The following is a 72089-nucleotide window of genomic DNA, read 5'->3' as shown; positions in this document are numbered from 1 at the left end:
ATGACGAGGAGTCTCGAAATGGTCGAGACATAAAGATTGATATATTGGAAGCCTATGTTTGGACATCGGAATGGTTCCGGGTGAAATCGGCATTTTACCGGAGTACCAGGAGGTTACCGGAACCCCCCGGGGGGTTAATGGGCCTTAGTGGGCCAAGAGGAAGAAGAGGGAAGGAGCCAGGAGGGGGCCACGCGCCCCTCCCCCTCCTAGTCCGAATAGGACAAGAGAAGGGGGGCGGCGCCCCCCCCTTTCCTTCCCCTCTTCCTCCTCTTTCCCCCTTTCTCCTACTCCTACTTGGAAAGAGGGAGTCCTACTCCCGGTGGGAGTAGGACTCCCCCCCTTGGTGCGCCCTCTAGGCCGGCCGCCTCCTCCCCCCTGGCTCCTTTATATACGAAGGCGGGGGGCACCCCAAAGACACACAAGTTGACCTACGGATCGTTCCTTAGCCGTGTGCGGTGCCCCCCCTCCACCATATTTCACCTCGGTCATATCGTCGCGAAGCTTAGGCGAAGACCTTCGCCGGTAGAGCATCAACATCGTCACCACGCCATCGTGCTGACAGAACTCATCTCCGGAGCTCGGCTAGATTGGAGGCCGGATATCGTCATCGAGCTGAACGTTTGCTGAACTCGGAGGCCCCGTACGTTCGGTGCTTGGATCGGTCGGATCGTGAAGACGTACGACTACATCAACAGCGTTGTGATAACGCTTCCGCTTACGGTCTACGAGGGTACGTGGACGAACACTCTCCCCTCTCGTTGCTATGCCATCACCATGATCTTGCGTGTGCGTAGGAAATTTTTTGAAATTACTACGTTCCCCAACAGTGGCATCCGAGCCTAGGTTTTATGCGTTGATGTTATATACACGAGTAGAACACAAGTGAGTTGTGGGCGATACAAGTCATACTGCTTACCAGCATGTCATACTTTGGTTCGGCGGTATTGTGAGATGAAGCGGCCCGGACCGACATTACGCGTACGCTTACGCGAGACTGGTTTCACCGTTACGAGCACTCGTGCTTAAAGGTGGCTGGCGGGTGTCTGTCTCTCTCACTTTAGCTGAATCGAGTGTGACTACGCCCGGTCCTTGCGAAGGTTAAAACAGCACCAACTTGACGAACTATCGTTGTGGTTTTGATGCGTAGGTAAGAACGGTTCTTGCTAAGCCCGTAGCAGCCACGTAAAATTTGCAACAACAAAGTAGAGGACGTCTAACTTGTTTTTGCAGGGCATGTTGTGATGTGATATGGTCAAGACGTGATGCTATATTTTATTGTATGAGATGATCATGTTTTGTAACCGAAGTTATCGGCAACTGGCAGGAGCCATATGGTTGTCGCTTTATTGTATGAAATGCAAACGCCCTGTAATTGCTTTACTTTATCACTAAGCGGTAGCGATAGTCGTAGAAGCAATAGATGGCGTAACAACAACGATGCTACGATGGAGATCAAGGTGTCGCGCCGGTGACGATGGTGATCACGACGGTGCTTCGGAGATGGAGATCACAAGCACAAGATGATGATGGCCATATCATATCACTTATATTGATTGCATGTGATGTTTATCCTTTATGCATCTTATCTTGCTTTGATTGACGGTAGCATTTTAAGATGATCTCTCACTAAAATTATCAAGAAGTGTTCTCCCTGAGTATGCACCGTTGCCAAAGTTCGTCGTGCCCAGACACCACGTGATGATCGGGTGTGATAAGCTCTACGTCCATCTACAACGGGTGCAAGTTAGTTTTGCACACGCGGAATACTCAGGTTAAACTTGACGAGCCTAGCATATGCAGATATGGCCTCGGAACACGGACACCGAAAGGTCGAGCGTGAATCATATAGTAGATATGATCAACATAATGATGTTCACCATTGAAAACTACTCCATCTCACGTGATGATCGGTTATGGTTTAGTTGATTTGGATCATGTGATCACTTAGATGACTAGAGAGATGTCTGTCTAAGTGGGAGTTCTTAAGTAATATGATTAATTGAACTTAAATTTATCATGAACTTAGTACCTGATAGTATCTTGCTTGTCTATGTTTGTTTGTAGATAGATGGCTCGTGCTGTTGTTCCGTTGAATTTTAATGCGTTCCTTGAGAAAGCAAAGTTGAAAGATGATGGTAGCAATTACACGGACTGGGTCCGTAACCTGAGGATTATCCTCATTGCTGCACAGAAAAGTTAGGTCCTGGAAGCACCGCTGGGTGCCAGGCCTGCTGCTGATGCAACTGACGACGTTAAGAATGTCTGGCAGAGCAAAGCTGATGACTACTCTATAGTTTAGTGTGCCATGCTTTACGGCTTAGAACCGGGTCTTCAACGACGTTTTGAACGTCATGGAGCATATGAGATGTTCCAGGATTTGAAGTTAATATTTCAAGCAAATGCCCGTATTGAGAGATATGAAGTCTCCAATAAGTTCTACAGCTGCAAGATGGAGGAGAATAGTTCTGTCAGTGAACACATACTCAGAATGTCTGGGTATAATAATCACTTGATTCAACTGGGAGTTAATCTTCATGATGATAGTGTCATTGACAGAATTCTCCAATCACTGCCACCAAGCTACAAGAGCTTTGTGATGAACTATAATATGCAAGGGATGAACAAGACTATTCCCGAGCTCTTCGCAATGCTAAAAGCTGCGGAGGTAGAAATCAAGAAGGAGCATCAAGTGTTGATGGTCAACAAGACCACTAGTTTCAAGAAAAAGGGCAAAGGGAAGAAGAAGGGGAACTTCAAAAAGAACGGCAAGCAAGTTGCTGCTCAAGAGAAGAAACCCAAGTCTGGACCTAAGCCTCAAACTGAGTGCTTCTACTGCAAGCAGACTGGTCACTGGAAGCGGAATTGGCCCAAGTATTTGGCGGATAAGAAGGATGGCAAAGTGAACAAAGGTATATGTGATATACATGTTATTGATGTGTACCTAACTAGAGCTCGTAGTAGCACCTGGGTATTTGATACTGGTTCTGTTGCTAATATTTGCAACTCGAAACAAGGACTACGGAATAAGCGAGCACTGGCCAAGGACGAGGTGACGATGGGCGTGGGAAACGGTTCCAAAGTCGATGTGATCGCAGTCGGCACGCTACCTCTACATCTACCTTCGGGATTAGTTTTAGACCTGAATAATTGTTATTTGGTGCCAGCGTTGAGCATGAACATTATATCTGGATCTTGTTTGATGTGAGACGGTTATTCATTTAAATCAGAGAATAATGGTTGTTCTATTTATATGAGTAATATCTTTTATGGTCATGCACCCTTGAAGAGTGGTCTATTTTTATTGAATCTCGATAGAAGTGATACACATATTCATAAAGTTGAAGCCAAAAGATGCAGAGTTGATAATGATAGTGCAACATATTTGTGGCACTGCCGTTTAGGTCATATCGGTGTAAAGAGCATGAAGAAACTCCATACTGATGGACTTCTGGAATCACTTGATTATGAATCACTTGGTACTTGCGAACCGTGCCTCATGGGCAAGATGACCAAAACACCGTTCTCCGGTACTATGGAGAGAGCAACAGATTTGTTGGAAATCATACATACAGATGTATGTGGTCCAATGAATGTTGAGGCTCGTGGCGGATATCGTTATTTTCTCACCTTCACAGATGATTTGAGCAGATATGGGTATATCTACTTAATGAAACACAAGTCTGAAACATTTGAAAAGTTCAAAGACTTTCAGAGTGAAGTAGAAAATCATCGTAACAAGAAAATAAAGTTTCTATGATCTGATCGTGGAGGAGAATATTTGAGTTACGAGTTTGGTTTACATTTGAAGCAATGCGGAATAGTTTCGCAACTCACGCCACCCGGAACACCACAACGAAATGGTGTGTCCGAACGTCGTAATCGTACTTTACTTGATATGGTGCGATCTATGATGTCTCTTACTGATTTACCGCTATCGTTTAGGGGTTATGCTTTAGAGACGGCCGCATTCACGTTAAATAGGGCACCATCAAAATCCGTTGAGACGATGCCTTGTGAACTGTGGTTTGGCAAGAAACCAAAGTTGTCGTTTCTTAAAGTTTGGGGCTGCGATGCGTATGTGAAGAAACTTCAACCAGATAAGCTCGAACCCAAATCGGAGAAATGTGTCTTCATAGGATACCCAAAAGAGACTGTTGGGTACACCTTCTATCACAGATCCGAAGGCAAGACATTCGTTGCTAAGAATGGATCCTTTCTAGAGAAGGGGTTTCTCTCGAAAGAAGTGAGTGGGAGGAAAGTAGAACTTGATGAGATAACTGTATCTACTCCCTTATTGGAAAGTAGTTCATCATGAGAACCGGTTCCTGTGACAACTACACCAATTAGTGAGGAAGCTAATGATATTGATCATGAATCTTCAGATCATGTTTCTACTGAACCTCGTAGGTCTACCAGAGTAAGATCCGCACCAGAGTGGTACGGTAATCCTATTCTGGAAGTCATGTTACTTGACCATGATGAACCTACGAACTATGAGGAAGCGATGATGAGCCCAGATTCCGCAAAATGGCTAGAGGCCATGAAATCTGAGATGGGATCCATGTATGAAAACAAAGTATGGACTTTGGTTGACTTGCCCAATGATCGGCAAGCCATTGAGAATAAATGGATCTTTAAGAAGAAGACCGACGCAGACGGTAATGTTACTGTTTACAAAGCTCGACTTGTTGCGAAAGGTTTTCGACAAGTTCAAGGAGTTGACTACGATGAGACTTTCTCACCCGTAGCGATGCTTAAGTCTGTCCGAATCATGTTAGCTATTGCTGCATTTCAGGATTATGAAATTTGGCAAATGGATGTCAAAACTGCATTCTTGAATGGATTTCTAGAAGAAGAGTTGTATATGATGCAGCTAGAAGGTTTTGTTAATCCAAAAGGTGCTAACAAAGTGAGCAAGCTCCAGCGATCCATTTATGGACTGGTGCAAGCATCTCGGAGTTGGAATAAACACTTTGATAGTGTGATCAAAGCATATGGTTTTATACAGACTTTTGGAGAAGCCTGTATTCACAAGAAAGTGAGTGGGAGCTCTGTAGCATTTCTAATTTTATATGTAATTGGAAATGATATAGAATTTCTGGATAGCATAAAGGGATACTTGAATAAAAGTTTTTCAATGAAAGACCTCGGTGAAGCTGCTTACATATTAGGCATCAAGATCTATAGAGATAGATCAAGACACTTAATAGGACTTTCACAAAGCACATACCTTGACAAAATTTTGAAAAAGTTCAAAATGGATCAGGCAAAGAAAGGATTCTTGCCTGTGCTACAAGGTGTGAAGTTGAGTCAAACTCAATGCCCGACCACAGCAGAAGATAGAGAGAAAATGAAAAATGTTCCCTATGCTTCAGCCATAGGCTCTATCATGTATGCAATGCTGTGTACCAGACCTGACGTATGCTTAGCAATAAGCTTGGCACGAAGGTACCAAAGTAATCCAGGAGTGGATCACTGGACAGCGGTCAAGAACATCCTGAAATACCTGAAAAGGACTAAGGATATGTTTCTCGTATATGGAGGTGACAAAGAGCTAGTCGTAAATGGTTACGTCGATGCAAGCTTTGACACTGATCCGGACGATTCTAAATCGCAAACCGGATACGTGTTTTTATTAAACGGTGGAGCTGTAAGTTGGTGCAGTTCTAAACAAAGCATCGTGGAGGGATCTACATGTGAAGCAGAATACATAGCTGCTTCCGAAGCAGCGAATGAAGGAGTCTGGATGAAGGAGTTCATTTCCGATCTAGGTGTCATACCTAGTGCATCGGGACCAATGAAAATCTTCTGTGACAATACTGGTGCAATTGCCTTGGCAAAGGAATCCAGATTTCACAAGAAGATCAAGCACATCAAGAGACGCTTCAATTCCATTCGGGACCAAGTCCAAGTGGGAGACATAGAGATTTGCAAGATACACACGGATCTGAATGTTGCAGACCCGTTGACTAAGCCTCTCTCACGAGCAAAACATGATCAGCACCAAGACTCCATGGGTGTTAGAATCATTACTATGTAATCTAGATTATTGACTCTAGTGCAAGTGGGAGACTGAAGGAAATATGCCCTAGAGGCAATATTAAAGTTATTATTTATTTCCTCATATCATGATAAATGTTTATTATTCATGCTAGAATTGTATTAACCGGAAACATGATACATGTGTGAATACATAGACAAACATATAAGTCACTAGTATGCCTCTACTTGACTAGCTCATTAATCAAAGATGGTTATGTTTCCTAACCATAGACATGTGTTGTCATTTGATTAGTGAGATCACATCATTAGGAAGAATGATGTGATTGACATGACCCATTCCGTTAGCCTAGCACTTGATCGTTTAGTATACTGCTATTGCTTTCTTCATGACTTATACAAAGTTCCTACAACTATGAGATTGTGCAACTCCCGTTTACCGGAAGAACACTTTGTGTGCTACCAAACGTCACAACGTAACTGGGTGATTATAAAGGTGCTCTACAGGTGTTTCCGAAGGTACATGTTGAGTTGGCATAATTCGAGATTAGGTTTTGTCACTCCGATTGTCGGAGAGGTATCTCTGGGCCCTCTCGGTAATACTCATCACCTAAGCCTTGCAAGCATTGTAACTAATGAGTTAGTTATGAGATGATGTATTACAGAACGAGTAAAGAGACTTACCGGTAACGAGATTGGACTAGGTATTGGATACCGATGATCAAATCTCGGGCAAGTAACATACCGATGACAAAGGGAACAACGTATGTTGTTATGCGGTTTGACCGATAAAGATCTTCGTAGAATATGTAGGAACCAATATGGGATCCAGGTCCGCACGCTTAACGTTACGATGACAGTTTTATTATGAGTTTATAAGCTTTGATGTACCGAAGTTTGTTCGGAGTCCCGGATGTGATCACGGACATGACGAGGAGTCTCGAAATGGTCGAGACATAAAGATTGATATATTGGAAGCCTATGTTTGGACATCGGAATGGTTCCGGGTGAAATCGGCATTTTACCGGAGTACCGGGAGGTTACCGGACCCCCCCCGGGGGGTTAATGGGCCTTAGTGGGCCAAGAGGAAGAAGAGGGAAGGAGCCAGGAGGGGGCCGCGCGCCCCTCCCCCTCCTAGTCCGAATAGGACAAGGGAAGGGGGGCGGCGCCCCCCCTTTCCTTCCCCTCTTCCTCCTCTTTCCCCCTTTCTCCTACTCCTACTTGGAAAGAGGGAGTCCTACTTCCGGTGGGAGTAGGACTCCCCCCCTTGGCGCGCCCTCTAGGCCGGCCGCCTCCTCCCCCCTGGCTCCTTTATATACGGGGGCGGGGGGCATCCCAAAGACACACAAGTTGATCTACGGATCGTTCCTTAGCCGTGTGCGGTGCCCCCCTCCACCATATTCCACCTTGGTCATATCGTCGTGAAGCTTAGGCGAAGCCCTGCGCTGGTAGAGCATCAACATCGTCACCACGCCATCGTGCTGACGGAACTCATCTCCGGAGCTCGGCTGGATCGGAGGCCGTAGATGATCATCGAGCTGAACGTGTGCTGAACTCGGAGGCCCCGTACGTTCGGTGCTTGGATCGGTTGGATCGTGTAGACGTACGACTACATCAACCGCGTTGTGATAACGCTTCCGCTTACGGTCTACGAGGGTACGTGGACGAACACTCTCCCCTCTCGTTGCTATGCCATCACCATGATCTTGCGTGTGCGTAGGAAATTTTTTGAAATTACTACGTTCCCCAACACCCGGGGGGGTTAATGAGCCTTCATGGGCCATGAGGGAGAAGAGGAGGGCCGGCCAGGGCAGGCCGTGCGCCCCCTCCCCCCTAGTCCAAATAGGACAAGGAAGGGGTGGCGGCGCCCCCTTTCCTCTTTCCCCTCGACCCTTTCCTTCTCCAACAAGGCAAGAGGAGGGAGTCCTACTCCCGGTGGGAGTAGCACTCCTCCTGGCGCACCCCTAGGGGGCCGGCCGCACCTCCCCCTCCCTCCTTTATATACGAGGGCAGGGGGACACCCCATGACACACAAGTTGATCATCGTGATCGTTCCTTAGCCGTGTGCGGTGCCCCCCTCCACGATATTCCACCTCGGTTATATCGTTGTGGTGCTTAGGCGAAGCCCTGCGTCGGTAGAACATAATCATCGTCACCATGCCGTCGTGCTGACGGAACTCATCCCCGACACCCTGCTGGATCGGAGTCCGGGGATCGTCATCGAGCTGAACGTGTGCTGAACTCAGAGGTGCCGTACGTTTGGTGCTTGGATCGGTCGGATCGTCAAGACGTACAACTACATCAACCGCGTTGTCATAACGCTTCTGCTTACGGTCTACGAGGGTACGTGGACAACACTCTCCCCTCTCGTTGCTATGCATCACCATGATCTTGCGTGTGCGTAGGAATTTTTTTGAAATTACTACGTTCCCCAACAGTGGCATCCGAGCCTGGTTTTATGCGTAGATGTCATATGCACGAGTAGAACACAAGTGAGTTGTGGGCGATACAAGTCATACTGCTTACCAACATGTCATACTTTGGTTCAGCGGTATTGTGAGATGAAGCGGCCCGGACCGACATTACGCGTACGCTTACGCGAGACTGGTTTCACCGTTACGAGCACTCGTGCTTAAAGGTGACTGGCGTGTGTCTGTCTCTATCACTTTAGTTGAACTGAGTGTGGCTACGCCCGGTCCTTGCGAAGGTTAAAACATCACTAACTTGATGAACTATCATTGTGGTTTTGATGCGTAGGTAAGAACGGTTCTTGCTCAGCCCGTAGCAGCCACGTAAAATATGCAACAACAAAGTAGAGGATGTCTATCTTGTTTTTGCAGGGCATGTTGTGATGTGATATAGTCAAGACGTGATTGTATATTTTATTGTATGAGATGATCATGTTTTGTAACCGAAGTTATCGGCAACTGGCAGGAGCCATATGGTTGTCTCTTTATTGTATGAAATGCAAACGCCCTATAATTGCTTTACTTTATCACTAAGCGGTAGTGATAGTCGTAGAAGCAATATGTCATGGAATTAACACGTCAGATGTCCTCATGAAAGGACTTAGTCATGGAGCCATCGCAACGGGTTAGCTTGAAGGGGTTAAACCGGACAAGGGACACGAGAGTTTATACTAGTTCGGCCCCTTCGATGAAGGTAAAAGCCTACGTCTAGTTGTGATGGAATTGATTGGATTTCGATGACCAGGGAGCTAATATGCTTACCTGGGTCTCGAGTTGTTGTCTGTTGTTCTTGAACCGCCGCCGGGTCGTCTCTTTATATACACAGGTTGACGCCCGGCCGGTCTACAGAGATCCAAACCGACTCATACAAAGTGTTCGGTTCAGTCTCTCCTTCCCTAACTTACATTACAAGTTACATAGTCATGGCGGTTTACCACTATGGGCCCTAATCCGCCTTTGGGCTTTTATGCCTCTAAGCTCGTTTAATAACTTCACCATCTTCTGGATTCTTCATGGGCTTTGGCATAGTCGAGGGTGAACCGGGCCCTCCTGGCCAGTTTATACTCAGTAGTTATATCCCCAACATTAGGCCCCAGTTTGATTTGAACCTGTTCATGTCAATCTTCAACATCTTCAAAGACATATTGTAAACATCCTCTTGTATCTTCGTAAACCGCCAGATTGCCTTCTCCTGTAAATCTTGTTAAACCGTTGTGACGTCATCTTCGGGATATAGCAACGGTCCATCATGACGTCATCTCTGTATAAAAAGATTTAAAAAGATTCCCTTCACTTAATGGTTATCCCGAAAATTGAGGCAACAGGCGCGCCCACTCTGCCATTTCAGGCTCCTTGATTCTCGCGCCTGCCATTTATTTTCCTCTATAAATAAGGCTCGAGGGCCCTTTTCCCTTTTTCCCCTTCTGTGACTTCTTATTCCTCGCGATGCTCCAGCTCTGAAGCTCCGCCACCGTCCTCGACCTTCGAACGCTGCATCAACAAAGGCCGCTGCATCAACCTGGTTGTACCAGAGACCTTCAGTGTTCCTCCGCTATCCTGCGCGTCCGGTAAGCTTTCTTCTTCATAGCCCTAGATCTGAATTTTAGGGCTCCTGTTTTCACCTGCGTTCATAGGTGTTCATTCCTAGTTCCTTCGTATTCGCTTCTGCCATAGCTTGTTTGATTCAACTGTAGTTTTAATCTCGTGTGGTAATCACTCTGTATCCCGTTTAATACTTAGTAAGCTTTCCTTCTTGTATAGAATCACTTGACAGAATGCATGGACTTCTCTGTTCTGTTTAGCGCCGTTATAAATCACAGAAAAAATTTCTTTTACGGAGGTGCGGTAGATCCAAATAGATTTGATCGTTGTGTGAAACCTGTTTCTGTCAACACTTAGCAGAAATTTTGAATCCTGGCCCTTCTGCTTATGGGCGGTTTAATCTTTGATAGCCAATCCGCCATATATCATTAGCCCTCTCTTAAACCGCCAACTGAACCTTGCATAGTAATTTTCCGGTTTACCACTGAATTGTACACTTTAAACCGTTAAACTGTAAACCGGCATTTATTTTTCCTTTTAGTTCCCCTCTTCCGGGATGAACAAACAATTCTCTGCTTGCAATTGGGTTCCGTCCCGGATCACGGAAACACAAATCAATGGTTATGTCACCACGGGCGCTTTAGCCTCAAAAAGGGTTCTCCATTGGCGAGTTCAGGAATCAGAATGTCCACCTGAACCTCAAGATGGAGAGGTGATTGTATTTATGCAACACTTAGACCGGGGATTCATTCCGCCCGGATCAAAAAACTTCTGAGATGTCCTCGCAAGCTTCCAACTCCATCCGCAAGATATTGGTCCGAACTCTATGTCCAATATATGAAACTTTCAAGTATTCTGCGAAGTCTATCTTCAAGAAGAGCCAACCGTGGAGCTATTCCGGGACTTCTTTCATCTGAACCGCCGTATAGAATTCTCAGGCGGTCCCAACACAGAGCTTGGTGGCGTTTCAATTCACAAAAGGAAAGAATTTGACTTCCCTCATGCAAAACATCATAGCCATCCTAAAGATTGGAATCAGACCTGGTTTTACTGCCGGAACACTGCCCCTGATGGAGAAAACCCTTTGCCAGGTTATCGCCCTCACCGGCTTAGCAATGGCCACCCATTACCTTCACGCTTGACCGCCGCAGAACGGAAAAACTTTGCACCTCAACTCGCCAAGCTCCGGGCTCTGATGGCCAACGGTTTAACTAGCATTGATCTTGTCCGCTGCTGGGTTTCTTGGGGCATTTTGCCTTTAAGCCGCCGCCCCGGATTGATGCATGAATATACTGGCGATGTCAAACACCCTCAACGATATCATGAAATAGTAATGACCGATCTTGAAGTTACTGAATCTGTAAAGAAAATGCTTGATGAACCGATCTCTGCATGCAGTCAAACCGGGTTGCCTCCGTTTTGCGTCTCCAATAAACCGCCAATGGTAAAGTTCATCTGAATACTTTACTAATTTGCCTCTGTATTAACTGTGTACTAACCTTTCCTTGTCTTAATTTCAGGCTAACAGCTCCTTTTGGAAAGGGACTAAACCGGTCCGGGCTCCTCGTGCAAAGACCAAGGCCACCAAGAAAGCTGGCAAGAAGAACACCACCGAGTCTTCTGATCCGCCAGAAGATGAGGAATCAGACGCTGAGGTAGAACTTGACTCACTTGGTTCCTTTTTCGTACATCTTATTGACAATGACTATTCCCAGGATGATGCTGAGGCCAGCCATGCAGAACATGTTGAGGTAATCCTTCTTTTTCCGATTCAAATCTTGTACCGGTTCAAAGAATTCGTCGCACAGTCCGGAAAGTAAAACAATCTCACCCCCTTGCTCATTTGGATCCAAAATTTTCTTTGAAGACACAGCAAGTTGAAGAGCGTCGCACAACCCGGCATAGTGGTCAACAAATCACTTCGTACGGTTTAGCCGATACGCTAACCTGGAAACGTCGTCCAGAGGTGATTTGTTCTCCTGAAAAATGTTATCCTTTGAAAGGTTTCTTCCGATGCCCTCTCAATCCGTCTGACCCGAATTACCAGGCTTCTTCCAACTTGTATGGCAGTTCATCAACCAGTCAGCTGCCTCCTCTCAAAGTCGTCGTTGGGTAAGTATATTACTCCTCAATTTGTTTCTTTATTTGTCGGTTTACCATATTCTAACCTTTGATGTTGTAGTGCCAAGGTTCGATTAAGTAAGAAAGCCAAGACCAGCGACCCTACTGATGATGTTGATCCAGAGAAGACTCCAGAGCATCATGGCAAAGATCCTGAAGTTGCCATAGACAGCTCTGCTGGGCAAAACCAAGATGCTGATGCTAACCCGCTAGAGGTTGAACCGAATGTAGAGGTTGATACTTCACATCCTCCTGCCCCTCCAAGTCCACCTGTTGATCAGCGGGGTTCAACTACGGATCCGCCAAGCCCTGATAACAAACCGCCGAGCCCTGCTGCCAAAGCGCCAAGGCCCGTGAATGACAATCCATCAAGCTCGGCCAAAGATGATGATGTTGTTGTTACTAGCACTGGGTATACCGCCCCTGGTAACCCGGTTGCTCTATCAAAGCATACTGCCAAGGATGAATTCACTGCTATGAGCAAGGGGAAGGGGAAGACTGACTTGTCAGCTTATGTCGATCTCTCTGCTCAAGACCTTCACTCCGGCTTCTTGAACCGGCTTTACACCAGCCGTGATTATGAAGCTGGTTTAGTAAACCTGATGAAGGAGCGCTACGAGGTAAACAGTTTGATCTTTGCTCTGTACCTTCATTGTATTGTAGCCCCCAAGGGCCGGTTCGTCTTTAGAAAGTCAAATCGGGACTTTGTATATTCCATACTGTACTGTATGAACCTTGTGTATTTCTGATCAAACACACATTAGCCCCCAAGTGCCATGATTAAAACTTGTATTAATCCGTGAGACTTCAGTAATCAGCAGAAAAATGATCCGCATTAGCCCCCAAGTGCCAAGTGTATAACTGGTTATATGCTTGGGACTTTGATAAAGAGATTGACATGCTCTTCTTACTATTGCAGAGTGAGATAAACCAACAAGTCTCGCAAATTGCTGACCCTCAAGAAAATCTGAAATCCCAACAAGCAGAAACCACCAAGGCCAAGGATGAATTAAAAACCGCCTTAACCACCACGGAGCAGCTCAAGGAATGGTTCAAATCTGAGCAGACCAACTGGGATACTGAAAAGGCTGGATTGCTGAAGCGGGCGGAAGACGCTGAATCAGCTCTTAAACCGGTGACAGAAGAGCTTACTGGATTAAAGCGCCAAGTCAATGCCATGACTTCTGCAATATTTGGTAAGCACTGTTTGCTAAGGCTTTATGAATATTTCGCTTTGAAATTTCTCCGGTTTAACATGAACTTCTTAAACCGCTATAGGTAGTCGCATTGCTCATCTGGGTTCTGATATGCATAAGAAACTCAAGGCCGCGTATATGCTGATTGAACAGCTGTATACCGGCGTCCAACGAGTTATCTGCGCCACTTCTTATGACAATGCGGCTCCAACACTGATCACGGACACACTGGACCGGCTATCTATGACACCAGCGCAGATAGAAGAGTTGAAGCGATCCGCTGCCCGGGCTAGCACTTTATTAGCACTGACTCGAGCCAAGGCATGGATAGCTGATCTTGATCCGGCTGATATAGCCAAGGGCTTCCCCAGTGAACAAGAAAACAGTGAAGTATTTGACAACGACGCCCTCAAACGGGTAACAAGGGAGATGCGTCCTCTGTCGAGTCAGTTGGCAAAAGAGGCTAACCTGACGGTTCACCGATCATTCTATGACGCAAACAACAAACGGGTTGAAGCTGTTATTCCTGAAGTGCCGAACCTTGTTCCACCAATCCGTAAGCACACTTATGCCCCTGACGTTGATCTGGCTGAGCTTATAAGTGAAGAGGCTGTCTTTCAGGCCTTAACCCGGATTGAGTGGACCACCAATGACTTCCAGCCATTGGATGGGGAGGAGGAGGCTGAACCGACGCCAGATGACCCATCTACTTCACATCAACCCAGCAATGCAGCTTAATCCGTCAATCCGGTTGATATGTCAGAAACTGTCCGTTGTGAAACAATTCCATATTTTGGGCCTCTGAGTGCCTTGTAATAGGGTAGCAAAAACTATTTTGATCTGCTGCTATCGTGTAGAAGATACTTTTTGTGATCCGCCATGCTAATTTCAATGTTGGTGCATATGTCATAGTATGCAATCCCTATGTCCGCGTAAAAAGAAATTGTCCTGGCGGTTTACCGCCGGACGGGTCATAATGTCCAAGATAATGGCCTGATCGATAATCAAACCGTAAAAATATGAAATGATTCATACCTGTGATGTAATATCACTTTAGTTGGCTGATCAACTTTGTAATAAGGGTGAAAACCCAAATCTGTAATCTTATATAACACCACGTATAATAAGTCATACCGGGTGATGATAAACATCAGATGATCAAAGCTGGCGATAGGTAATCAGCCAGGCCGGGTTAACAAACTCTTGTTTAAGAATAAGGTTTGTCAACGTGTAGTTGCAAACCAAGCCGGTTTAAAGAATACCTGGGCTAATAAGATGACTGACCAGGCCAAGAAAATCTGTTTAACATAAAATTCATCAAAACGCAAATAAAACCGTGTAGTTGAGACTTTTTGAGGGCTGCCAGGCCCAAATTCGAGGCTTTTTGTGGGCTGCCAGGCCGCTGAGTTGAACCGTTTAACAAAGCCTTTTAAGATGGACCTCCAACTAACCAATCACCGTTTTAACTTTGACAAGTGCAGGGTCTCAATGAGAGTAACTATCAAACGTTCAGAGGTCCGTGCCAGGATGACCTGGATAGGAGTGTCTTATTTGATGAAGGCAGGTTAACCCGGGGTTTTAGGTAAATATACCAGGCTTCCAAGCTGTGGGTCGATACCCAGCTACAAGGGTCCATTCAAACTCCTTGGTATTTGACACAAGGAGCCCCCAAGTAACGTGATGAGTTGTGCTCATTGGGTGCCTATGTTTGAGTTGTGCATAGCATCCAGACTCTCTTTGGCCCCTTGGGTGTGAAGCTCCCAAGCTATGTTGTGGCGTGATAGCCGGTTTAACAGGTAGTACTCCGCTTTGTCAGCTGAAGCCCCCACGTAACTCAAAGGATATTTGAGAAAAAACAGCAGAGGCCCTGCTTAGAGCAAGGATGCTGATTTATTTATTGATCATAATATATACATTGTCGAAATATGTACATAAGAAGAGCCTATGGCTCAAGTGTAATAAGGCCGGAGGAGAGCTATGTTCCACGGCCGCCGGGTCTCCTCCTCAGAGTTCCGTGAGTTGTCTCGAACGTCAATGAGGTAGTATGATCTGTTGTGCAGATTTTTGCTGACCACGAAGGGTCCTTCCCAAGGCGGGGATAACTTGTGCATGTCGGTCTGATCCTGGATGAGCCGGAGCACCAAGTCACCTTCTTGAAAGGTTCGTGTCCTAACCCGGCGGCTGTGATAACGCCGTAGGTCTTGTTGATAAACTGCCGATCGAGCCAGAGCCATATCCCGTTTCTCATCTAACAGGTCCAGTGCCTCTTGGTTTAAGACCCTTCAAAATTTCTTGATTAGCTCGCTCCACTTGACCGTTGGATTGAGGGTGCGCCACAGATGCTAGGTCAAGCCGGATGTGCTCTCAGAAATCCTCCATCTCACCTTTGGAAAGGTTGGTACCATTATCCGTGATAATACTGTGTGGAAAGCCAAAACGGAAGATAATCTTTTTGAGAAATTGAACCGTCGTAGCTGCATCACACTTGCTGACAGGCTCCGCTTCAACCCACTTGGTGAATTTATCAACCGCCACCAATAGGTGGGTCTTCTTATCCTGGGAATGTTTAAAGGGCCCCACCATATCAAGCCCCCAAGTAGCAAAAGGCCAAGTGATAGGAATCATCCGTAGTTCCTGAGCCGGAACATGAGCTCTGCGTGAAAATTTCTGACAAGCATCACATCGCTTTACCAGATCCTCCGCATCAGCATGAGCTGTCAACCAGTTAAACCCATGACGAAAAGCTTTTGCAACCAGGGACTTTGAACTGGCATGATGACCACAATCCCCTTCATGAATTTCCCGTAGGATCTCTTGGCCTTCTTCCGGAGAAACACAACGCTGAAATACACTTGATATGCTACAGCGGTGTAACTCGCCATTGTGAATAACCATGGACTTGGGTCGCCGGACTATCTGTCGAGCCAGGACTTTATCATTTGGTAGCTCTCCCCGGTTCATATACGCCAGATATGGAACCGTCCAATCCGGTGCAACGTGTAAAGCGGCCACCAACTGAGCCTCCGGATCAGGAATAGCCAAATCCTCTTCTGTAGGCAACTTAACAGACGGATTATGCAAGATATCTAAAAAGGTATTAGGAGGTACCAGTTTACGCTGAGATCCAAGCCGGCTTAAAGCGTCTGCTACTTCGTTTTTGCGGCAATCGATATGCTCGACCTGATACCCTTTGAAGTGACCCGCCACAATATCCACCTCACGCCTGTAAGCCGCCATGAGTGGATCCTTAGAATCCCAAGTACCAGAAACTTGCTGAGCCACCAGATCAGAATCTCCGAAACAACGAACTCGACTTAAGTTCATCTCATTGGCCACACGTAGACCATGGAGTAAAGCTTCGTACTCAACTGCATTGTTAGTACAATGAAACATCAAGCGGAGGACATAGCAAATTTTATCACCTCGAGGGGAAGTAAGGACAACTCTAGCCCCCGAGCCTTCCAACTGCCTGGATCCATCAAAATGAATAGTCCAGTACGTATTATCCGGTTTATCTTCCGGTGCTTGCAACTCGGTCCAGTCATTGAAAAAATCCACAAGAGCCTGAGATTTGATGGCTGTTCGAGGTACATACTTTAAACTGTGTGGACCAAGCTCGATTGCCCACTTTGCAACCCGGCCAGTTGCTTCCCTGTTTTGAATTATATCGCCTAAAGGAGCGGAACTAACCACTGTGATGGGATGGCCTTGAAAATATTGCTTAAGTTTTCGACTGGCCATAAAAACCCTGTACACCAACTTCTGCCAATGTGGATAGCGTTGTTTTGACTCGATCAGGACTTCACTGATGTAGTATACAGGTCGTTGAACCGGATATTCCTTCCTAGCTTCTTTACGCTCAACCAAAATTGCCACACTGACCGCTCAGGCATTGGCAGCCACGTATAACAGCAAAGGCTCATTATCAACTGGGGCTGCAAGAACCGACGGTTCAACCAACTGCCGCTTTAGCTCCTCAAAAGCCACATTGGCTGCGTCACTCCAGACGAAATCATCCGTCTTTTTCAACATCTGATACAAAGGAATTGCCTTCTCTCCCAAACGACTGATAAATCGGCTAAGGGCTGCAATCCGACCTGCTGGACGCTGAACATCATTGATACACTTCGGCTTAGCCAGGGATGTGATTGCCTTAATCTTTTCTGGATTAACCTCAATGCCCTTGTTGGACAAAAGAAAACCGAGAAGCTTGCCTGCCGGAACACCAAAGACACATTTATCCGGATTAAGCATCATCTTGTAAACCCGAAGATTGTCAAACGTCTCCTTGAGATCATCTATCAATGTCTCCTTCTTTCTGGATTTTACCACAGTGTCATCCACATAGGCATGAACATTACGCCCAATCTGCGTGTGAAGAAAATCCTGCACACAACGCTGATAAGTTGCCTGGGCACTCTTGAGCCCAAAGGGCATAGAAACATAGCAGAAGGCTCCAAAGGTGGTGATGAAGGCTGTCTTCTCCTGGTCCTTAACTGCCATCTTGATCTGATGATATCCTGAATAAGCATCCAAAAAACTGTTGGGGAACGTAGTAATTTCAAAAAAAAAAAAATCCTACGCACACGCAAGATCATGGTGATGCATAGCAACGAGACGGGAGAGTGTTGTCTACGTACCCTCGTAGACCGACGCGGAAGCGTTGACGCAACATAGAGGAAGTAGTCGTACGTCTTCCCGGTCCAACCGATCCAAGCACCGTTACTCCGGCACCTCCGAGTTCTTGACACACGTACAGCTCGATGACGCTCCCCAGGCTCCGATCCAGCAAAGCTTCGGGGAGGAGTTTCGTCAGCACGACGGCGTGGTGACGATCTTGATGTTCAACCATCGCAGGGCTTCGCCTAAGCACCGCTACAATATGACCGAGGTGTAATATCGTGGAGGGGGGCACCGCACACGGCTAAGGAACGATCACGAAGATCAACTTGTGTGTCTATGGGGTGCCCCTACCCCCGTATATAAAGGAGGAGAGGAGGAGGGGGCCGGCCAAGAGGGGAGGCGCGCCCTAGGGGGGGCAAACCTACTCCAAGTAGGTTTGGCCCCCCTTTCCTATTAGGAGTAGGAGAGGGAAGGAAGAGAGGAGAGGGAAGAAGGAAAGGGGGGGCCGACCCCCCTCCCAATTCGGATTGGGCTTGGGGGGGCGCGCCCCCTCCTTTGCTCCTTCTTCCTCCCTTCCAATAAGGCCCAATAAGGCCCATATACTTACCGGTGGGTTCAGGTAACCTCCCGGAACTCCGGTATAATCCCAATCTCATCCGGAACCTTTCTGGTGTCCAAATATATCCATCCAATATATCAATCTTTATGTCTCGACCATTTCGAGACTCCTCGTCATGTCCGTGATCACATCCGGGACTCCGAACAACCTTCGGTACATCAAAATACATAAACTCATAATAAAACTGTCATCGAAACTTTAAGCATGCGGACCCTACGGTTCGAGAACAATGTAGACATGACCGAGACACGTCTCCGGTCAATAACCAATAGCGGGACCTGGATGCCCATATTGGTTCCTACATATTCTACGAAGATCTTTATCGGTCAGACCGCATAACAACATACGTTGTTCCCTTTGTCATCGGTATGTTACTTGCCCGAGATTCGATCATCGGTATCCAATACCTAGTTCAATCTCGTTACCGGCAAGTCTCTTTACTCGTTCCGTAATACATAATATTGAAACTAACTCATTAGTTGCAATGCTTGCAAGGCTTAAGTGATGTGCATTACCGAGAGGGCCCAGAGATACCTCTCCGACATTCGGAGTGACAAATCCTAGTCTCGAAATACGCCAACTCAACAAGTACCTTTGGAGACACCTGTAGAGCACCTTTATAATCACCCAGTTACGTTGTGACGTTTGGTACCACACAAAGTGTTCCTCTGGTAAACGGGAGTTGCATAATCTCATAGTCATAGGAACATGTATAAGTCATGAAGGAAGCAATAGCAACATACCAAACGATCGGGTGCTAAGCTAACAGAATGGGTCATGTCAATCAGATCATTCAACTAATGATGTGATCTCGTTAATCGAATAACAACTCCTTGCTTATGGTTAGGAAACATAACCATCTTTCATTAACAAGCTAGTCAAGTAGAGGCATACTAGTGACACTCTGTTTGTCTATATATTCACACATGTATTATGTTTCCGGTTAATACAATTCTAGCATGAATAATAAACATTTATCATGAAATAAGGAAATAAATAATAACTTTATTATTGCCTCTAGGGCATATTTCCTTCAGTCTCCCACTTGCACTAGAGTCAATAATCTAGTTCACATCGCCATGTGATTTAACACCAATAATCATATCTGTATATGATTAACACCCATAGTTCACATCATCATGTGACCAACACCCAAAGGGTTTACTAGAGTCAATAATCTAGTTCACATCGCTATGTGACTAACACCCAAAGAGTACAAAGGTATGATCATGTTTTGCTCGTGAGAGAAGTTTAGTCAACGGGTCTGTCACATTCAGAGTCGTATGTATTTTGCAAATATTCTATGTCTACAATACTCTGCACGGAGCTACTCTAGCTAATTGCTCCCACTTTCAATATGTATCCAGATTGAGACTTAGAGTCATCTGGATCAGTGGAAAAACTTTCATCGATGTAACCCTTTACGACGAACCTTTTGTCACTTCCATAATCGAGAAACATATCCTTATACCACTAAGGATAATTTTGACCGCTGTCCAGTGATCTACTCCTAGATCACTACTGTATTCCCTTGTCAAACTCAGTGGTGGGGTATACAATAGATCTGGTATATAGCATGGCATACTTTATAGAACCTATGGCTGAGGCATAGGGAATGACTTCCATTCTCTTTCTATCTTCTGCCGTGGTCGGGCTTTGAGTCTTACTCAATTGCACACCTTGTAACACAGGAAAGAACTCTTTCTTTGACTGTTCCATTTTGAACTACTTCAAAATCTTGTCAAGGTATTTACTCATTGAAAAAGCTTATCAAGCGTCTTGATCTATCTCTATAGATCTTGATGCTCAATATGTAAGCAGCTTTACCGAGGTCCTTCTTCAAAAAACTCCTTTCAAATACTCCTTTATGCTTTACAGAATAATTCTACATTATTTCCGATAAACAATATGTCATTCACATATACTTATCAGAAATGTTGTATTGCTCCCACTCACTTTCTTGTAAATACAGGCTTCACCGCAAGTCTGTATAAAACTATATGCTTTGATCAACTTATCAAAGCATATATTCCAACTCCGAGATGCTTGCACCAGTCCATAGATGGATAGCTGGAGCTTGCATATTTTGTTAGTACCTTTAGGATTGACAAAACCTTCTGGTTGCATCATATACAACTCTTCTTTTAAGAAAACCATTAAGGAATCCAGTTTTGACATCCATTTGCCAGATTTCATAAAATGTGGCAATTGCTAACTTGATTCGGACAGACTTTAAGCCTCGCTACAGTTGAGAAAATCTCATTGTAGTCAACACCTTGAACTTGTCAAAAACCTTTTTGCGACAAGTCGAGCTTTGTAGATAGTAACACTACTATCAACGTCCGTCTTCCTCTTTGAAGATCCATTTATACAATATGGCTTGCCGATCATCGGGCAACTCCACCAAAGTTCACACTTTGTTCTCATACATGGATCCCATCTCAGATTTCATGGCCTCAAGCCATTTCGTGAATCTGGGCTCATCATCGCTTCCTCATAGTTCGTAGGTTCATCATGGTCTAGTAACATGACTTCCAGAATAGGATTACCGTACCACTCTGGTGCGGATCTTAATCTGGAAGATCTACAAAGTTCGGTAGTAACTTGATCTGAAGCTTTATGATCATCATCATTAGCTTACTCACTAATTGGTGTAGGAATCACTGGAACTAATTTCTGGGATGAACTACTTTCCAATTCGGGAAAAGGTAGAAATTACCTTATCAAGCTCTACTTTCCTCCCACTCACTTCTTTCGAGAGAAACTCCTTCTCTAGAAAGGATCCGTTTTTAGCAACGAATATCTTGCCTTCAGATCTGTGATAGAAGGTGTACCCAACAGTTTCCTTTGGGTATTCTATGAAGACGCACTTCTCCGATTTGGGTTTGAGCTTATCAGGATGAAACTTTTTTCACATAAGCATCACAGCCCCAAACTTTAAGAAACGACAACTTGGGTTTCTTGCTAAACCACAGTTCATATGGTGTCGTCTCAACGGATTTAGATGGTGCCCTTTTAACGTGAATGCAGCTGTCTCTAATGCATAACCCCAAAACGACAATGGTAAATCAATAAGTGACATCATAGATCGCACCATATCCAATAAAGTGCGATTACGACGTTCGAACACACCATAACGTTGTGGTGTTCCTGGTGATGTGAGCTGTGAAACTATTCCACATTGTTTTAATTGAAGACCAAACTCGTAACTCAAATATTCATCTCCACGATCAGATCGCAGAAACTTTATTTTCTTGTTACGATGATTTTCCACTTCACTCTGAAATTCTTTGAACCTTTCAACTATTTCAGACTTATGTTTCATCAAGTAGATATACCCATATCTACTTAAATCATCTGTGAAGGTCAGAAAATAACGATACTCGCCACGAGCCTTAATACTCATTGGTCTGCATACATCAGTATGTATTATTTCCAACAAGTTTGTTGCTCGTTCCATTGTTCCAAAGAACGGAGTTTTAGTCATCTTGCCCAAAAGGCACGGTTCGCAAGCATCAAATGATTCATAACCAAGTGATTCCGAAAATCCATATTTATGGAGTTTCTTCATGCGCTTTACACCGATATGACTCAAACGGCAGTGCCACAAATAAGTTGCACTATCATTATTAACTTTGCATCTTTCGGCATCAATATTATGAATATGTGTATCACTACGATCAAGATCCAATAAACTATTTTCATTAGGTGTATGACCATTGAAGGTTTTATTCATGTAAACAGAACAACAATTATTCTCTGACTTTAAATGAATAACCGTATTGCAATAAACATGATCAAATCATATTCATGCTCAACGCAAACGCTAAATAACATTTATTTAGGTTTAACACTTATCCCGAAAGTTTAGGGAGTGTGCGATGATGATCATATCAATCTTGGAACTACTTCCAACACTCATCGTTACTTCCCCTTCAACTAGTCTCTGTTTATTCTGTAACTCCTGTTTCGAGTTACTAATCTTAGCAACCGAACAAGTATCAAATACTCAGGGGCTACTATAAACACTAGTAAGGCACATATCAAGAACCTGTATATCAAATATATCTTTGTTCACTTTGCCATCCTTCTTATCTACCAAATGTTCAGGGCATTTCTGCTTCCAGTGACCATTTCCTTTGCAGTGTAAGCACTCAGTTTCAGGCTATGGTCCAGCTTTGGGCTTCTTCGCAGGAGTGACAACTTGCTTGTCTTTCCACTTGAAGTTCCCTTTCTTTCCCTTTGCCCTTCTCTTGAAACTAGCGGCCTTGTCAATCATCAACACTTGATGCTCTTTCTTGATTTCTACCTTCATCGATTTCAACATCACGAAGAGCTCAGGAATCGTTTTTGTCATCGCTTGCATACTATAGTTCATCACGAAGTTCTAGTAACTTAGTGATGGTGACTAGAGAATTCTGTCAATCACTATCTTATCTAGAAGATTAACTCCCACTTGATTCAAGCGATTGAAGTATCCAGACAATCTGAGCACATGCTCACTAGTTGAGCGATTCTCCTCCATCTTTTAGCTATAGAACTTGTTGGAGACTTCATATCTCTCAACTCGGGTATTTGCTTGAAATTTTAACTTCAATTCCTGGAACATCTCATATGGTCCATGATGTTCAAAACATATTTGAAGTCCCAATTCTAAGCCATAAAGCATGGTGCACAAAACTATCAAGTAGTCATCATATTGAGCTAGCCAAACGTTCATAACGTCTGCATTTGCTCCTTCAATAGGTCTGTCACCTAGCGGTGCATTAAGGACATAATTCTTCTGTGCAGCAATGAGGATAAACCTAAGATCGCGGATCCAATCCGCATCATTGCTACTAACATTTTTCAACACAATTTTCTCTAGGAACATATCAAAAATAAAACATATGAAAGCAACAACGCAAGCTATTGATCTTACAACATAATTTGCAAAATACTACCAGGACTAAGTTCATGATAAATTTAAGTTCAATTAATCATATTACTTAAGAACTCCCACTTAGACAGACATCTCTCTAGTCATCTAAGTGATCACGTGATCCAAATCAACTAAACCATAACCGATCATCACGTGAGATGGAGTAGTTTTCAATGGTGAACATCACTATGTTGATCATATCTACTATATGACTCACGCTCGACCTTTCGGTCTCCGTGCTCCGAGGCCATATCTGCATATGCTAGGCTCGTCAAGTTTAACCTGAGTATTCCGCGTGTGCAAAAACTGGCTTGCACCCGTTGTAGATGGACGTAGAGCTTATCACACCCGATCATCATGTGGTGTCTGGGCACGACGAACTTTGGCAACGGTGCATACTCAGCGAGAACACTTCTTGATAATTTTAGTGAGAGATCATCTTAAAATGCTACCGTCAATCAAAGCAAGAATAAGATGTATAATAGATAAACATCATATGCAATCAAAATATGTGACATGATATGGCCATGATCATCTTGCGCCTTTGATCTCCATCTCCAAAGTACTGTCATGATCTCTATCATCACCGGCACGACACCATGATCTTCATCATCTTGATCTATATCAATGTGTCATCACATGGTTGTCTCACCAACTATTGCTCTTGCAACTATTGCTATCGTATAGCGATAAAGTAAAGCAATTATTTGGCACTTGCATCTTATGCAACAAAGAGACATCCATAGGGCTTCTGCTAGTTGCCGATAACTTCAACAAAACATGATCATCTCATACAACAACTTATATCTTATCACGTCTTGACCATATCACATCACAACATGCCCTGCAAAAACAAGTTAGACGCCCTCTACTTTGTTGTTGCAAGTTTTACGTGGCTTCTACGGGCTTAAGCAAGAACCAATCTCACCTATGCATCAAAACCACAACGATAGTTTGTCAAGTTGGTGATGTTTTAACCTTCGCAAGGACCGGGCATAGGCACACTCGGTTCAACTAAAGTTGGAGAAACTGACACCCGCTAGCCACCTGTGTGCAAAGCACGGCGGTAGAACCAGTCTCGCGTAAGCGTACGCGTAATGTCGGTCCGGGCCGCTTCATCCAACAATACCGCCGAACCAAAGTATGACATGCTGGTATGCAGTATGACTTATATCGCCCACAACTCACTTGTGTTCTACTCGTGCATATAACATCAAACCATAAAACCTAGGCTTTGATACCACTGTTGGGGAACGTAGTAATTTCAAAAAAAATTCCTACGCACACGCAAGATCATGGTGATGCATAGCAATGAGACGGGAGAGTGTTGTCTACGTACCCTCGTAGACCGAAGCGGAAGCGTTGACGCAACGTAGAGGAAGTAGTCGTACATCTTCCCGGTCCAACCGATCCAAGCACCGTTACTCCGGCACCTCCGAGTTCTTGACACACGTATAGCTCGATGACGCTCCCCGGGCTCCGATCCAGCAAAGCTTTGGGGAGGAGTTTCGTCAGCACGACGGCGTGGTGACGATCTTGATGTTCAACCGTCGCAGGGCTTCGCCTAAGCACCGCTACAATATGACCGAGGTGTAATATCGTGGAGGGGGGCACCGCACACGGCTAAGGAACGATCACGAAGATCAACTTGTGTGTCTATGGGGTGCCCCTCCCCCCGTATATAAAGGAGGAGAGGAGGAGGGGTCCGGCCAAGAGGGGAGGCGCGCCCTAGGGGGGGGGCAAACCTACTCCAAGTAGGTTTGGCCCCCCTTTCCTATTAGGAGTAGGAGAGGGAAGGAAGAGAGGAGAGGGAAGAAGGAAAGGGGGGGCCGGCCCCCCTCCCAATTTGGATTCGGCTTGGGGGGGCGCGCCCCCTCCTTTGCTCCTTCTTCCTCCCTTCCACTAAGGCCCAATAAGGCCCATATACTTACCCGGGGGTTCCGGTAACCTCTCGGAACTCCGGTATAATCCCAATCTCATCCGGAACCTTTCCAGTGTCCAAATATATCCGTCCAATATATCAATCTTTATGTCTCGACCATTTCGAGACTCCTCGTCATGTCCGTGATCACATCCGGGACTCCGAACAACCTTCGGTACATCAAAATACATAAACTCATAATAAAACTGTCATCGAAACTTTAAGCGTGCGGACCCTACGGTTCGAGAACAATGTAGACATGACCGAGACACGTCTCCGGTCAATAACCAATAGCGGGACCTTGATGCCCATATTGGTTCCTATATATTCTACGAAGATCTTTATCGGTCAGACCGCATAACAACATACATTGTTCCCTTTGTCATCGGTATGTTACTTGCCCGAGATTCGATCGTCGGTATCCAATACCTAGTTCAATCTCATTACCGGCAAGTCTCTTTACTCGTTTCGTAATACATCATCTTGAAACTAACTCATTAGTTGCAATGCTTGCAAGGCTTAAGTGATGTGCATTACCGAGAGGGCCCAGAGATACCTCTCCGACATTCGGAGTGACAAATCCTAATCTCGAAATACGCCAACTCAACAAGTACCTTTGGAGACACATGTAGAGAACCTTTATAATCACCCAGTTACGTTGTGACGTTTGGTAGCACACAAAGTGTTCCTCTGGTAAACAGGGAGTTGCATAATCTCATAGTCATAGGAACATGTATCAGTCATGAAGGAAGCAATAGCAACATACTAAACGATCGGGTGCTAAGCTAACGGAATGGGTCATGTCAATCAAATCATTCAACTAATGATGTGATCTCGTTAATCAAATAACAACTCCTTGTTTATGGTTAGGAAACATAACCATCTTTGATTAACAAGCTAGTCAAGTAGAGGCATACTAGTGACACTCTGTTTGTCTATATATTCACACATGTATTATGTTTCCGGTTAATACAATTCTAGCATGAATAATAAACATTTATCATGAAATAAGGAAATAAATAATAACTTTATTATTGCCTCTAGGGCATATTTCCTTCAAAAACTCAGGCGCTCACAACCCGCCGTCGCATCAATGATCTGATCAATACGCGGGAAAGCAAAGGGATCGGCCGGGCAAGCCTTATTCAAGTCCGTGTAGTCTACACACATACGCCAGGTGCCGTTTTTCTTAAGAACAAGCACCGGATTAGCCAACCATTCAGGGTGAAACACTTCGACGATAAACCCAGCAGCCAATAGTCGGGCTACCTCTTCACCAATTGCCCTGCGTCTTTCTTCGCTTGACCGGTTTAAACTGGGGATCAATATTAAGAGTGTGCTCAGCGAGTTCCCTCGGTACACCTGGCATGTCAGAGGGCTTCCATGGAAAAATGTCCCGGTTCTCACGGATGAACTCGATGAGCGTGCTTTCCTATTTCGGATCCAGATTCGTGCTGATGCTGAACTGCTTGGACGAATCGCCAAGCACGAAGTCAACAAGCTTAGTCTCGTCAGCCGGTTTCAAATGTAGGGTTGGGTCATGCTCAGTGGTGGGCTTCTTCAGAGGGGACATATCTGTCGGATCAACATTTTCCTTATAAAACTTTAGCTCCTCTGTAGCACAAACCGACTCAGCATAAGCCGCATCACCTTCCTCGCAATCCAAAGCGATTTTTCGACTTCCATGAACCGTGATAGTCCCTTTATGACCCGGCATCTTAAGCTGTAAGTAAATATAACAAGGCCTCTCCATGAATATTGCATAAGCCGGTCGCCCAAACAGTGCGTGATACGGGCTCTGGATTCGCACCACCTCAAAGGTCAATGTCTTAGACCGGGAGTCATGTTCATCACCGAACACAACTTCCAAAGCGATCTTACCTACAGGCTATGCTGATTTACCTGGTACCACACCATGAAAAACAGTGTTGGACGGTTTAAGACTCTTGTCTGTCAACCCCATGCGACGAAAGGTCTCATAATACAGAATGTTGATGCTGCTTCCTCCATCCATGAGTACCTTGGTGAACTTATAGCCTCCCACCTGAGGCGCCACCACCAAAGCCAGCTGACCCGGATTGTCAACCCGGGGCGGATGATACTCCCTACTCCATACAATAGGCTATTCGGACCACCGCAGATAACGTGGAACTGCCGGTTCAACAGTATTGACTGCCCTCTTGTGAAGCTTTTGATCACGCTTGCACAAACTAGTGGTGAATACATGATACTGCCCACCATTCAACTGCTTTGGGTGACTCTGGTAACCTGACTGCTGCTGATTCCCTTGATTATTCTGTTGGTTATTACCACCTTGGTTGTTCTGGTTGCCATGATTATTCTGAAACCCAGAGTTTGAACCGCCGCCACCATGAAAGCCTGGACCTGAACCGCCCGACAGACCATGATCATACCGGAAAAGATCAGAGTTTTTGAACTCCTTCATAATGTTACAATCCTTCCAGAGATTCATTGCGGGAGCCTCCTTGGTCCCATGCTTTGGACAGGGCTGATTCAACAAACGCTCCAGATTCATCGCCCCGCCACGCTGGGGCGGTTTACCTTTACGACGCTGCACATTAGCGTTAGCCACAAAATCTGAATCTGCTTTACGCTTACCATTATTCCCATGGCCTCCTTGGTTGTGTTGCTGTCCCTTTGCACCGCCATTCTTCTTTCCCTTCTCCGGTTTCTCATTATTAGACTCGGGATCCTTGGTATTATCAGAATCGGCATACTTGACCAAGGCCGGCAGATCTCGGGTAGGGGGTCCCGAACTGTGCGTCTAGGCGGATGGTAACAGGAGACGAGGGACACGATGTTTTACCCAGGTTCGGGCCCTCTCGATGGAGGTAAAACCCTACGTCCTGCTTGATTAATATTGATGATGTGTATTACAAGAGTGGATCTACCACGAGATCAAGGAGGCTAAACCCTAGAAGCTAGCCTATGGTATGATTGTTGTAATGGATGTGATGTCCTACGGACTAAAACCCTCCGGTTTATATAGACACCGGGTGAGGGAGTCCTGGACTAGGTGGTGTCCGGACAGCCGGACTATCATCGTCCGCCGGACTCCAAGACTATGAAGATACAAGATTGAAGACTTCGTCCCGTGTCCGGATGGGACTTTCCTTGGCGTGGAAGGCAAGCTTGGCAATACGGATATGTAGATCTCCTACCATTGTAACCGACTCGCTGTAACCCTAGCCCTCTCCGGTGTCTATATAAACCGGAGGGCTTTAGTCCGTAGGACGCAACATCCATTACAACAATCATACCATAGGCTAGCTTCTAGGGTTTAGCCTCCTTGATCTCGTGGTAGATCCACTCTTGTAATACACATCATCAATATTAATCAAGCAGGACGTAGGGTTTTACCTCCATCAAGAGGGCCCGAACCTGGGTAAAAACATCATGTCCCTCGTCTCCTGTTACCATCCGCCTAGACGCACAGTCCGGGACCCCCTACCCGAGATCCGCCGGTTTTGACACCGACACCGGGGAGGGCTAGGGTTACACAGAGTCGGTTACAATGGTAGGAGATCTACATATCCGTATCGCCAAGCTTGTCTTCCACGCCAAGGAAAGTCCCATCCGGACACGGGATGAAGTCTTCAATCTTGTATCTTCATAGTCTTGGAGTCCGGCCGACGATGATAGTCTAGCTGTCCAGACACCCCCTAGTTCAGGACTCCCTCAGTAGCCCCCGAACCAGGCTTCAATGACGATAAGTCCAGCACGTATGTAGTCTTCGGTGTTGCAAGGTGGGTTCTCCTTTAAGTTCCATGTACCTACTGAACAGTGTCTGGCTTTGTCGTGGGAAATGAGCACCTATGGGGCAGGGAGCCCCTTCTCGGTCCGGCAGGGAGCGGAGATCGCATGAAGAGCAGATCAAGGCGAGCACACGAGCGGATTTACCCAGCTTCGGAGCTCTCCGGAGAGATAAAACTCCTACTGCTGCTTTGCGGTGGTATTATGTTCTTGCTCAAGAGCGTGAGCGTTCTGTGGTTTCGAAGGAGTCGAACCCCCTCTACGTTGCGCATGGGCCTCCTTTTATAGGCTAAAGGGGTCACCGACAGGTGGCAACGCAGTCAGGGGCACAAATGTAAAAAGGGGGGTTGGTACAACTGCTGCTACAGCGTATCCTACCTAACTCTGATGGCAGGGGACAAGGGCATTTAATGCCCGTCCGGTCGCCCAAACAGTGCAAAAAACGACCATTTGGGGCGCCACCGCTTGCCACGATGGCCTTCTCGTCATCTCCACTCGCCACCTCGCACCGCTTGGCTGCACAGCTTCCCGCCACGTGCGCCTGGAACAGTCCTGTGGCGACACGTTGACGGATGCGCTGGAGCGTAGGCACAGAGTGGTGGCTTCGCCGCGGCAAGCGCCTTGCCGCGGTCATTGTCTTGTCGCGCCCGGAAGCTTGTCGCTCGCCGGGTCTTGCCGGGACGCGCGGCGCGTCGCGGCAAGTTTCTTAAAATGCCTTGGTTGGCCTTCCCGGCAAGCTCCTCTTGCCGGGGCCTTGTCCTTCCCGGCAATCTCCTCTTGCCGGGGTCTTGTGTTCTTAGCTTAACACTTTGTTCTTGAATGGCATCAAATAGGAACTACGGAGGATCTTGGCGGACACCCGGCAAGCCTTGCCGCGGGACGCTGCGACTGCCCGTGCACAAGTTCGGGATACTAAGGTACCCCTACTTTAGTACACCGACAGGAGCCCCCGGGCCTGGGCCACACACGGTGCCGAGCGCTGTTGGGCCAGGCCCAAAACAAGGCACGGGCACACGCGGCCTGGGTCCACACCAAATCTAACTCCGTATCCACCGCGCCCTCCCGTAACGGCACGCGTCAAACGCGGCGTCGTGGGAGAGATCGTGGGTGATTCTTTAATCGAAAAAGGCGTAACATTCGCCTCTCCTCTTTATTAGCAGGGGAAACAGGGGCCATTCCCCCACCTTTGCCACTTGCGGTTCCTTCCTCAGAAAGCTCCACCTCTCCCCTCTGCTTCTCAAGCCGAAAGAGAGCAGCGCTCCGCCGCCCGTCGCCGCCGCTCATCGCCGCCGCTCTCCCCCACCGCTTCCGCCATGGCTCCGAAGACCGGGAAGGGCGAGAAGTTGGCCGAGGCGCTGCGACTCGAGGTGCTGCGCAAGGAGCGAGCACTTCCCCCCCCCCCCCCCGAGCTCACCGTGAAGGCGCTGCGGGAGGAGTTCTATCTCTTCTGGTCGACGGAGACGCGGGCGCATCCGCGCACGCAGACGCTCTGCGCCGAAGCTTCTACTTCCAAGCGGTGCCCAAAAGGTTACTACTTCTTCCCATTGTTCTTCTATTGCGGGCTCTGCCCGCCCTTTTCCGATTTCTTCTGTGACATCATGAACACATACGGGCTCCACCTCCTTGACTTCACCCCCAACGTCGTTCTGACAATGGCGATTTTCGCGCATCTTTGCAAGAACTTCGTCGGAATCCACCCCAACGTTGCCCTTTTCCGCCACTATTTCATGCCCCGGGTCGAGAAAGGAGAGCCCTTGTCTGGCGGGGTCTCCTGGATCTCGAGGGCCGGCAAGAAGGAGGTGTATCTGGAGGGGGAGCTCCGCAGCAAATGGGACGAGTGGAGGGCTGAATGGTGTTGGATTGTTGACTCAGATCCGCAGCCATTCACCAATTTGCGCCAAACCCGAGTGGTGCGTGGCAGCGACTGGAGCGCTCTGGCGACGGATGATGCTAAGTTGAAGATCGCCACCACCAGGATCCTGCGGCTCAGTCTTGCCGGGCTCACTTTAGGGGTTGTTGGCGCGGACTTTCTTCGCCGCCGCATTGCCCCTCTGCAGGAGAGGGGGAGGCCCGCCTGGCTGTTCGGGGGCCCGGCGGATATCATGAGGCTGCGCCCAGGCCTCAATTTCAATTTCACTGTCTTGGAGTTGGATGGGATGCTCAAGGAGCTGTTCAAGTACGACGCCGACCATCCCGAGTGGTTCAGGCTGCCGCAGCGCGTCATCCCATTGTGCAACAACTCCCAGCTCGATCGCATCCGTGCGATGATGCCGGAGTGCGACTCGCATGGGATTATCCCGACTTGGCGGGAGCCTTCCGACGAGGTCGTGCAGCAATTCTTCGACGGCCTGGTGGAGGTAGCGGTCCACGCCGACGAGCAGAGGCTTCTCACCCGCGACACCACCGATGACGAGCTGCGGCGCATCGCCACCAGGGCGGAGGAGGCGGCGGCAGCCGCCGCCGCGGGCGAGTTTGGTTTTACGTTGGAGGAGGCAGAGGCTGCCGAGGCGGCAAGCCTTGCCGATCGTCAGGAGCTTGTCGGGGAGGTCGCGGGTGAGGGGGAGCCCGAAGCCGAAGCGAGCGAGCCCGCTGGGGGCGCAAGTGGCCAGCCGTCTTCAAGCAGCTTGCCGCGAGCAGAGCCCTCAGTGCAGCCCCCAGCTCAACCAAGAAGGCGCCTCCGCAGGACCGGAGACACAACAGGGCGGCAGACGGGCCAACGGCCGCAGCGTCGTGGGACACGCTCCACCGCGACAAGCACCGTTGCCGCGGGAGCATCTCACGCTGTACCGACAACCAGAGCGGGGTCTTCTCGGGCCGCCACTTCCGATCCTGCTGCAGCTCCCGCTAAGCGTCCAAGGGAGCCCATTCCTCCGCCTCGTCACGCTGAAAGAGTACCGGACTTCGACCTCTCCGCGCTGAGCTCCGACGAGGAGGAAGAAGAGGAGGAGGAGTAAGACTTTCTCCTTGTTGTACTTGTATTTCTTCGATTTTTGTTGTTTCTTGTCTTGTATTTGATCTGCTTCCCTCTGAACTTCGTTCCCTTTCAGGACACTGGCCGAGAGAGCGGCGAAGAGGGCCAAGGTCCCCGTGGTTATCGTCGAGGACGATCCTGCTGTGATGGTAGAGGATGCGTCCGAGACCACCTTGACGGACCCGGCAATCTCTCCTCAAAGCAGCCCCCAGCGTAAGTATTTGTTCAGTTCCCGCTGTGGGGCGTGCATGGGTGCTCTTTCTTTGCTGATATCTTGATTGTTGTCTTGCTTGTGTAGGAGTAGAACAGGCCCATCAGGAGCAACCAGAAGCCGCTCCGGAGGTGCAATCCGCTTCAACTACGCCGCCAAGGGGCGATTCTCCGGCAAGGGAGCGCTCTCCGGCAAGGGAGCGGTCCCCGGCAAGGGGCAGTTCCCCGGCGAGGGACGGGACCAGCGATCCTTCGGTGGTGGAGCCCATGATCACAGAGCCCAGCACCGGTAACCCTCCTTGTCGGAAATTTCCCTTGGGCTTTTCTTCTTCTGATTTTCCTTATTTTTTTGGATATTTGCTTGAATTTTCCTCCCTCTCCCTGTCTTCAGATCCTCCCTCCACGGAGCCGATGGAAACTGAGGCCACCGGCGAGGAGGATGCACGCGGCAACACTGACGATGCCGCCGCCACCGAGGAAGAGGCCGGCGCTGACGATCCTGCCGACGAAGAGGCCGCCAGGGCTGCTGGCGCAGGAGCTGGCGAGGGGTTCGGCGATCGCACTGACGACCCAGAGGGCGCAGGAGCGCAAGGCGCTACACCGACCGCCGACCCCTTCGCCGCTGATGCCGCACCGGGCTCCGAAGAGCCCCAGTCCGGCGCCTACTTGAAGGCCGGCGAGGGTGTCTTCATCAGGCTTCCCTGGGCGTCGAGCTCCAGGGCGCCGGTTGAAGGAGAGGAATTTGACGGAGAAGTACTCGCCTCTGCTGGGCTGACAGTGGTTGACGCACCAAACAGCAGCAGCGGCGAGACCAAAGAGGAGCAGCTGCTCCAGAAGTTGGTGTCGCTCTACCGCGCCCGACAAGAGAAACTGGAATCCCGGGAAGCGCTTGTCGTGCAGGCGGGAGTTGACATAGAGAACCATGCGGAGGAGCTCTAGAGCCGCAACCAAGAGGCCCTCCGGTCCATTGCGGAGGAGAGGGCGCAGCTTGTCGAGGCGCAGAAGGCCTTCCTCCTCGAGAAGGCAGAAGCTGAGGAGCAACAGAGGCTTGCCGCTGAAGAGATGTCCACCCGGGAAGGTGCAATGACACAGCGGAAAGTCAATCTAGACAGCTACGAGGAGGAGCTCGCCGCACGCGAGCAATCACTTGGCGGGGTGCTCAAATAAGCGAAGGATGCTGCCGCAGCTGCCGAGGCCGCCAAGAAGGAATTGGAGGTGAAGATGACGTAGCTGGAGGCTGATTTGAAAGGGAAGGATGAGGAGCTTGCCGCACTCCAGCGCGAACGCGAGAAGGATGCCCTCGCTCATGGCGATCTGCAAGTTCAACTCGCCGATAAGGTCAAGGAACTGAACGCCGTCAAGGACTCAAATGCTGATCTGGAGCTGAAGCTGGTCACGTTGACTGAGACGCTGGACGGCGCCAAGAAGCGAGAGGATGACTTGAAGAAAGAGATCAAGGGCAACGAGGAGCTGCTGACGAGGGCCGCCGAGACTCAAAACACCTTCAGGGCTACGGTGGAGCTCTGGACGGAGGGCCTCGTCAACATTGTTGTTGTCATCGACGAGGAGCTGACGCAACTGGACTTGGCGGGCTTCGGGTACTCCTCCGACGAGAACCTCCAGCCCAGCGCCAAGCTTACTCTGTTCTTCAAGGGCGTGGCGACGGCTCTCCAGCAACTCCAGGAAAGGATCCCGAAGCAGCTGGCCGACGAGTCGCGCTCGATCTGTGCCGGAGTTCTGGAGAAGGTGCTGGTGAAGGTGGCCTTCCGCAACCCAGGCCTCAACCTCACCAACGTCCTCAAGAGGCTGCCGGCGGACGCCGATCTTGACACACTCAAGGCCCTTGTCGCACCCATTGTGAACAGGGTGAACGAGGTCAAGAGGGTTGACGACGGTCGCGTTGATTAGGCCGCTTGTTCTCTCCTTTTTCTTGCCGCTGCTAGACATGTTACGGGAACAATCCATTAGAGCACGACAAGGTTATTATTGTAATATAACTTTATTCTGGGTAGTACTTGCTATGTTATTTCCTTTACTTCATTCCCTCCTTTGTATGTTTTTACCCTACGCTTTTAGGGAACTTGCCGGCGCAGGCACCTTTGCCGCGAGCGCTGAGTGCGGAACATCAGCAGCCTGCTGGCGGTGTTGCCTCCGGCAAGAAACCTTGTTGGAACTAGTCGCAGCACACTTACATTGTTGAGCGGACTTGAAACAAAGTAAGGGCGCAACCAGCCACGAGTCGGTTCCTCCGCGCACAGGTTTTCCATACAAAGCACGGTCGTTCAAGGAGAATAACTTAAAGAAAAATCTCAAAACTAGCTGTGCTAAAACTTTGGCAACTTATCTTTTCTGTCGTCTGCGTCCCGGCAAGGCTATACTTTTTTTGAACGACGCCTGGTCCACACCATTATCTCCTTCTCCCCCCCCCAGTGAACTTGTGGGCGAAGGAACCTTCTTTTTGAGGAAAAGAAAGAAGAGAAAATAAAGATATGGAGCCTTAAGGCTCGTTAATGCTTACCGGGGGCAAGGGCTGCACAAAGTGTCAGATAATACATGCAAAAGAAAGAAAGCATGAAACTTGACAACGTTTGCGGAGCATATGATCTTTATTTAAGCACGGGGTCTGCACCCGGCTTTGTACAAACGGTTACATGCAACAGCGGCAAGGCTTGTACAAAAGGTGGTTGCCGGAACAGCAGGTTCCGGCAACCGCGCCTTATGGGTAAAACTTTTGAAGATGCTCTATGTTCCAAGAATTGCTCACCGGAAAGCCATCTTCGGTCTCAAGGCGGACAGCGCCAGGCCTAGTGACTCGTTTCACCCTATAAGGGCCTTCCCACTTCGGCGTCAACTTGTTGGAATTCTTGGCGGATTGAACGCGCCGAAGAACAAGGTCGCCTTCCTCGAGACTTCAGGCATTAACTTTGCGGCTATGGTAGCGGCGCAAAGCTTGCTGGTATCGAGCAGCTCGTACAGCAGCCTGAAGACGATCTTCCTCAAGGAGCAGCGCGTCATCTTGCCGCAGCTGCTCTTGCTCAAGCTCATCATAAGCGAGCACTCGAGGCGATCCGTATACGAGTTCCATGGGGAGAACTGCTTCTGCTCCGTAGACAAGAGCAAAAGGTGTCTGGCCAGTGGCTCGATTTGGCGTCGTCCTGATCGACCAAAGAACCACCGGCAGCTCCTCGATCCAGTTCCTTCCGCACCTGTGCAGCCTGTCGAAAGTTCTGGTCTTGAGCCCGCGCAGCACTTCAGCGTTTGCCCTCTCCGCTTGACCGTTGCTTCTCGGGTGAGCAATAGAAGCGAAGCAGATCTTGGCGCCAAGATCTTGGACGTATTGCATGAAGGTGCGGCTCGTGAATTGTGTGCCATTGTCGGTGATGATCCTGTTAGGGAGCCCGAAACGGCAAACAATCGACCTGAAGAACTAGACTGCTGACTGTGCCGTCACCTTCCTCACTGCTTCCACTTCCGGCCACTTTGTGAACTTGTCGATTGCAACGTACAAGTACTCAAAGCCCCCGACAGCTCGGGGAAAGGGGCCGAGGATATCGAGCCCCCAGACCGAAAATGGCCAGGATAAAGGGATCGTCTGGAGAGCTTGAGCTGGTTGGTGTATCTGCTTGGAGTGGAACTGGCACGCTTCACACTTGGTTACTTGCGCAGTTGCATCTTGGAGGGCTGTCGGCCAGAAGAAACCTTGCCGGAATGCCTTGCCGGCAAGTGCTCTTGCGCCAATGTGGTGGCCGCATATGCCTCCATGTATCTCCGCCAACAGCTCTTGTCCATCTTCCCGGGGAATACACTTCAATTTCACTCCGTTGAATCTTCTTCTGTACAGTATGTCATCGACAAACTGGTACATACTTGATTGCCAGGCTACTCTCTCCGCTTCTTCTTGCTCTTCGGAAAGTTCTCCTGTTTGAAGGAAACGGACAATCTGTTGTGCCCATGCTGGAGCTTGTGGCTCGACAACAAGGACTAAAGGCACGTATGCTGCTGCGGGAACATCCGCTTCTACGGCAAGAATCTGCGGTTCAGCCGGAGCGTGATGTTCCCCGGCAAGCTTGCCGGAGCAAAACTTGTCGGGGGCGTCTGCTTCAACGGAACAAACCCTAGGGCTTATCGGAGCAGACTGCCCCTCAGCACTCTTTGTGTTGATTTTGGGGACCTTCTTGGCGGCGGCTTCGGGGAGCTCTGCAGGAAAATAGTCACCAGAAACCAACCTCCTCTTCTTGCTCTGTCCAGTCGACGGTGTTACAGATGGTTGAGTACGCTTGAGCACAAAAATTCCTGGTTCCACAGGTAACTTGAGTGCGGCGCACTTTGACAGGCCGTTTGCAATATCATTCTGGGCTCTCGGAACATGTTCCATCCGCAGGCCGTCAAAATGTTCTTCCAACTTTCTCACTTCGTCAATGTAAGCTTCCATCAACGGACTTTGATAATCTTTGTTTACTTGGCGGACGACAAGTTGTGAGTCACCCCTGACAATGAGCTTCTTGATCCCAAGGTCTGCAGCGATTCTGAGTCCGGCAAGCAAACCTTCATACTCTGCAGTATTGTTTGTTGCTTGCTCCTTAGGAAAGTGCATCTGGACCACGTACTTGAGGTGCTCTCCGGTGGGTGCGACAAGAAACACGCCCGCACCGGCGCCTTGCAGCGAGAAGGCACCATCAAAGTGACCCATTCTTTGTTTGCCTCCTTGACGGGGATTCTCATTTCCGGAATTTCTTCATCAGGTGTTGGCGTCCATTCCGCTATGAATTCTGCCAATGCTCGGCTCTGGATAGTTGAGGTACTCTCAAACTTGAGGCCAAAGCTTGACAGTTCCAGTGCCCACTCGACAATCCTGCCTGTTGCTTCTGGATTTTGCAATATCCTCTTCAACGGAAAACGAGTGACAACTGTGATCTCATGTGCTTGAAAGTAATGACGCAGCTTCCTTGAGGCCATGAGAAGGCCGAAAAGCAATTTCTGCACACCAGAGTACCTTGATCTAGCCCCCTGCAGAAGGGAACTGACAAAATAAATTGGGCGCTGCACCATTTTCTTCTGTTTTTCCTCTTGTGGCTGTGCTGATTCATCCTTGTCGGGACCAGAGCTTGTCGGAGAAGCCCCCTGCTTGTCACTGGATGCGCTTGCCGCGGCCACTGGCTCATCATCCGCCTCCCTCTCCGCCACTAACGCAGCACTAACCACTTGATTGGTTGCCTCTAGATACAGCAGCAACTTCTCTTGTGGCTTAGGTGCGACAAGTATTGGAGTGGAGGACAGGTATCTCTTCAAATCCTGGAGCACGGCCTCCGCTTCCGGAGTCCATTTCATCGGACCTGCCTTTTTCAAAAGTTTGAAAAATGGCAGGGCGCGCTCCGCGGACTTAGAGATGAACCTGCTGAGAGCAGCTATTCAGCCGGCAAGCCTTCCCACATCCTTGACGCGCTTTGGTGCTTCGATCTGCTCAATGGCCTTGATCTTGTCGGGATTGGCTTCAATCCCCCGCTGAGATACAAAGAACCCGAGAAGCTTGCCGGAAGGGACCCCAAACACACACTTCTCGGGGTTCAGCTTGAGATTGATCTTGCGCAGATTTGCAAAGGTCTCGTCCAAATCCTGGATCAAAGTTGCTTTGTCCTTGCTCTTGACCACTATGTCATCCATGTAAGCTTCTACATTTCTGTGCAACTGCGGCTCAAAAGCATGACTGACTACTCTTGCGAATGTTGAACCGGCATTCTTTAGTCCGAAAGGCATCCGTACAAAGCAGTACGTGCCACATGGAGTAATGAATGCGGTTTTCTGTTCATCCTCTTCTGCCATGAAGATCTGATGATACCCTGAATATGCATCAAGAAATGACAGCAGATCACATCCGGCCGTGGAGTCAACAATCTGGTCAATGCGTGGCAAGGGAAATGGATCCTTGGGACAAGCTCTATTAACATCAGTAAAGTCAATACAAAGCCTCCATTTCCCGTTCCCTTTGCGCACGACTACAGGATTGGCCAACCACGTAGGATGGAGCACTCCTCTGACAAGGCCTGCTGCTTCCAACTTCTTGATCTCTTCTGCAATGAATTCTTGATGCTCCACTGCTTGTTTCCTGACTCTCTGCTTGACGGGCCGCGCGTGAGGACAGACGGCAAGGTGGTGCTCAATCACTTTCCTGGGAACACCGAGGATATCAGACGGTTGCCATGCAAACACGTCGACATTCGCCCGCAGGAAAGCAATGAGCGCGCTTTCCTATTTAGGGTCAAGCGTGGCACTGATGGTGAAGGTACCACCAGTGCCGTCCTCCTTGGCGGCCACTTTCTTGGTCTCTGGTGAAGCTGTCTTTGCCTTCTTAAACTTGCCGGTGGAGCTCGATGGTGCGTCCTCGACGGTAGCGCAGCACTACGAAGAGGTGCACTTGCCGGAGTGGGCATCAGAACTCTTGCCGGACTTGGTCTTCTTCGTTCCCCTGGGAGCTTCAGCGGTAAGTGACTTGCGATCTGTTACGGCTGCTGCTTCCCGGTAGATCTTGTCGGCGCAGATAAGAGCATCCTTCTTGTCTCCAGGGACAGAGATGACACTTATCGGGTCTGGCATCTTCAGCATGTTGTATGCATAGTGAGAGGCTGCCATGAATTTGGCGAGTGCTGGACGGCCGAGTATCCCATTGTAAGGCAATGGAAAGTCAGCAACGTCAAAAGTGACCCTCTCAGTCCTGAAGTTCAACTTGCTGCCAAATGTCACTGGCAGTGTAATCTTCCCCTTCGGCTTGCTCCTTCCCGGGTTGATTCCTTGGAAAGTGTCGGTCTCTTCGAGCTCGCTGTCGGGGATCTGGAGCTTCTGGAGTACCGCGGAGGAGATCAGATTCAAGCCGGCCCCGCCGTCAACCAGCATCTTTGTGACCTTGAGGTTGCGGATAGTTGGTGAAACCAACATCGGCAAGCACCCGACCACAGTTATGCGATCAGGGTGATCCTCAACATCAAAGATGATGGGCGTGCTGGACCACTTCAGAGGCTTGCGCGACTCAACTGACGGTTCTGCTGCATTAACCTCCCGCGCCCACTGTTTGAGCTGGCGGTGCGAGGTATGCAGAGAAGCACCGCCGTCGATGCACAAAACCTCTGTTGCCTTCTGAAACTCCTGCTCGTCGGCCTCATCCTCATCCATCTCTTCATCTTCGTCTTCATCTTCATCCTTGTCGCGGCCGTGGGGAGGCCTGTCTCCTTGCCGCTGCTTGGCCTTGCCGCGGCGCCCTCCCCGGCCGGGACATTTCTTGTCGGCTCCCCCAGCACCTTCTTGGGCCTTCTCCTTGTCGCGTCGCTCATATTCAGCCTTTTGCAGCTCGAAAAGCTTCTCGACCTTCTTGCAACTCTGGAGATCATGGCCCTTGGTGCGGTGGATCTTGCAGTACTGCTTGTTGGCGCCGTCCTGCTTGTCGGCGACCGCCACAGCCTCCTCGCCGGAGCTACCAGCTTTGGCTTTCTTGGCGCCACCTCCGTTGCCGGACTGCTCGACAACTAGCACATCTTTGCCTTTCTTCCTCCTGTTGTTCCGCCGCCGGTTTTTCTTTGCCGAGGCAGCATCCTCGCTATCAGATCCTCCTGCTTCTGTGTTCTCTCCGGGGAGTTTCCTCCCTTCTTCAGCACGTGCACACTTGTCGGCCAGGGCATATAGCTCACTGACGTCTCTGATCTTGCACATCGCCATCTCCTCCCGCATCCTGCGGTTTCGCACGTTCTGATGGAACGCGCTGATGATCGCGGCAGGGTGGACATCTGGGATGTCGTGCTATACACGGCTGAATCTCTGAATGTATTTACGCAGGGACTCTCCTTCCTTCTGGGCGAGCAGATGAAGGTCGCTCTCTTGGCCATGAGGCTTGTGGCCGCCTGTAAAGGTGCCGACAAACTAATGGCATAGGTCCGCCCATGAGGAGATGGAGTCGTCCGGCAAGTGCATGAGCCACGATCTGACATTGGGCTTGAGCACCAGCTGGAAGTAGTTGGCGAGAATCTTCTCGTCGCGCCCCCCGGCCGCCTGCACCGCGATGGTGTAGATGCTGAGGAACTCCGATGGATGTATCCTACCGTCGTACATCTCGGGTATGTCTGGTTTGAAGTTCTTGGTACTGGGCCACTGGACTTGCCGCAGCTCACGGGTAAACGCAGGGCAACCTACCGCGTACGGCAAGTCACCTGGTTCCCCTGGCGCATGCATGTCGACAGCGGGCCCAGCGCGCTGGTCGGACTGACGCTGCGCTTCTCTTCGGCGCTCAATGCGGGTTCGAGCGTCTTCTTGATGCCGTTCTTGAAGAACTTGGCGCTGATCGCGACGAGCTCGCGGATCTGACGACGCGGTGGAGTCACTGTCGAGGTTGACCCGACGAGTCAGCGATCTTGGCCTTCGGGGCGGAGAGTGCATGGAAGTTGCACCTCCTCTGGTCTTGTCGTCATCGGCCCGCGTTTGGGCGTCTCGCCGCGGTTTCGACGTGCTTGGTTGCCGAGGAGTGTCGCCGTTGGCGAAGCCGATGAGGCTCTGAATGGTGGCCCTCCAATCGTCGATCTTGTCCGGCGCCGGAGGGTAATCCAGGAGCAGTTGGGCTCGAGCCAACGCTTCTTCTGGAGTCTTGGGCGGTGGTGGCGAACGGTGCGAGGAGCGGGATACGCTCGAACTTCTAACTGGGTTAGAAGGAGCAGCATCCCGTACAGGCGACCGCGCCACGCTCATGTCGGCGTGCTGCCGTGCATGCTGGCCTTGAGCGTCCTGACATCCACCAGCTCGGCCTTGCTCCAACGCAAGCACGGTACTAGGAGCACCATGGCGTGGTCGGTCCCGCGCCTCCTGAGAGGGGCGTGGTGCATGTACGGACGCCAAAGTTTGCGGGGCCTTGTCCTTGGATCTGGTAGCATAATGAGCTCCCTCGTCGGCGCCCGTTCCTCCGTCGGCATCTACCCCACCACCCATTTGCTCCGGTGGTGGTGGGAGCAACGTGGACGGAGCAGCCACCTCTGAAGTCTTCTTCTTCGGTGTCATGTCGATGAAGATGTTGATGTAGCGCGCGCGAACGCCGGATCAGGTTCGCACAACCTCGACGCCCCCTACCTGGCGCGCCAAAGATGTCGTGGGAAACGAGCACCTATGGGGCAGGGACCCCTTCTCGGTCCGGCAGGGAGCGGAGATCGCACGAAGAGCAGATCGAGGCGAGCACACGAGCGGATTTACCCAGCTTCGGAGCTCTCCGGAGAGATAAAACTCCTACTGCTGCTTTGCGGTGGTATTATGTTCTTGCTCAAGAGCGTGAGCGTTCTGTGGTTTCGAAGGAGTCGAACCCCCTCTACGTTGCGCATGGGCCTCCTTTTATAGGCTAAAGGGGTCACCGACAGGTGGCAACGCAGTCAGGGGCACAAATGTAAAAAGGGGGGTTGGTACAACTGCTGCTACAGAATCCTACCTAACTCTGACGGCAGGGGACAAGGGCATTTAATGCCCGTCCGGTCGCCCAAACAGTGCAGAAAACGACCGTTTGGGGCGCCACCGCTTGCCACGATGGTCTTCTCGTCATCTCCACTCACCACCTTGCACCGCTTGGCTGCACAGCTTCCCGCCACGTGCGCCTAGAACGGTCCTGCGGTGACACGGCGACGGATGCGCTGGAGCGTAGGCACAAAGTGGTGGCTTTGCCGCGGCAAGCGCCTTGCCGCGGTCGTTGTCTTGTCGCGCCCGGAAGCTTGTCGCTCGCCGGGTCTTGCCGGGACGCGCGGCGCGTCGCGGCAAGTTTCTTAAAATGCCTTGGTTGGCCTTCCCGGCAAGCTCCTCTTGTCGGGGCCTTGTCCTTCCCGGCAATCTCCTCTTGCCGGGGTCTTGTGTTCTTAGCTTAACACTTTGTTCTTGAATGGCATCAAATAGGAACTACGGAGGATCTTGGCGGACACCCGGCAAGCCTTGCCGCGGGACGCTGCGACTGCCCGTGCACAAGTTCGGGATACTAAGGTACCCCTACTTTAGTACACCGACAGGCTTCCTTATAAATGTCGCGCTCCTTGGCTTCCACGCCCAATAATGGCCTTCTTCCACGCGTCGCACGAATGCGAAAAGCCAGGGTATCTTTTACGTTTTACCCCCTAGTTGTGCAAATAATCTGCCTATAAGAGAGGCAAGAATCCAGATCCAAATCACACTATCTTCCTTCCGTGAGTACTCATCGGAGCGCTTCCGACCAAGAATCCATTCCAACATGGACCGTCGACGCGGCTCCTCTTCTCGCGCTCCCAGCCCTCTGCCAGGAGATTGGAGGAGATGTTCTGTCCCGCACAACGAGCTGGTGACGCTCCAAGCGGAGGGATATCTCCCTCCGGCCTTCATGGTTCCGGTTCGTGCCGGGCTGGCCACCTACAAAGGTGGGAAGCAAGCGGAGGCTACCCCAAGTCCCAACAAAGGGGAGCGGGTATGCTTCGTCCCCTATCTGATAAGGGGGCTCGGATTTCCTGTACATCTGTTCCTCCGCGGGCTCCTGGAGTTCTACGGACTCCAGCTCCATCACCTCACGCCCGCCTCTATCCTGCATATTGCGGGTTACGTAGCTCTTTGCGAGCTATTCCTGGGCGTCGAGCCCCATTTCGCGTTGTGGAAGAGGTTGTTCTGCCTTGTACCCCGCTCTCACGAGGGGTCCATATATCAAGTGGGCGGTGCCGAAATATGGCGCATCGCCGGGACTGGATATCCATCCGGAACCCCTAAGAAGGCGTCCGAAGACTGGCCTTCAGAATGGTTTTACGTAGAAGACGCTCCGCTGCCGGACCCTGTTCGGATCGGCCTCCCGGAGTTCAGTAATGCTCCTCTGAAGAAACGCCTTAGCTGGCGCCCAGGGAGCCCCCAGCTGGAGGAAGACAAGAGCGTCCATTATTTGATGGGTCGGATAAGGTTACTGGCCCATTCCGGGTTGACCATGATTGGAGTCATGGCAACGTGCATTATGCAAGGGGTGCAGCCGCTGCAATACAGGGGCCACCCTATGTGGGATTTCAACGGGGAGGACGATGCCACCCGTCATGGCCGCAAAGGGTCGGGATCAACCGAAGAACTGGCGAAGATCATGTCCGGCCTATACAAGGGGGAGAAGGAGGATTTCCTCCAGACGACCCCGTTGAATGGTTTTTCCATGAATAACCCTCGGCCTTGGGTAAGTGAACACTTTGTATGCCCGACCCATGCTTTCAAAGTTTAAGTTTCTTATATCATGCTTTCGACGCAGGAGCTGTGACGGATTGTGGAGGGCATGCTTAGCCCAGCTCCGCAACCCGAGGATCAGAGAGATCCCAGGATCCGGCCTCCGAAGAGGACCCGGACATTAAGGTGGAGCTAATCGACGGGGTGTTCCACCAGCTCAGCATGGATAACGCTTTAGTCGCCATTACGGCTGACTACCCCAGACTATATCCGGCTTCCCAGGTGACTGCGACCGAAGTCCTGACACCATTATTTCTTCCTTGCTCATTTCTAACCACCGTATACGATGGCGCTTTGCAGGAGGCGCCTTCAAGGCGAGAAGCCGAGCCCACAGCGGCTGACAAACAAGGGTCAGTCCGGCCCAGTAGGCGGAAGAGGAGCGCGGCGCGGGTTGAAACGTCGCCGCAAAGGTATAGCTCATGGTCCGTTATTTAAAGCAACGTTCCTAGGAAGAGTTTGAATGCTCATGACTTTTTGTAGGCGAAAAAGCGTCCGCCGGACTGCGGGCGTAGAGGTTGCCAACCCAACCTCTACCAGCCAGGTTCCAGCACCTGGTCTGGAGGGGGAGGCGAGCGCAAGGCGCGAGCCGGATACTCCTCCAACGGAGGATGCCGACAGACTGTCCGCCACCAAGTCTAAGGTGGAGAGCGCCATGAACCACAGGCGCCGCCGGACAGTTTTTCGTGACGCGTGCTTCTCCCCTGAGGCGTTGAATGCCTTTAACGCGGGGGACGCGCACCTCCGTGCTGCTCAAGATGGTTTAACCAGAGCTACGGAGCAGTATGTAAAAGACATACGGGTAAGAGAATTTAATAGTTGTATATGCCAGTAGACCCCGAGACTTAAAGTAGTTATATTAACTGATTTAAGGATCATTTGAAACGCAGGATCTTACGGAGAAGAATACCCAACTGTCTCAGGAGCTGCAAGAGTGTAAAGCCCAACTCGAGGCCGCACTTGCTGCCGCAGGAGGAAACACAGAGACCCCTCCTGGTAACACATTATTTTAAAAAGATAAGTGGTGTGCAGCGTGTGCGCAAGTCTAATAATGACATTGCAGGTGCTGCCGGACAAGATCCGGACAGGCAGGAACTACTGCGCCAGCTGAAGGCCGGTGAGAGGGTGCTGAATAGGGTGCAGCAGGAAAGGAACAAGCTCCAGGATGCCCACGCCCAGCTTGGAGAAGAGCTGAAAGGTGTTCGGGCCGAGCTGTCTGGCTCCGTTAAGGAGAATCAGCGGCTTCGTCGCGGCATCTATAGTAAGTGCTTGAGCGAACTCCTTTGAAAAGAAGAGTTCGGCGAGGAAGTCAATTGACAAAATATGTTTGTAGGTATACTCACAGGTCGCCCTGCAGAGGAGATGCCCGTATCAACGGGTGATCAACTTCCCGAACTGTTGCAACTACTCGAACGAGTTCGGCAGGCAATGAGCGGCGTCGTCCAGGCTTTATGGCCAGCCCTCTCCCTACCCGAGGGCCTTGAGGAGCTTGCAGAGAAACTTCAGGGAGTGCGGCAGCGCTTCCATTTATGGAAGATTTCGGCCTGCCGCCAAGGTGCCAGGGAGGCCTGGGCCATGGTGAAGACGCGGTACAAGAAGGCGGATCCCAACCACATGGCCGAAGTCGGACCTGTGGGGCCTGATGGGAAGGAGATCCCTGTGAGCTTAGTATACGGCCAAGTAGAGTTGGCCGCTAAATTTTCCCAACGGGACTGTAAATTAGACAGCCTGTTAGACGGGATTGAGGAGGAATACAGTCAGTCGATTTGACAATGTATTTTAAAATGACATGTAAAATGCCTTCTAGCCAGATTGTAGATCGTTTGTCTTTGCCGACCTTTTCGCTTCGACCTCGGGATCCTAGAGTCCGGAGTGTCTCCGAATACCTTCTCGGTTAAGAAAGAACTGGGGCATGCATGGAGACCAGGCGTAGGGGTCATTAGTGCTTTATCAGACAAGTGCCCAACTAGTTATGTTATATTACATGGTTAGTAACAAACATCTTCCAGGGAGAATAGTTCCGTTAACGGTTCCTTTCCCTGGTAGGCATGCCCTAAAGTGCATGTCCGAACTGCGAAAAGAGCAGAAAAACATCTGGGGGCAGATAAATAAGTAGGTAAAAAATCATCTTTCAAGTCACCGACCGAATATTCCCTTAAGAACGCTAGCTTTCGGCTTCACCCAGTCTGAGGTACACATCCGGCTGACCCGGCAGTAACAATCGCAGAGGTGCTCCCTTTACCTCCTAGCCGAACAATCGGGAATGTAGGGGTAAGCACAGGAGCCAGGCAACCCAGCTTGGCCAAAACTTAAGTCATATCGATGCATATAATGGTGAATAAAAGGTAAATGTGGAAGTTTGACACATGTGCTCGGCATGAAGCCCTTATAATTAAGCTTCTGGTAAAGAAGCACCCAGGTATAATGAGTGCAGATGGCACGTCAAGTGTGTGTGAACAATGCGCAAGTAAGCCTTTTAAGGCTTTGATGAATAGGGGTGAGAGAAAAAAGAGAAACAAAAGACAGCTGAAGTGTAAAAATTTGGACGGGGGAAGGGGACGAACTCTTAGTCCGACGCTAGGCATAGAATCTTCGGAGGCGGGCTGCGTTCCATGGGTTAGGCTCGAGTCGGTTGTCCGACACATTTCGTAGACGGTACGCTCCGCCGGTCAAGACTTGATCGATAATGAAGGGGCCTTCCCATTTGGGCTTGAGCTTGTCCTTTTTCTTGTCCGGCAGGCGTAGAACTAGTTCACCGACCTTGTAAGTCCTGGCCCGTACTTCTCTGATTTGATATCTTCGAGCCTGCTGCTGATAGAATGCGGAACGAGCCTTGGCGATGTCGCGTTCTTCCTCCAATGCGTCCAAGCTGTCCTGCCGATCCAGTTCGGCTTCTCTTTCTTCGTACATGTGCACTCGAGGTGAGTCATGAATGATGTCGCAGGGCAGAACTGCCTCTGCGCCGTATACCATAAAAAAAATGTGTGAATCCGGTAGTACGATTGGGCGTTGTCCGCAGCCCCCAGAGTACGGAGTCGAGCTCCTCTACCTAGTGCGTGTCAGATTTCGTAAGGGACCGCACTAGTCTGGGTTTGATGCCGCTCATTATTAGACCATTTGCTCGTTCCACTTGACCGTTGGTTTGAGGATGATAGACTGAAGCGTAATCAAGCTTGATGCCCATATTTTTACACCATGATTTAACCTCGTCGGCCGTGAAGTTCGTGCCGTTATCGGTGATGATGCTGTGGGGGACACCATAACGGTGTACTACCCCGGATATGAAGTCTATCACTGGTCCGGACTCTGCCGTTTTAACTGGCTTGGCCTCTATCCATTTGGTGAATTTATCCACCATGACCAATAGGTACCTTTGCTTGTGGGTTCCCCCTTTAAGGGGTCCAACCATGTCAAGCCCCCAGACCGCGAACGGCCAGGTAATGGGTATAGTTTTGAGGGCGGTGGGTGGCATATGGCTCTGATTAGCAAAGAGCTGACAACCGACGCATCTTTGGACTAAGTCCTGAGCATCTACCCAGGCCGTGGGCCAATAGAATCCTGTACGGAATGCCTTTCCTACAAGGGCCCGAGCTGCAGCGTGGTGTCCGCCTAGTCCGGCATGAATTTCAGCCAGAAGGTTCCGCCCTTCCTCTTCGGAGATACACCTTTGAAGGACTCCGGTTGCGCTTTTCTTATAGAGTTCTCCCTCATGGACCTTGTAGGCCTTGGATCGCCGAACTACGCAGCGGGCCTCATTTTGGTCTTCAGGAAGTTCCTGCCTAAGCAAGTAGGCTAGGAATGGCTCTGTCCACGGGGCAACTACTGCCATTATGTCGTGGGCTGAAGGTGTTATTTCAACGGCTGAATCGCCGATTGTGTCAGATTGCTCTGTGTCAGTTGGTGCGGCTTCTTCCGGTTTGTTATTGCCGGACTCCTCTTCCCATAGTACGGATGGATTAAACAGCCGTTCCAGGAAGATATTTGGAGGGACAGCGTCGGCCGCTTGGTTGTTATCCCTGGCTACGTGGTGGAATTCAAGTCCTTCGAACCGAGCTAACATTTTAAGGACAGCGTTACGATAGGCTGCCATTTTCGGATCCTTGGCGTCAAAGTCTCCATTTACTTGGGATATTGCGAGGTTTGAGTCCCCGCGCACCTCTAGGCGTTGAATGCCCATGGAGATTGCCATCCGGAGGCCATGTAAGAGAGCCTCGTACTCGGCTGCGTTGTTGGAGTCCGTGTACATTATCTGGAGTACGTATTGGACTGTGTCCCTGGTTGGGGACGTCAATACGATGCCAGCCCCCAATCCGGCCAACATTTTGGAGCCGTCGAAGTGCATAATCCAATTGGAGTATGCGCCGTACTCTTTAGGGAGTTCGGCTTCAGTCCACTCAGCGACAAAGTTAGCCAAAACTTGCGACTTTATAGCTCGCCGAGGTTTGTAAGTTATATCAAAGGGTAAGAGCTTGATGGCCCATTTTGCAATCCTGCCCGTCGCGTCGCGGTTGTTTATAATGTCATTTAGGGGTACTTCGGAGGCCACTATTATCGAACACTCTTGGAAGTAGTGTCGGAGCTTCCGGGATGCCATGAACACCGCATACGCTATCTTTTGATAGTGCGGGTAACGGGACTTGCAGGGAGTTAAAACAGTGGATATGTAGTATACTGGTTTTTGAAGAGGGAATTTATGCCCTTCTGTCTCTCGTTCAACGACGAGTACCGCGCTTACAACTTGATGTGTTGCCGCGATGTATAACAACATTGGTTCGCCCAGGTTAGGCGCGGCCAGGACTGGATTTGTTGCCAATATGGCCTTTATTTCTTCGAGTTCGGCAGTGGCAGCATCCGTCCACTCGAAGTGTTCGGTGTGTCTGAGGAGGCGATAGAGGGGCAATGCCTTTTCTCCCAAACGGGAGATAAAGCGGCTTAGAGCCGCCATGCATCCAGTCAATTTTTGTATCTGTTTGAGGTCTTTTGGAATATCCAGCTATGACAGAGCTCGGATCTTGGCCGGGTTCGCTTCGATTCCTCTACCGGATACAATGAAGCCCAGGAGTTTTCCGGCTGATACGCCAAAGACGCATTTCTCCGGATTCAGCTTGATGTCATATGTTCGGAGGTTGTCGAATGTGAGCCTCAAATCTTCTACTAGAGTTTTGACATGTTTGGTTTTGACGACTACGTCGTCTACGTATGCCTCTACTATTTTGCCGATCTGGGTGGCCAGACATGTCTGAATCATGCGCTGATATGTTGCGCCGGCGTTTTTAAGTCCGAATGGCATCGTGTTGAAGCAGAATGGTCCATATGGAGTAATGGATGCCGTTGTGGCTTGGTCCGCTTCCTCCATCTTGATTTGATGGTAGCCGGAGTATGCGTCCAGGAAGCACAATGAATCGTGCCCTGCGGTAGCATCGATTATTTGGTCGATGCAGGGGAGGGGGAAGGGATCCTTTGGGAAGGCCTTGTTGAGGTCTTTAAAATCGACACATAGGCGCCAGGATTTGTCCTTCTTTGGTACCATTACCAGGTTTGCTAGCCAATCCGGATGTTTGATGTCTCTGATGAATCCGGCTTCCAATAGTTTGGCTAGTTCTTCTCCCATTGCCTGTCTTTTTGGTTCGGAAAATCGTCGAAGAGCCTGTTTGACCGGCTTAAACCCTTTTAGGATATTTAGGCTATGTTCTGCCAATCTCCGTGGGATTCCCAGCATATCTGAAGGGTGCCAGGCGAAAATGTCCCAATTTTCCCGAAGGAATTCGCGCAGTGCGGCGTCTACATCCGGGTTCAACTGTGCCCCGATGGAGGCCGTCTTTGTCGGGTCCGTTGGATGGACCTGGAATTTTACTATTTCGTCCGCTGGTTTAAAGGAGGTGGACTTGGATCTCTTATCGAGTATCACATCGTCCCTATTCACTATAGAGCGCAGCGCGGTGAGTTCTTCTGCCGCTAGGGCTTCAGATAGTGCCTCCAGGGCTAATGCGGCTGTCTTGTTTTCGGCGCGGACTGCTATGTCCAGATCACTAACGAGAGTGATTACTCCGCCGGGCCCAGGCATTTTGAGCTTCATGTACCCATAATGGGGTACGGCTTGAAAAATTGTGAATGCCTCTCGTCCTAATATAGCGTGATATCCGCTGTTGAACGGGGCCACCTGGAACGTGACTTCTTCGGACCTGTAATTGTCCGGCGTGCCGAATACCACATCGAGTGTGATTTTTCCGGTGCAGCGCGCTTCCCGGCTAGGGATTATTCCTTTGAAGGTTGTGCTGCTTCGCTCAATGCGGCTCCAGTCTATTTCCATTTTTTGAAGGGTTTCCTCGTAGATGAAGTTTAATCCGCTGCCGCCATCCATGAGTACCTTGGTAAGTCGAAAGCCGTCCACTATTGGACTAAGCACCAGTACGGCTGGTGCTCGGGCCGTTCGGAACTTAGGTTCGTCGCTGGCGTTGAAGGTGATGGTTGTGTCGCTCCATGGATTTGTTGTTGCTACTTGGTAGACTTCGGCGAGGCTGCGGATTGTTCGTTTCCGCATGTTATTTGATGCGAAAGTCTCGAAGACTGTTGATACCGTACCGGTGTTGTTGGAGTGGTATTCCGGGGCTAGAAGCTCCTCGCCACTTTTGGCCACCTGCCGTAATATCCAACATGATCGAAGGCTATGTGTTGGGGTGGCGCCCTCTGTACTGTGAATTTTACAGGGTCCGCCAAGCCATCCCTCCAGTACGGTTCCGTGCCCTTTATGGGGTTTTTGCTTTTTGGTTTTTGTAGCTGGTGCCTGAGTGTAATGCACCCTTTTGTTGCAGACTAGGGTTGTATTCGGGGCCGGATTGTCCCAAAATTTACTTTCGGTTTTCCGGAAACTCTCCATCGCACAGTACTTTCATACTATGGACGCCAGGTCGGCGAAGCGTGTAACTTCGCGATGGCTGATGGTGTTCAAGATTCCCTTGTTCGTGCAATTATTGCAAAAGATTGAGATTGCGTTCTCCTCTCGGCAGTCCTTTATCCTGTTCATAACCAGGAGGAATCTGGCCCAGTAATGATGTACTGTTTCAGCGGGCTCTTGCTGGATTAGAGATAGTTCGCATATGTCTGGGCGGGTGGGTGGAATTAATTCCGAAGCCCTACCCATCTCGAGGCTTAAGGGCCGAGGAGTTTCCGAATTCGGAAGCTTGGATTGCTGGATGTTGTCCAACGAGTCCGGTCTGATGCCTGACTTTAGGTTTAGTGCTTGATCGAAGTCCGCCCCTCCACGGGAATCCGGCATGGAGGGTTCGGGAGCCCGGACATGACTAGTTTTCAATACAGGAGAAGAGTCGCCGTGTTGTTCCTCTATCACTGCAACATGGTGGGTGACCTGGGGAGAGTTAATCTCTCTCAGATCGGTTTTAAGCCCAATCTGATCGTAGTCTGTAGCAACTCCCAGGGCGGCGATGCGATCCAAGAGCTCGTTTACGGACGAGAGCTCTATTGGATCCAGCCGCTCGGCGAATTCCGAGCTGACGTGAAGATTGCTTTCGACGACCTGAGAGGTCATTGTCGAAGCGGTGGCCGGACAGGCGGTCATGAGAAAACCACCTAGCCGGATAGTTTGGCCGGCGGCCAAGGCTCCTTTGGCGAAGATACCGTCCTTGAAGACGGGAAGAGGCATCCTTCTTATCGGCGACAGCACAGAGGAACTCTCAATGAAAGCACCAATGTCGGTGTCAAAACCGGCGGATCTCGGGTAGGGGGTCCCGAACTGTGCGTCTAGGCGGATGGTAACAGGAGACGAGGGACATGATGTTTTACCCAGGTTCAGGCCCTCTCGATGGAGGTAAAACCCTACGTCCTGCTTGATTAATATTGATGATGTGTATTACAAGAGTGGATCTACCACGAGATCAAGGAGGCTAAACCCTAGAAGCTAGCCTATGGTATGATTGTTGTAATGGATGTGATGTCCCACGGACTAAAACCCTCCGGTTTATATAGACATGGGGAGGGCTAGGGTTACACAGAGTCGGTTACAATGGTAGGAGATCTACATATCCGTATCGCCAAGCTTGTCTTCCACGCCAAGGAAAGTCCCATCCGGACACGGGACGAAGTCTGCAATCTTGTATCTTCATAGTCTTGGAGTCCGGCCGACGATGATAGTCCGGCTGTCCAGACACCACCTAGTCCAGGACTCCCTCAGCCGCCATGAGGGTTCCCATGTCGTTGTAGTGGCGCTTGAGCCGTCCCAACTTCATCTTCAGTGACTTAAACCGGTAATTGCGCTCCAGTGTTATAATTGCTTGACCAGCGTTAATTCGGTCGGACGAGTGCAAAACTTCTGAAACCCGGCGTACCCAATGAGTTGTTGACTCGTTCTCCCCTTGGACACAAGCATCCAGATCCACAATGGACATGGGCTGTTTGCACGTGTCTTTGAAATTGGCTATAAACCGGGCCTTCAACTGATCCCATGACTCGATGGAATTAGCTGGTAGATTTTTCAACCAAGTACGGGTCGTTCCTTCCAACATCATCGTGAAGTACTTTGCACAGGCTGCTTCATCTACATCCAGCATCTCCATTGCCATCTCATAACTCTCGACCCACGACTCAGGTGGTTGATCCGCCGTGTAATTCGGCACTTTGCGCGGACCCTTGAAATCTTTGGGCACACGCACATTACGGAGAGCCGGAATAAGGCACGGCACTCCCCAGGAACTGAAGGCAAGCCCGGTGCCTCGGTCAACTGACGTTGCTGGCTGAACCGGGGCGGGTTGATAACGACCCAAAGCGGCATCCCTTCGTGCACTGCCATGATCCACCACATCTTGAGCATTACGATGCCGCGCGCTGCTAGACACTTCCGGTTCATCCATACGCCTGCTATGGCTTGGGCTCGGACGAGGGGTTGAATGAATTCTATCCCAGCTATACGAGTAAGCCTACTGCTGCACCATGGCGGTTTGAAGAAGGTCTCTTGCCCGCCGCATTTCAATTGCTGCTATTGAATCGCCCTCCATCGGAATGGCTGCCAGGCATGACGCTGCGGCAATCATGTTATCCATTGGGCTCAAGAAGTGACCCGGTGGTGTAGACACGTATTGCGGCGGGTTATCTATTCGTTGGGGTGGCTCTGCTTTCCGTAGTTGATCTGGAGCTGTCCTAGGCGCATCAGCCCGGTTTGTAGCTACAAGATTGCTCGGCCCAGCGCCTGGTATCTAAAAGAGATTTAACCCTTCGTAAACCAGCGGCAGACAAGACCGGTACTTCCTTCGCATCACATCCTCTGATGCGGTCCGATCCAGCATGAGATGGTAATTCTGCGCCTGTATTCGCTGTGACTGGGCATCCAAAGCGGCCCGTTCTTCAGCCATCCTAGTATCCTCAGTTGCCAGGTCCTCCTTAGCTTGTGTTATTTGGTCCTTCAGCTTTGCAACGTCCGCATTGTGCTGATCCCGTGTCTCCGGGGTGACTGTCGCGGTTAACAAGGTTGCCCAGGCGTCCATCAAACCGGAGAGGACTTGCGCCAGTCGGCGCACCAGGACTCCTGCCGCGGCTGCTGATCCGGTATTCATCGCTGCGGTAGATGAAGACTGCAACGTGGGCTTTGTTCCGGCCATGTAAATAGCAACCCGACTTGGCGGTTCAAGGAGGTCCGGAATACTATTGCCATCGGAATATCCTTCGAACACACCGCTACGAACGCATGCTTCACGGTGGGCTTGACCCGGGCTGGACTCGCACGCTGAGCCATCTCAACGAGGTCGGTGTAGATGTCCGGCTCAGGGCCCGGTTCTCCGATCTTGCCGATGAAGACGTGAATTCCGCCAAAGGGGACCTGGTACCCGTACTCGATTGAGCTGGCCTCGGGGCCCCATCCTTCGTTGTTGATGTAGAGCTTGCCGCGACGACTTTTTGTCATCCGTCCGATCACGTACCCCTTAAGTCCTTCAGAGCAGCCCTTCAAGAAATCGACACCATCGTGCGATAGCCCCACGGTGGGCGGCAACTGTCGTGGAATTAACACGTCCGATGTCCTCATGAAAGGACTTAGTCGTAGAGCCATCGCAACGGGTTAGCTTGAAGGGGTTAAAGCGGACAAGGGACACGAGAGTTTATACTAGTTCGGCCCCTTCGATGAAGGTAAAAGCCTACGTCTAGTTGTGATGGAATTGATTGGATTTCGATGACCAGGGAGCTAATATGCTTACCAGGATCTCGAGTTGTTGTCTGTTGTTCTTGAACCGCGGCCAGGTCGTCCCTTTATATACACAGGTTGACGCCCGGCCGGTCTACAGAGATCCAAACCGACTCATACAAAGTGTTCGGTTCGGTCTCTCCTTCCCTAACTTACATTACAAGTTACATAGTCATGGCGGTTTACCACTATGGGCCCTAATCCACCTTTGGGCTTTTATGCCTGTAAGCTCGTTTAATAACTTCACCATCTTCTGGATTCTTCATGGGCTTTGGCATAGTCGAGGGTGAACCGGGCCCTCCTGGCCGATTTATACTCAGTAGCTATATCCCCAACACAATAGATGGCGTAAACGACAACGATGCTACGATGGAGATCAAGGTGTCGCGCTAGTGACGATGGTGATCACGACGGTGCTTCGGAGATGGAGATCACAAGCACAAGATGATGATGGCCATATCATATCACTTATATTGATTGCATGTGATGTTTATCCTTTATGCATCTTATCTTGCTTTGATTGACGGTAGCATTTTAAGATGATCTCTCACTAAATTATCAAGAAGTGTTCTCCCTGAGTATGCACCGTTGTGAAAGTTCTTCGTGCTGAGACACCACGTGATGATCGGGTGTGATAGGCTCTACGTTCAAATACAACGGGTGCAAAACAGTTGCACACGTGGAATACTCAGGTTAAACTTGACGAGCCTAGCATATACAGATATGGCCTCGGAACACGGAGACCGAAAGGTCGAGTGTGAATCTTATAGTAGATATGATCAACATAGTGATGTTCACCTTTGAAAACTACTCCATCTCACGTGATGATCGGACATGGTTTAGTTGATTTGGATCACGTGATCACTTAGATGACTAGAGAGATGTCTGTCTAAGTGGGAGTTCTTAAGTAATATGATTAATTGAACTTAAATTTATCATGAACTTAGTCCTGATAGTATTTTGCAATAAGTTGTAGATCAATAGCTCGTGTTGTTGGTTTCATATGTTTATTTTGATATGTTCCTAGAGAAAACTATGTTGAAAGATGTTAGTAGCAATGATGCGGATTCGATCCGTGATCTGAGGTTTATCCTCATTGCTGTACAGAAGAATTATGTCCTTGATGCACCGCTAGGTGACAAACCTATTGCAGGAGCAGATGCAGACGTTATGAACGTTTGGCTTGCTCAAAATGATGACTACTCGATAGTTTAGTGCACCATGCTTAAACGGCTTAGAATCGGGACTTCAAAGACGTTTTGAACGTCATGGACCATATGAGATGTTCCAGGAGTTGAAGTTAATATTTCCAGCAAATACCCGAGTTGAGAGATATGAAGTCTCCAACAAGTTCTATAGCTAAAAGATGGAGGAGAATCACTCAACTAGTGAGCATGTTCTCAGATTGTCTGGGTACTTCAATCGCTTGAATCAAGTGGGAGTTAATCTTCCAGATAAGATAGTGATTGACAGAATTCTCTAGTCACCATCACTAGGTTACTAGAACTTCGTGATGAACTATAGTATGCAAGGGATGAAGAAAATGATTCCCGAGCTCTTCGTGATGTTGAAATCGACGAAGGTAGAAATCAAGAAAGAGCATCAAGTGTTGATGATTGACAAGACCACTAGTTTCAAGAAAAGGTTAAAGGGAAAGAAAGGGAAACTTCAAGTAGAATGGCAAACAAGTTGTCACTCCTGTGAAGAAGACCAAAGCTGGACCAAAGCCTGAAACTGAGTGCTTACACTGCAAAGGAAATGGTCACTAGAAGCGGAAATGCCCTGAATATTTGGTGGATAAGAAGGATGGCAAAGTGGACAAGGGTATATTTGATATACAGGTTATTGATGTGTGCCTTACTAGTCTTTATAGTAGCCCCTGAGTACTTGATACTTGTTCGGTTGCTAAGATTAGTAACTCAAAACAGGAGTTACAGAATAAATAGAGACTAGTTAAAGGGGAAGTGACGATGAGTGTTGGAAGTAGTTCCAAGATTGATATGATCATCATCGCACACTCCCCATACTTTCGGGATTAGTGTTAAACCTAAATAAATGTTATTTGGCGTTTGTGTTGAGCATGAATATGATTTGATCATGTTTATTGCGATACGGTTATTCATTTAAAGTCAGAGAATAATTGTTATTCTGTTTACATGAATAAGACCTTCAATGGTCATACACCCAATGAAAATGCTTTGTTGGATCTCGATCGTAGTGATACACATATTCATAATATTGATGCCAAAAGATGCAAAGTTAATAATGATAGTGCAACTTATTTGTGGCACTGCCATTTGGGTCATATCGGTGTAAAGCGCATGAAGAAATTCCATAAAGATGGATTTTCGGAATCACTTGGTTATGAATCATTTGATGCTTGCGAACCGTGCCTTTTGGGCAAGATTAATAAAACTCCGTTCCCTGGAACAATGGAACGAGCTACTGACTTATTGGAAATAATACATACCGATGTATGCGATCCGATGAGTGTTAAGGCTCGCGGCATGTATCATTATTTTCTGACCTTTACATATGATTTGAGCAGATATGGGTATATCTTCTTGATGAAACATAAGTCTGAAACATTTGAAAAGTTCAAAGAATTTCAGAGTGAAGTGGAAAATCATCGTAACAAGAAAAATAAAGTTTGTACGATCTGATCGTGGAGACGAATATTTGAGTTACGAGTGTGGTCTTAATTTGAAACAATGTGAAATAGTTTCACAACTCACGCCACCTAGAACACCACAATGTAATGGTGTGTCCGAACGTCGTAATCGTACTTTACTAGATATGGTGCGATCTATGATGTCTCTTATCGGTTTACCACTATCGTTTTGGGGTTATGCATTAGAGACAGCTGCATTCACGTTTAATAGGGCACCAACTAAATACGTTGAGACGACATCGTATGAACTATGGTTTAGCAGTAAACCTAAGCTGTCGTTTCTTAAAGTTTGGAGTTGCGATGCTTATATGAAAAAAGTTTTCAACCTGATAAGCTTGAACCCAAATCAGAGAAGTGCGTCTTCATAGAATACCCAAAGGAAACTGTTGGGTACACCTTCTATAACAGATCTGAAGGCAAAACATTCGTTGCTAAGAATGGATCCTTTCTAGAGAAGGAGTTTCTCTCGAAAGAAGTGAGTGGGAGGAAAGTAGAGCTCGATAAGGTAATTTGTACCTTCTCCCAAATTGGAAAGTAGTTCATCACAGAAATCAGTTCCAGTGATTCCTACACCAATTAGTGAGCAAGCTAATGATGATGATGATGAATCTTCAGATCAAGTTACTACAAAACCTCGTAGGTCTTCCAAAGTACAGTCCGCATCAGTGTGGTACAGTAATCCTGTTCTGGAAGTCATGTTACTAGACCATGATGAACCTACGAACTATGAGGAAGTGATGATGAGCCCAGATTCCGGGAAATGGCTTGATGCCATGAAATCTGCATATGAACATCATAGTCAGCAGTTAAGGGCGTTATTGACATTTCACAACACCCACAATTTCTAAAACTAACAAATAATAGGGTAAACAAACAACCAGATACTGATTTTTAGGAACCAAAGTCACAGCTGATTCTTAGGAATTCATAGCAAAGTGATTCTCAGGCAGTGGCGGAGCCAGGGGGACGAGCAGGGGTCACCCCCCCCCCCCCGGCCTTATGACTGGTGTTTTGTTTCACTCTTGCCGCCCTAGTTCCCCCCCCCCCCCCGGCCTTATGCCTGGTGTTTTGTTTCACTCTTGCCGCTCTAGTTCCCCCCCCCCCCCCGGCCTCATGCCTGGTGTTTTGTTTCACTCTTGCCGCCCCTAGTTCCCCCCCCCCTCCCCCCCCCCCCCCCCCCCCGCCTCCCAATGATCGAGCGAACATCCAACAGGTACGTGTATGTAGCGAACCCCCCCCCCCCCCCCCCCCGTCTCAACGTGAAGAAAAGAAAAGGCCCATGTAAAAGCCCATGTACTTGGCCATATTGGCAAATTAGCTTCCGCGCTAGTCTCCTGGAAGTTGCGTTCTCCCGTGATTAGTGTGTACGTGTGATTAGCGCCACTGCCGCTGTCCCGTGCCATGCCGCCCACCTGCCCATGATTGCTCTCCCTGCTCTGTGCTCACCATCTGGTTCAGACGGTGGGTAGTCAACGCAGCCTAATTCGCTGCTCAAGCCAAGGTTAGCACATCAGACTCTAACCTTGTTTTATTTGATTATTTTTTGCATCAGATTTTTTTTTTCTCAAGTTGCCCCCCCCCCCCCTTTCCCTCCTCAAATCCTGGCTCCGCCCTGAGGAATATGTAGCCCAAACAAGGGGGGCTGAATCTGTCGTAAAGTTGAAATATTTACCATGTTCGTAAAAGGATGAATCAGCACCATGCAGCGGCGCCTACTTCCCACGTACTGGTGCCCCACAAGTCAGACAGACAAACAGCCTCTTCAAAAACCCACCAATCGAGCGTTCGAGCGCACAGACCACGAGCTGCACCTCCGCGACCCGCGATGCTCCCTTACGCAACGGTGTCCGACGCGGAGGCGGCGCTGAGGCGCACCATGACGCGCGTGGAGGCGGATGGTTGGGGCCTAGGGTCCGTTGCTCGGGTGGACCAAATCTGGGCCCGAGGCGGATCGGAGCTTCCGCTCCGGGTAGGTGAGGATGGGCGTGGTCCGGGTGGTTGTCGGTCGTTGCGCTCTTCAGGATCCCCAGTTGGGATGGGGCGGCACGGCTATTACGGTTTGGCAGCGGTGCGATTCTGCGGTGGACGTCTTCTGCGTGCGGCGTGGTTTTGGTTCATGGTGATGGACGTCGTCTGGCGCGTAGGTATGAGGGGTTGACTTGGTCTGCGTTGGCTTCCTTCGCGTTGTGCTCTTCGTGTCTGCTGCTTGCTCATGGCGTCGGTCCGAGTTGGGCTCTTCGGGTGTTGTTGTTTCGTCAGACGGATTGGCTCCGGCGGCCACGGGCTTGGCGTGGTTCCAGGTGCTCGGCGACGGCCGCCGGCAGTCACTAGGTTGCATCCCCAAGGTCCACTAGGACCGACTCGGGAGGCATGTGTGGGTGCCTCCTATTGTGGAGGCGCTAACCCAGATCCGGTGACCGATGTCTGGTTAGGAATGAAAAGTGGTCCCTTTCACCCCTACTACCGTGTCAGGGGGTCGTGATGTGGATGGCCGGTGGTGTCCGGGACCATGGATGCCCGGGCGGTGGTCCCGGATCGTGGGCCTCACGGTTGGCTTTCCGGCACGCTCCGTGGTGGCTGTGGTGACTCTACTTCTTGGTCGTGTGTGCGGCAAGGGGTGGAGTGGTGGGAGGCTCTGGTCTACCCTGACAGTGCCCAGATCTAGGGTGGATGTGTTGGACCTCGTGGGGATAGTATTCGGAACTCCTCTTGGTGGCGTTGACGAGTGACCGAGCGAAAGCGCCGCGCCATCTGGTGCCGGCGTCGGTGGCGTCTGTCGGTGCCGCTTGCTTCTTGGAGTTTTCGTCATGGGTCTCATCTTGCCAGAGCTCCGGATGAAAACCTCTGTCTGTTCTTGGACTCGGCAATGACGACGTTTTATGCCGTCACCTTCTCGGGGGTGTTGTCGTGGAGCTCAGAAGTCTCCGGCCAGGTCTCGGCGAGGTGTTAGCTTGTTCTAGGTTATTGTTGTATCTTTTGATCTGCTTTGTAAGAGAGTCTCCTCATCACTATGTATTGTTCGGCCGTGTACTTTGTTATGTTGCTTTATCTATAAAGCGGGGCGAAAGCCTGTTGTTACGAGAGAGGTTTATACACATTGTCATTTTCTTGAGCTCCTCTGCAAGGCTGCCTACTTCCACTGTAAGTTAGCGTTGATTTGCCTCGTGTCATCAGATGTTGGGGATCCGGATGGGGCTACCGCTGCCGTCGGGCGGGGAGATGGCGGCGCAGCTGCTCATGTACCTGCTTGTGGAGGACTATCTCAGCTACTGGGTCCACCGGCTGATGCACACCAAGTGGTGCTACGACAACATCCACCACGTCCACCATGAGATCACTGCACCCAACGGCTTCGCCGCGCCATACACGCACTGGACCGAGCTGCTCATCATCGTCGTCCCACCGTCGTCGGCCCGGTCATCGCGCCGTGCCACATGATCACCTTCGGCATCTAGTTCATGATAGTGCCTAGTTTGGCCATCGAGACCCACTGCGGGTAATACTCTTTCCATGCTGGACTGCAACTGTACTTTTCAGTAAGAATAAGTTCCCTGTATATAAATGGATTCTTATTTCCAAATGCAGGTACAACTTCCCGTTCAACCCGACAAAGCTTATCCCGTTCTGGGGAGGAGCAGAGTTCCACGACTACCATCACTACTTGGGAGGGAACTGCCAGAGCAACTTTGCAACTGTGTTCACGTATTGCGATTATCTCTACGGGACAGATAATGTATGCTTCTTGTTACTTGCACAAACTTCTCAACTTGCAATCCGTTAAGCACTCTTTTGCAGAAAACTAAACACTACCTTTTTTTTGGCTGTAGGCCTTCAGACGCCACAAGGCAGGCCAAGCAAAGGTATACTTGTTCTTCCCCACATGACGCCATTACATTTTTTAAATTAGAAAACTGACAGTTTAGCGTGGATATATATAACTTGTTTTTCACTTAATTTACTCAATGGATAGCTGAAGATGGTGGCAGAAAAGAATGTCGACAAATGAAGGAGAAAATTGAGGGAAAGAACACTAAGCATTACATACCTTCAGATGATATGCTCCGTAGGATCATTCTGATCCTGGCTCGTGATACTGTGCCCTGCCCGTGATATGTATGATATTCATATACAGTGCGTCAGCTATTAGAAGACGGGCAGATCAGTGTTATCTTCCAACATCGATCATTTACTTACTATTTAGCTTGTGTGCTTCCCGGTTGTAATGATGGATAGTTAAAATGATTTGGTTAAGCTCATCGTAATAATATATTAATAGCAGTTGCCTCTTTGTATGGCGGTACAATGTGGTTGTATGAGATTTTGGTCTAGGAACAGTAAAACGGGTAAAAAAATAATTGTGGCATGCTCTATAGTATCGGATTACATACTGGGAATAATTGTACTTTATTGGTATTTATCATAATATTTTCTTAGTACTGAAAAACCGCAAAAAAAGAAAGAATATCATACGATGTGATGAACTGTTTTTTTTTATCCCTAACTGTGGAATTTCTTCCCACAGAATTTTTACAAATTTTATATAAAAAGTATGTACAGGGAAGAAAAGAAAAGCTAGATTTATTCACAGTTTAATAAATCCATTTTAGTTGCATGTATTATACTATACCACCTCCATTCCTTTTGTGTACGTTCCTATAGAAGTTGACTTGATCTTGTTTGACAATTACTATTTCTAACTTTGCATTAGTGAAATAAAATAGTTATGATACGCAAGAAGGTTTCCCTCCTAAATCTACTACAACGACCTTTTTAGATATTTAATTCCTAGGTATCCGTTGAGGAGCATATACCGCCTCTCTCTCCCCCTCTCTCCCTCGCGTCGCCCTCTCGGGCGACTCGAGGGCCGAAAGCCTAGCCCGCCGCCGCCGTCTCCTCCCCCGCCACCCCTCTCCTCGCCGCCGCCTGAGGCAGCCGCCGGCCTCGCCCGGGGCGCTGCTGATGATGGTGGCGGCGGGGCCTCTCCTGCTGCTCTGCATCTCTCGCGGGGGGCCTTGGGACCCGGGGCGGCGGCCCCGGCGGGATTGGCGCCACCGGACCCTCGGCGCATGGTGGCGCAGGTGCGGGCCGGTGCCCCTCGGCCGTGTGGACGGCGAGGCAGCCGGTGGATGCGTGCCAGGGCGTGGCGGCGGCGGCTTCGGCTCCGCGGCTCCAGATCTGGCCGCCCTCCACCCTCTACGGCGGATTCGCAAGTCCTCCCCCCAGATCTGGCCGGCTCCGTCCTGGACGCCGGTTTCTTCGCCGGGTGGGAGTGGGGACGGGAAGTTTGCCAGGAGAAATCCCTAGCCGCCTTGCTGGCTGTGACGGCGGCGACGCCCGCGGGCGCCGCGCACCTTCTTGGAGGCGCTGGTCAGGTATACCTTCCCCACCCCCTCCCCCTTGTCCTCCCGGGTGAAAACCCCAACGATGTTGGGCGGCGGCGACGCCCTTGGCGCCGTTTCCTTCTTGAAGGCGCTGCTTTGGGAGCAAGGTGGGAATTTGGTCTTCGCCGTGAGGTGTGCGGTGGGTGTCGGCGGCAGCAGTTATCTCCAGCGGTGGTGTGCTCCCCCTGGTGGTGGGCTGCTGCTCCTTAGTTCATCCTGGCAGCTCTCCTCTTGAATGCCCGAGTCTTTGGTTTTCGGTGTTGCTCTGCTCTAGGTGAGAAGTCGACGACAGGTCGCGTCTGCCTAGTCCCAACCATGTGGATGCCATCGGTGCCACTCATCCAGATTCTAGGGTGAACGTGTTCATTGTCGACGGTTCGGCGCCTTTCGAGCCAGGCGAGGAGGCAGGGGCCTTCTTCGACAATGGATCTGGCTGGTGGTGCTTCCTGGCTGGTCCCAGATGCTGTGGCTATGGCTGCCTCTTCGGTCATCTGATCTTCCTCTCCTTCGCCGGCATCCCCTTTCTCCTAGGCTTCGCGCGTGCAAGAGGCCTTGACATCCTCAAGCTTGGTGCTTCATGTAGATCCTTTTTTCAGTTTGTTGTATGTCTGGCATGTGAGCTGCTCCCGGCACCATTGTATCTTGCCGTGTTTTCTTTTTATGGTTCTGTGTCGAGGTTGTACTCCAGAGTTCGTAATCTTGGTCGGTTGATGGCTTTGTTAATTCAAAGCCGGGCTCACCGCGAGCCTTCGTTCTAAAAAAAATCTACTACAACAATTTCGGACTAACATATATTGGTGTGACTGGAATAATTCTAGAACAATATCTCACTAGTACAAAATATTGCTTTGGAGGTGGTTCTCGGATATAGCCTATCGGCGTTTGCCTTCAGTCTGTAGGCAAATGTCACTAATACCTCATACTATCGGATGTAGTTTTAAAACTCCCTCCAGTACTTCCTGCCGCGGGTGGTATTTCGGTGTAAGAACCACTTCTAGTAATTTTAAACTGAGTGAAAACCGGGAATATGTATGTCATGATAGCAAAATTAACATCGATAGTTCCTTTTTCTATTCGAAAATCTAAAGATTGTGCCTCAACTTGATCTTTACAACGAAAGACGAAGGGCAAAATCGTGTATAATTTGCTGCATCAATACTTGCATGCAAATGGTGCACATCTGCAAATCTCCGTGTTATGTTTAAAATAGATGTGTGCAACATTACTTTATGCACATGCCATTGGAGTTCCATTCACTTTACCGAAAAAATACTTTCGCCCTGCTTTATAGATAAAGCACAATAACCGAGCCACAAAGATCCAACAAACAAGACTAGTTCACCCTACACACACACACACACACAAGGAATGGACGACAGGGTTCTGCGAAGGGCACAGCTCAACAAGCCCTAAAAAACAAAAGACAGAGTCCAAGTCGAAGGGAAAACCCCTAGGCAAGGTGGCAGGGTTCCATTACTTTATGAGTGCAGGTCAATTCATCTCATCGACCAACTCGTATTTACTCCTCTTTGTGTTGCTCTCCATTCATCTGTGGCCATAATATACATCCTCATCATGTGTGTTCAGTCGCGCCTTCTTCCCTGATTTCCCTTTTGCGAGAGCAATGGTAAATAATTCAGCAAGGAGCCATACGTGGGCGCCATCCATTAGGAATTCAATGTATACAATGGTAGTTTCATATAGAGTATCTACGTGAAGTGATAAGGGAATAGTTACTACACATATGCTTTCATTTGTGATTCCCATGTATATCTTGTTAGATAGATTTACATGTGTTGGTGAACCTTTGAGTAAGTGTTGGTGTGCTCATGTATGAATGGCAGACACTCAAATGACATCTTTTTTCACCGCAAGTAATCTTGGAATGGGCTGTATGAGGAAAAGAGGCATGACTTCCACCCTTGCTGCCATTTCCTATATTGGAGCACTTAGTGACATGGAGCCATAAATCATTAGCAATATTGCACGGTATGGTGTCTATCACCCCATTCGTGATAGTGTCAAGGATACTCAACGTATTAAACAAGGATGTTTCGATAGTACCACCATGAACCAAAGTTTAACCATTAAGTTAACCTTGTTTAGAACGTCCAAAGTTTGACGATTCACCAAAAATAAAACAATAATCAACACTGATCAAGGATAATATGTTGCCTTATACTACTATTTAGTTGTGTCTCCTTGTAATTCACTATATGAAAACCAGTTTTCTGGTTAAAATGAATAGTGCTTAGTGATTCTTCACAAATAAGTTCATGGTAATCTCCCCTCGAGTAAGACTAACACAAAATTTATAGGGGTACAGTGTTTTTGTAGATAATGTAGGATTTTACCTGGTTATGCATTGTGGAATGCACCTATGCATTTTTTTTATATAGTTGTAGCACAACACGGTGAGATTAAAATAATTTAAGAGAACACGGCAGGTTCCGAATTGAAATTTGAGCCCACTGATGTGAATAGTTAAACTTTATACCAAAGCAAGTTCTACAAAGTTAATCTAAATGGATAATTTAAGGTACACATAATCAAAATCAGATTCAGATCCTCTGACATTGGGAGGGAAGTCAGGGAAAGCTATAGTACCCTGACATCCCTTCCCCAAACTTCCGTAAACCATGATCTAACGCAGGGATTCTTAAACAGTAATTATGCACAGTAATTCATGAACAGTACCCGATCTACAGTGATTTGCGGCCAGTGCTAGCCCCCCTGACATCCCTTCTTCGTTTTATACATAGAGTTCACTGTAGCTTTGTGACTTCCTTTGTGCGTGTCAAAAAACCTTGTGCTTTGTTTCCGCCTGAGGCTAAATGCATGCAGGTATCTGTCAGATTGGTGTATCCCACGTGAAATTACCGAGAAGGCATAGTTGTCAATATGTCACTGAATAATTTAAACTAGGCAGGTTGAAATACAAATTGGTTACGCCATACCGTACCATCACATAATGCATCTTGTCTTCATACATAGTATCTCTAATGATTTTCCTTTTATTTGTTCACTTGCAACTTAGTCTGATTCGTTCAACGGTAATGGTTTTGCCTTTCGCGAGCCACCTTGGAGCTTCGCAAAGATACATATCAGCGATGGAGCTGCGTCGAGCTCGGGTGTGGAGGTGATCCATCATTTTTTTCTTTCTTTGATGGCTGTTTTGGAGGTGCCAGAGGCAGGTGACGGACGTTGGTGTCAAGCTCAGAGGTTTCTTCGGTCTTATTTGTAATTTTACATGTTCCTTTTGTGCAAAGGCTAGCATTCTTCTATTTGTTCAGTTGTGTCAGGTCGGTGTATACGTGACTCATACTATGATCGTTGTATAAATGAGACACGTATTAGCATGAAAAAAAAAACATCCGTTAATAAAGTGCCCTGAGGGGCCATTTTCTCGAATACTATACACGGGCTAGGCCTGGGGTCCCAGCCCAGTAGGCAGTCATGCAGTACCTCAACTTTTGATGTGTCTCAGCCCATTGAGCCTACTGGTCAGACCCAAACATTCAACCCTTACATCCAGCCGAGAGAAAAGCAGCAAGAGCAATCAATAATCATCAGTTGATCATGCTCATATAGTACTCACTCCGGTCCTTTTTACTCTGCACATAAGATTTGTTTGAAGTCAAACTTAGTAAAGTTTGATCGACTTTATCTATACCAATATAAAAAGACACAAAAAGGCAGATCCAACTGATCTCGGCCATCAAACTAAGTCAATCCAACGATCTAGATTGCTCCAATGGCGAGTGTTCAACGTGTTTAACGTGCAATTAATATCATACTAAATTTTGCACTAATCACAAAACACACAAATAATAGCATACCTAATATCCACGTGCAATTAATATATTGCCTAAATATTAACGTGTGTTGCACGTGCGCATTTACTAGTATCAACAGTCATAATACGAAACCAATGTCATTAGATGTGTAATGAATTCAATTTTCACATTGTATAACTTTAGTATTGTAGATGTTGATATCTTTTCACATAAATATGGTCAAACTTTATGAAGTTTGACTTCAAAAAAATCTTATATACGGAGTAAAAAGGACCGGAGGGAGTACTTCATTTAGATTTTTGGTGTCTCTCTTCTTGGCAGATCACCGGAGGATTCATTGTGATTGACACACGAGCCCATATTTGTGTATATTTGTTTACCACAAGTTTTTGGAAATGAAAATTGGGAGGAATGCTCCTTAAATCGAAAATAAGTTTATGTGTATTATTATTCCAAGATCATATTGGGAAAGTAATATAATAAATTTGCTCTTAATTGATCTAAGATAGTCCTGGTAGTTCATTTTTCAATACAGACCAGAGCAACATGGAAACACACAAGCTTTCCTACTGATTTATAACTTTCACATGTGACCATCTTGTAAGGATTTTGCTTCACACTCATTACCCACCCACTCATGTTTACTTTCCTTTATTTATCTACCTCTACTCAATTCGTACAGAGCAGTTTACTACAGCTTGCTCTACTGGAGTATGCATGAACTGCAGTGTATGTAGTCACTTATAGAGATCTCTCACTTAAAACTCCCGCCCAGCTAGGCTATATATACCGCGGGATAGTCCACAACATACCTCGGTTGTTGCTAGTGAATTTTTTTTTTTGAAACGAGGCAAAAGATTTGCCATTTTCATTAATTAAGAAGGAGTGAGAATTGCCCGATTAATTGACAGAAAACCGGGCTAAAACCGATACAATCCAACCCACATAAAATGGGTACCACCGGCCAACCTGGCCACCGACATGGGATCACAAAGCTACAGAGAGAAAAGGCATCCGCCAAGCAGTCGCAAGCATCATCGTCATCACCGGCTACCTCCGAACGGGCGACTCCGACTTCACCATAGACCTTCATCGTCAAAGCCAACCCGCAAACAGCTGCACAGAAACCATGACGGCACATGCCAACGGAAGGCCACACGCGCGAACAACCGACAGCTCCGACTCTGACGACGATCATCACAAGGGAAATATGCAGGACTTGCGCCGACCGTGCCCTAAAGAGCACATCGGACACGCAGGGAAGATCCGACTACCAAAGCCCGAGCCGCGACAAGAGTTCCTCTCGACGCCATCATCGTTGCCAAACAGAAATCAGCACCCCTGAAAAGGCCGCCTCAGCAAACTACGCGGCGAAGATGCCGCAAACCACGCGGCGAAGATGCCGAAACCCATGCGGCGAAGATGCCGCCATCCACCGGTCTCCCCGTCGTTGCCGGCTCCGAGACAATGCCCCCAAGGAGGAGAAAGACGCGAAGACGCCTCCATTGCCCGATCCAGCGGATCTGAGGTTTCCCTCCGGAGCCAAAGCTGTGGGGAGAAGCAGGAGCACCTCCACGATGACGCTTCCAAGAAAGATCGCGGCACCCGCGGGTGCCGCCGTCACCGGCTCCGAAGAAGACCGGAGCAAGGATTTCTCCCGGAGATGACCACCTGCACCCACCGTCCGTCGCCCATCAACCACCACCTGTCGAGGCCGACCTCAATCTGCCACGGGATCCCACGATCCACCATGAGCAGACACGCACCGCCCCCCTGGCCATAGCCGCCATCCACCACCGCAGCACCACCGCGACCACCACCACCGCAGCCACCAAAGCCGCAACGCGAAGTGCAGCACCCAAATCGAAGAGCTAGCACACACCAGATCCAGATCGGAGCCGCACAAATAGAGCAGCAGCGCAGACGAGCAGCTCCTCCATCTGCAGCGCACCTCGCGCTCCAGAGCAGCACAGCCGCCATGCCCAGCCGGTCGCCACGCCCGCCGCGCGCCAGCCGTTGCTAGTGAAATTTGTGTCCTCCTTTAGTCCTTTGGTTGGTCATTTGGTCGGATCCAACTGCAACCATATTGCCCTTGTAGTGTTTTACTGTTTTACGCCGTTCAAATCCAAACAACTACTTCCTCCGTTCCCAAATAATTGTCTTTTTAGCCATCTCAAATGGACTACAACATACGAATGTATGTAGACATGTTTTACAGTGTAGATTCACTCATTTTGCTTTTTATGTAGTCACTTGTTGAAATCTCTAAAAAGACAATTATTTAGGAACGGAGGGAGTAGCTAGCATGTAATGGCAACGGTAAAGAACGCTACGCACGCATGGACTTCCTTGAAATGGTGCTTCGCCGTCGTGTATGTGTTCCATGGGGTCCACGTACTATGATATAATGTATAACAAATACTCCCTCCGTCTCAAAATAAATGTCTCAATTTTGTATTAACTTTTGTATAAATTTGTATTAAGGTTAAAACACTTATTTTGAGACGGAGGAAATATGTACGAGTTTTCACCATGGTAACGATGAAACGCCAGCACTCGGAGAATCGTTAGCTACTTCTACTTGATTTACATGATATCAAAGTACGTGGACCCAATGGAACATATACACGGCGATGCAGAAGCCCGTGCCAAACGCTTCCTCATGCCGCTCATGTCAAAGAAGTCCATGCATGCATAAAATTTTTGACGGTTGCCATTACATGCTAGCTACTCCCTCCATTTCTAAATGTAAGTCATTTTAGAGATTCCAGTACAAACTACTTCCTCCATTCCTAAATAATTGTCTTTTCTAGCCATCTCAAATGGACTACAACATACGGATGTATGTAGACATGTTTTAGAGTATAGATTCATTCATTTTGCTCCGTATGTAGTCACTTGTTGAAATCTCTAGAAAGACAATTATTTAGGAATGGAGGGAGTAGATACGGATGTATATAAACATATTTTAGAGTGTAGATTCATTCAGTTTGCTCCGTATGTAGTCCATAGTGAATTCTCTAAAAAGACTTATATTTAGAAATGGAGACAGTAGCTGTTAGGATTTCCATGATATAAAGAAGTAACACACTACGAGAGCGCTATTGTTGGTGATAATGCGCAGCTCAGACTAAATGGCAACCAAAGGAGGAAAGAAACAGCACTAGCAACAACTGATTTATGTTGTGGACTATCCTGCAGTATATATAGTCAAACTGCTCTGTATGAATTGAGTAGAGGTATAGATTTTTTTTTCTCGAATATGCACGGATGTGCATATTATATATTAAAGAAGAAAGGCAAAAGAGTGCCTCCACCCAGTTTTACACAAGTTCCTTACACTTACTACTCACTACTCGTCCACCTAAGCAAACTATGGAAGAAGGGGGTCTACATTCCCTTTAAACTTCCCAGCTACCGACCAAGTCAAACCTTCGGTCCGCACTCTACCTAGAAGCACCTCCCTCGACGGTGATGCTCCGTCGAACATAATAGCGTTCTGATGCTTCCACAGCTCCCAAAGTGTAAGTATAAAGATGGTATATAGATCCTTTCGTCGTAGGTTATTTGGCCCTTGTTTATCACGAAGCCATCTGTGGAGGGAGTCTTGTGCCGTCAGAGTCCACTCCAGCTTTCCTAGAGCCGCACACACCACTGCCCATGATGATCTAGCAAACACGCAAGTAAGCAGCACGTGGTTAATCGTTTCCTCCTCCTGGTCGCATAGGGGCAAGCATCTTGATGAGGAAGCTCTCTCCTCGCAAGTCTATCCGAGGTCCAGCACCGGTCCCGTAGAGCAAGCCAGATGAAGAACTTGCAAGTGGAAGGTGCCCTGGACGTCCAAGTTAACTCCGCCATTGGCTCCACCGTACGGCCCCAAAACTTTGTCGCGTACGCCGACCTCACCGAGTAATTACCATTATTCTTCCAACCCCAAGAGATCTTATCCGGTACGTCCACGTCCGGCACCCGCGTGTTTACTCTTAGCCATAGCGAGAGGAATTCCGTCAGTGCCTCCTCCCCCATCTACGGGCCAACATCCAGCGCCCAGGATCCATCCTCAATTGCCTGGGCAACAAGCCTCATCGATTTGGCGCGCGGTGGTACCATGGCATAAATACTCGGCGCAAGGTCTTGCACCCTCATGCCGTCAATCCAACGGTCCTCCCAGAAGAGCGTGGCAAGCCCACAATGCGCCTCGCTCCTAGCCGCTGCCTGGAACAATAGTTTCGGTTCCGGAGGAACCTTAATCTTGAACTCGCTCCAAGGTCTGCTCGAGTCCACCCTTTGGAGCCAAAGCCATCTAGTCTGCATGGCCATGTTGAGCCATCGGTGGTTTGGCAGCCCCAATCCACTGCCCATTCCGGAGCACAAACTGAATCCCAAGCGACAGCACACTTACCACCGTTCGCAGTGGCCCTCCTACACCAGAGAAACCCTCTGCACACCTTGTTCATGGCTGCAATAGTCTTCGTCGGGAGATCTAAAGCCATCATTGCATGGATGGGCATGGCGCATAACATATATTGTACCAAAGTAAGCCATCCACTCTCTGTCATAAGGGTTGCCTTCCACTTAGGTAGGCAATTAGCCATCTGGTCCACCAAGTACTGCAACTGCGCCGGAGTTTGCTTTCTCAATGCCAGAGGTAGTCCCAAGTACTTGATGGGAAACGGCCCTCGTGGACAACCCAGCTCCGCACTTGCCATATTGATTTCCTGATCATTGCATCTTATTGGGAGGGCAGCTGATTTTCTCATATTTATCCGCAATCCTGACGCCTCCCCAAACATGGCGAAGATACACTTGCTAGCCTCAAGTTCCACCAGTGTAGGCTTGATGAACACCACCACGTCATCCGCAAAGATGGACAAACGTTGCCTCAATCCTCTCAGGGCCAAGGGTTCCAGAATACCCCTACTCGTGGCTCGATCAAACAGCCTCTGCAGTGGCTCCATCGTAAGAATAAAGAGCATTGGCGAAATCGGGTCACCTTGCCTCAACACCTTGCAATTGTATATGGTGTCTCGGGGGTCCCCATTCACCATAATCTTGGTTGTGGATGTTGCCAGTATTCCACATATCCATGATCTCCACTTTGGGCCGAATCCAAGTTGTTGCATCACCTCAATCAAGAAGGGCCATTGTACAGAGTCGAATGCCTTCGAGATATCGAGTTTTAGTAGCACCGTAGGCATTTTTAGGGCACTTAGTCTTCGAGCCGTGCTTTGGACCAACATGAAGTTATCATGCATAGATCTACCCTTGACGAAAGCACTTTGGTGATTTCCCACGAGCTTTGGAAGTTGTGTCACCAACCTACAGGCGAGCACCTTCTCAAAAATCTTTATCACCCCATGGATGAGGCTAATCGGCCTAAAGTCAGCCACCTCCAAGGCACCGTCCTTCTTGGGCAAAAGAGTGACAAGGGATTTGTTGATCGCGGCCAAACCTCGGATGTCTCCATTGTAAAAACAGTTCATTGCCTTCATGAAGTCTCCCTTAATGATGTTCCAGCAAGATGCATAGAACCGGCTCGGGAACCCATCCGGCCCCGGTGCTTTGTCCGGAGGCATATCCTTGATGACTTTTTCCACCTCCTCCAAAGAAAATGGCTCTTCCAGCTGCGATAGGTCTAGGTGAGGCAGGCCCAAATCTTGGAGGTTTAGGGTGTAGTTCCTTGGTTCCGTAGTGCCAAACGCCGCGCCAAAGTAGGCATCCACCGCTGACGCCACCTCCTCCTGCCCGGTGTAAATGGTCCCGTTATATTTCACCGATCGAAGTAGATTCTTTCGTTGTCAATGGCTCGCTTGCTGGTGAAACAACCTGGTACTCCCGTCTCCCTCTCGCAGCTGCAGCATACGAGACCGTTGCCGCGCAATGGTTCTCTCGAGAGAACACAGCCCAAGCAGCTTTTTCTTCAAACGACTCCTCAAATCCCTCTCTGCAGCCGATAGCGCTCTAGTGTCCATAGCCACATCCAGCTGTTTTATCACTTCCATGGCAATCGCAATTTGGAGTTTGACATTCCCAATCCAACGAGCACTACACCTCTGAAGACTAATGGCCATGGCCCGCAGCTTGTTATGAAGCGTGAGGTAGTCATTCGACGCCTCCGGTGTCGAATTCCAAGCCGACTGCATCGTGTCCATGAAACCATCCGCTTTGCTCCAAAAAGCTTCAAACTTGAATCTCTTACGCATGCAAATTTCCGTGTTCATGTCTAACATGAGTGGGCAAAGGTCAGAGACCGCCGTCCCCAGAGCGGAGAGAAGACATGATGGGAATGCTTCACCCCACTCGTTTGAGACAAAAACGTGATCAATTCTTTCCAAAGTAGCATTTTGCCTCTCATTGGACCATGAGTGTGTGGGTAATTAAGGGGAAGCAACATCCTTATGGCCTTGTTTGGTACAAGTGTATTTTAGGGAATTAGTGGGAATTATCCCGGTCAAACCCCTAAATCCC

At 48.9% G+C, this 72089-nt stretch overlaps 1 pseudogene; it reads left to right on the top strand.

The window, feature by feature from the left end:
- The first annotated feature begins 32777 nt into the window (after positions 1-32777).
- On the top strand, positions 32778-60449 carry LOC123115073 (very-long-chain aldehyde decarbonylase GL1-10-like; annotated as a pseudogene).
- The last annotated feature ends 11640 nt before the right edge of the window (positions 60450-72089 follow it).

This window comes from Triticum aestivum, chromosome 5B (assembly GCF_018294505.1).
Source record: "Triticum aestivum cultivar Chinese Spring chromosome 5B, IWGSC CS RefSeq v2.1, whole genome shotgun sequence".
Lineage (NCBI taxonomy): Eukaryota > Viridiplantae > Streptophyta > Magnoliopsida > Poales > Poaceae > Triticum > Triticum aestivum.
Note: the sequence above shows the minus strand (reverse complement) of the source record. Positions and strands in the feature narration are given on the sequence as shown.